This window comes from Bidens hawaiensis, unplaced genomic scaffold, assembly GCF_021521415.1.
Source record: "Bidens hawaiensis isolate Kalapana, Puna unplaced genomic scaffold, B.hawaiensis_p1.1 tig00007515_1, whole genome shotgun sequence".
NCBI classification, from domain to species: Eukaryota; Viridiplantae; Streptophyta; class Magnoliopsida; order Asterales; family Asteraceae; genus Bidens; species Bidens hawaiensis.
In genome coordinates this window covers 395,699-451,358 of record NW_027491526.1, presented here as the reverse complement: position 1 = coordinate 451,358, position 55,660 = coordinate 395,699, and the positions used below count along the sequence as shown (strand labels likewise).

The 55,660-nt window shown below is 35.4% G+C and overlaps 4 protein-coding genes across 5 annotated transcripts; 3 read left to right on the top strand and 1 right to left on the bottom strand.

Annotated features, from left to right (window-relative positions):
• Positions 1–1,526: 1,526 nt before the first annotated feature.
• On the top strand, positions 1,527–6,840 carry LOC143635484 (polyadenylation and cleavage factor homolog 4-like). The gene is made up of 6 exons (XM_077103309.1): positions 1,527–1,939; positions 3,621–3,722; positions 3,810–4,700; positions 4,777–5,400; positions 5,476–6,027; positions 6,564–6,840. Exons 1-6 carry the CDS (start codon positions 1,658–1,660, stop codon positions 6,591–6,593), a joined length of 2,481 nt encoding a protein of 826 aa, XP_076959424.1. The 5' UTR covers positions 1,527–1,657; the 3' UTR covers positions 6,594–6,840.
• A 6,801-nt stretch (positions 6,841–13,641) lies between these two features.
• On the top strand, positions 13,642–16,323 carry LOC143635483 (tryptophan synthase beta chain 1-like). Its single transcript, XM_077103308.1, has 5 exons — positions 13,642–14,025; positions 14,503–14,859; positions 15,264–15,700; positions 15,777–15,871; positions 16,068–16,323. Exons 1-5 carry the CDS (start codon positions 13,765–13,767, stop codon positions 16,142–16,144), a joined length of 1,227 nt encoding a protein of 408 aa, XP_076959423.1. The 5' UTR covers positions 13,642–13,764; the 3' UTR covers positions 16,145–16,323.
• Positions 16,324–24,553: 8,230 nt separating this feature from the next.
• Positions 24,554–27,591, top strand: LOC143635482 (tryptophan synthase beta chain 1-like). Of its 2 annotated transcripts, none has more exons than XM_077103306.1 (5): positions 24,554–25,190; positions 25,319–25,675; positions 26,053–26,489; positions 26,567–26,661; positions 27,128–27,591. In XM_077103306.1, exons 1-5 carry the CDS (start codon positions 24,906–24,908, stop codon positions 27,310–27,312), a joined length of 1,359 nt encoding a protein of 452 aa, XP_076959421.1. In that variant the 5' UTR covers positions 24,554–24,905; the 3' UTR covers positions 27,313–27,591. The 2 variants fall into 2 exon arrangements, with proteins under 2 accessions (XP_076959421.1, XP_076959422.1); XM_077103307.1 differs by having other exon boundaries at positions 24,572–25,166; positions 27,128–27,572.
• Positions 27,592–36,710: 9,119 nt separating this feature from the next.
• Positions 36,711–39,008, bottom strand: LOC143635454 (homeobox-leucine zipper protein PROTODERMAL FACTOR 2-like). Its single transcript, XM_077103286.1, has 9 exons — positions 38,958–39,008; positions 38,691–38,847; positions 38,472–38,629; positions 38,287–38,388; positions 38,005–38,202; positions 37,718–37,892; positions 37,328–37,599; positions 37,142–37,234; positions 36,711–37,073 (listed from the first exon to the last, which is right to left on the bottom strand). The coding sequence occupies exons 1-9, from the start codon at positions 39,006–39,008 to the stop codon at positions 36,711–36,713; spliced, it is 1,569 nt and encodes a 522-aa protein (XP_076959401.1).
• Positions 39,009–55,660: the final 16,652 nt, after the last annotated feature.

The following is a 55,660-nucleotide window of genomic DNA, read 5'->3' as shown; positions in this document are numbered from 1 at the left end:
TGTGAATCATATGACAAAAACCCATACATCAAATGTAGTTTTGTCATATGTATATTAACTGGTTAGAGTTATCCCAGATGAGCAACACAAATTTTATGATCTATCAAAGCACGTGCGGAAGTCATTTACGATACCATAAATTACTTTTATATATACAAGTACATTTTCAATAAAGTTTATGTTGGAAAGTTGGGAAAACATCATCAGAGTTGTACCATTACTATTTGCAATTTTAGACACTTTTATAGTACTTTAAACACCTTACTTTCGCTACATATCATGTTTATATGTTATTACTTTGTGCGACACTTTTTTTAGTGAAATAGAATCTAGTTTGGATTGTTTTTGTAAGTGGAAGATGATAACCGAGTAATTCGAAATGATTCATAATGATAAGACAACTGTGTAGAAGATCAGTTATGAAGAAAACGAATTAGAACGATTGATTCAACAATAAATATGCTTAAAAGACATGTTCACAATTGATGCCTAGTTAAACTAGTTAGGCATTTAGTTAATTTGTGGATTAATATATAAAATCAAATGGGCTTGTTTAATAGCAATTAGTTGGGCTGAGAAAGAAACATGCCGAGGCTTAAAAGATTAAATAGTGGGCTTAATTAAATTAATAATGTGTTATTTCATTAATTAAAGTATTAAGTCAAGTTGGTTTACAAAGGAGTTTTGATAAAATACAAATGACTTTTTCGTAAGAAGTATGCAAATAACTAGAGTAATTGTTATTACACTTTAATTTCAAATGATAAATGGAATATTATATAAAGCTTAAATGGGTAAATAATGTATACTACTTATAGTATAAACGATGAAATTAAAACTAAAAATACCACGCGTATTGGCTGGTTTTGAGTATACCAATTAGTTTACTAAAAGTACTTGTTTGATGTACCCGCCTAAAACCTATCATATACGTGTCTACCAGGTAACCATAATATATAAATAGGTTTTAGGTAACACCATAGAATTTCTCAAATAACTACACACACACGCACACGCACGCACACACACACAAACACACACACACACACACAAACACACATATATATATCATAATATATAAAAACCGTGTTTATTTAAAGGAGAAAAGAGAATCACGTTGGGTATATAATAGATAAACGCATATATCATCAAATCTATACGTGGGCAAATAAACCAATTAACCGAACTAACCCGAAAATCGAACTGGTTTGAAACCGATTATGTAGAAACCGATTTGAAACTGTAGGTTCGGAACCGGTTTGTAGTTTTCTCCACAAAAAATCGGGCCAAAATCGTACAAAAACCTGTCAAATCCCGAACTGAAACCAATCATAACAATTTTGACTTTTGATGACCAAACCAAACCGGTTTTGAGTTTTAAACCGGTTTGTGCACCCCTAATCAAATCCCAAATCCGTCTCATACCCGTGAGGCTCGTGTTACATTTCGACTTAACTACTAACTAGTATATATGAATATTATGGAAAGTTGAAGGGTATTAACACAAAATAATATAGTAACTCATTCATTCATCTTCCCTCTGCAAACCGCATCTCCCCTGCAACACTTTCAAGACATTATTATGAAAACACTCCTCAAATCACCTTCAAAACCCTAACCCTAATTCCACACCCCCAATTCAAATCAACCCGACCCGATGGACGACCCGTTGGCTAACACCACCAATCCGAAGTCATCAACTCCGATTCTGGACCGATTCAAGGTTCTATTGAAGGACCGAGAGGACGAAGCTAGGGTTTCAATTGGGCCAAATGACGATGTGCTTAGTACCGGAGAAATTGTGGAGCTTTATGAAGCTGTGTTGTCGGAATTGGTTATTAATTCGAAGCCGATTATTACTGATCTCACGATTATTGCTGGTGAACAGAGGGAGCATGGTGAAGGTATTGCTGATGCGATTTGTGCTCGGATTATTGAGGTAATTGTGTTAATTGAAGTTTATTAAATGTTATATTGGGTCTAGGGTTATAAAGTTTGAAACTTTGTTAAATTGTTGTATGCATATTATGTGTTTGTAATATTGCAAGGCGCAAAGTTCGAGCCTTGGGCGCGAGATAAGCAAGGCGTATAACATAAAGATATCATTTTTTGGGGAGGTTTAGGCATGTTTTAAGTTTTTGAAGTTTCTAACTTTATTAAATTATTATATGCATACTCATGATACGAGTTGTTGTTAGTAATTAAGCATGAAAGTTGTTGTCTTATTGGTAGTTTCGATGTGTTTGTAATATTGATAGGCGCAAAGGTCTAGCCTTGGGCGCGAGATAAGCAAGGCGTATAACATAAAGATAACATTTTTTAGGGTTTTAGAGATGTTTTAAGTTTATGAAGTTTCTAACTTTATTATATTATTGTATGCATACTCATGATATGGTTTGCTGTTAGTTCTTAGGCATGAAAGTTATTGTCTTGGATGTTTGTTTCAATGTGCTTGAAACATTGCAAGGCGAAAAGGTTGAGCCTTGGGCCTAGATGCAACTTTGCAAGGCTTTTAAGCAAGGCACATAACATAGGCATAGCATTTTTGGGGGGTTTTAGACATGTTTTAGGTTTTTTAAGGGCTAGTTTAGGCTGTTTTTGGGTCTTTTTTGGATGTTTTAGACCAGAGGGAACATGGTGAGGGGATTGCTGATGTGATTTGTGCTAGGATAATTGAGGTAATTGTGTTAATTGAAGTTTTTTGAATGTTATATTAGGTCTAGGGTTATAAAGCTTCTAACTTAATTAAATTATTGTATGCATACTCATGATATTGTTTGCTGTTAGTAATGGAGAATGAAAGTTGTTGTCTTGGATGCTAATTTCGATGTGTTTGTAATATCGCAAGGGCGCAAAGGTTTGAGCCTTGGGCCTAGGTGCAAGGGTCTTAAAAAGCGAGGGATTGAGATAAGCAAGGCGCATAACATAAAACACAATATTTTTTGAGATTTTAGACATGTTTTAGGTTTTAGGGCTGGTTTAGGGGCTGTTCACGAGTCGAGCCAGAGAGGGTTTGAGCTTGAGCTCGAAATTAAACGAAGTAGCTCAGCTAGGCTCGAGGTTGATCTTGAAGTTAAACGAGCCGAGTCTAGGTCGAGATCGGTTCGGTTACAAAAATGAGCCAGCTTGGCTAACATAATTTCAAATTAAGTTTTTTAGCTAGTTTTATTCGAGCTTTTATCGAGCGAGCTACGAGCGCGAGCTTTTTGAACAGCCCTAGTTTAGGCTATTTCCGGGCAATTTTTGGATGTTTTAGACCAGTTTGCCCAGAATTTTCAGGATTTTGGCAAAACAAAGGAATCTGACCAAAATCTGGCCAGAATCTCGCTCAAAAGTCGCCTCATCGCCTGGATGGCAGTGAGGCGCTATCTGTGCGCCTCGCCTGAGGGCCTTGGGGCGAAGGGCTTTTGAGTTTTGACAAAGTTAACTTACACTTTCATAAACCTTAAGTTCGCAATGTTTGGTTTTTTGTTTCTTATGGTGTCATTATAACTCTTTAACATTTGATGCTTACTACACCTACTTCTCCATCTGTCACTATTTTTTGTTGTTTCATAAGCTTGAACGTTTTGCGCTTTCTGAAGTTTATTTGACCTTATTTTGTTTGCTCTGCCATCTAGGTTCCTGTTGAACAAAAGCTTCCTTCTTTGTATCTTCTGGATAGTATTGTTAAAAATATTGGTAGGGAATACGTAAGGCACTTTTCTGCTCGTTTGCCTGAGGTTAGTGGTAAAAAATATTTATACATTTGCAGTATTAAACACATTACAGTTTCAGAATTATGATGTTTTTTTGATGATTATTTTTAGGTCTTTTGTGCGGCATACAGGCAGGTCCACCCAAATCAACGCCCTTCCATGCGTCATCTTTTTGGTACTTGGTCAAGCGTGTTTCCAGCTTCTGTTCTTCGCAAGATTGAAAGTCAACTGCAGTTTTCCCCTTCTTCTTCTTTAAGAGATTCTGAATCTCCAAGACCTGCTCATGGTATACATGTCAATCCTAAATATTTGGAGAAAATTCAGCACGCAAGAGCAGTTTCAGCTCCAAAGATTCTTGATGAGTATGAATCTGATAGCAGGAATGTGGTCTCTTCACATATTGGAGCTCAGTCAATGGGGTCAACTAGTCATGTGGGCCATACGCCTTTTAGTCTCGGACATAAACGCCCCCCATCACCAGCACTTGATGATTATCCTATGGTTGATTCTCCCAAAAGGGTTGTTGAAGGAGCATCCCCATCTCGTCACGGATATGATTATCGAACAGGCGTCATGACAGCTGGCGATGAAGATCTACGTGACTGGCGGAGACCACATGGTGTAAGTAATGGATTTGATGTTCAGAGACCTAGAGCGCTGATTAGTGCATACGGGACAGATGAAAGGATTAAAACAACGAGCCAAAAACTTAACCATGGGAAAAACTTAACTGTAAATGGGTTAGGGTTAGGTAGTAAGCCTGGTGTGATGACATGGCGGAACTCTGACGAAGAAGAATTTGAGTGGGAAATGAGTCCCACTTTAGCAGACCGTGGTCGTGGTAATGATTTGTTTTCATCTGTTTCGTTACCTGGTAGCTCTAAAGTAGGTCAGCCTCTTCATGTCGACCGGTCAATGCCTCCAAAGACTGATTTTGGCAGAGGTGATTGGTCTAATCATGAGCTGCTTCCGTCAGTTACCCCCAACACCGCAGTTTCATTGGTTAGTGTATATTTTTTATATACCTGTTCCTCTTCAATAATCTATATGGAAAATTAATATCTGTTTTTTTTGGCAGGCTGATCGGGGATTAAAGCGGAAAATGCCTGGATATCAAAGCGAGTTACAAGATTCATTAAATCTTTCTCATGGTCAACACCACTACAATTCTCATGGTCAAAGGCCCCATCTCATTGACAGCTTTCCAGGTAGCAGTAATCTACCACACCACTTATCTTCATCATCTTGGCGGGCCCCACTAAATCTGCAAATGCCGTCTCACCCATATCAAAAACAAGTTAACGACACTTTTAGTGAAAGGAGAGAATCCAGTCAGCAAATCCCGGTGCAGAACACTAGGTTCCCACCACAGTTATCACTACCTCAAGAAATTAGACCAAATATGATACCGCCTACATTAGGTTATAACCCGTCTCATTTAGTAACCCGACCCATGATTCGTGGGTACACCCCTCAAAGATTTGACCCATCTGTCGGTGCTTCATTGCATCCAGTTTCTGGCATGCAGTCATCTATGCCTTTTCATTTAGGCCCACCTCCTTTACCCCCAGGCCCACCTCCAGTTCCTCAACTCCTTCAATCAGTCGCCTCTGCCCCTCCAGCTGGCGGTGCAATTTCTGGTTTATTAGGCTCTCTTATGGCTCAAGGTTTTCTCTCACTCAATAAACCGTCTCATGAACAGGTACACATCATTTATCAGATTACAAAAGTTGTAATTTTTTGGAAGTTTTTCTTAGTTATGTAATTATATGTATAGGATTCGGTTGGGCTCGAGTTTGATCTTGATGTTTTAAAGACACGCCACGAGTCAGCAATAAAAGCTTTATACGAAGCTCTACCCAGACAATGCAAAACATGTGGGCTCCGGTTCAAGTTGCAAGAAGAGCATAGTAATCATATGGACTGGCACGTGACTAAGAACCGAGTATCAAAAAACCGTAAGCAGAAACCGTCTCAGAAGTGGTTTGCTAATGTTAATGTGTGGCTGAGTAGTGCAGAGGCGTTGGGAACTGATCCGGTTCCAGGGTTTAATCTTCCTTCTGAGAATGTTGTGGAAAAGAAAGATGATGATGACATGGCGGTTCCTGCTGACGAGGATCAGAATGTTTGTGCGCTTTGTGGAGAGCCGTTTGATGATTTTTACAGTGATGAAACAGAAGAGTGGATGTATAGAGGCGCTGTGTACATGAATGCTCCATATGGAGCGACTGTAGGCATGGATAGATCTCAGTTAGGCCCCATAGTTCATGCTAAATGCAGGTCTGAGTCTACTGTGGACCCTCCTGATGATTCCGCCAATAATGGACGGGTATGTAATTGTTTTGCTTGCATTTATTGGATATATATAGATCCTTCTACTAGTTATGTAAATTATATTTTTTTATATGTAAATTAGTTAATTGTGTTTCAAATTAAATAGGTGAGGTTAAGTTACCTTTTCTGATTTGTTGTTTAATTGGTTTCGTGTACAAAAAGGGTATAACCAAAAGACGGGGGTAACTATAATATTGTTTGTTTTAGATAACACCATGTAATCATGAATTAGGGTGAAGAGTTAATAAAAAGTTAAAGATTTAATCTTGTGCGAGGTACAAAAACACTGCCTATGAAAATATTTAGCTGCGATAATTTAAAGAAACGATTTCGTAGACGTACGTTTTTAAAAGACAAATAGACAGTTAGAAGATAAAATAAAAGGTAAATAAATAAAAAAAATTAATCTTTTCGGGTATATGGTTCTGGTAAACAGGTATTAAACGCCACATATAAAATAAAATATAAATTATATGAAGTGATAAAGAAATGTCTACTAAAAGGTTGTCATTTTTTTGTTGTGATTTTCAGGCATTTACCGAAGAGAGGATGCGTAGTTAGCTGAGCTGATTTCGGCTTTTAGGTCCATTTCTGTAACCTAGAAACGAGTTTCTTCATTTTACTCTTTGTTCTTACATCTGCTCGAATGTATGCAGTGGCAGTCTTGTACATGTATAGTTGGATTAAATTGATATGGATATCCCCTGCATCAAAATGACTGAACTACCCCTTTCCGTTTTTTTTTTCTAGTTTCATCTTTCCATGGCCGGATTCTTGATTCTTAAGACCTACCCGTACCATAATTCACAAAAAAAAATTTAAGATTGGATGCATGCTATAGGTCTTTTTTAATTAGATGTATGTTTTTGTTGCCAACTGTTATTTGCAGGGAGGATTACATTGCAGATAAGTGATAAAACTGCATACATTGATGAAACTTTTGTTGAAGAACCCTGGTCAAACCCGAGCTCAGCATATTTCGACTTATATTGATTGTTAGAGCAGTTAACTGTATTTCCAGCTTTGTTCATTTGATACTTTTAAAACATGCAATTTAAATGTTTTGTTACTTATAATGGGTGATATATATATCTGAAAAACTTATTATTTATGGTAAAAGTGATATTTGCTTTTGAGTAGATTACTATTTTAACTTCATATGGTTTTGCCAAAATAACCATTTTAGTTCATTAGTTTTGTTTTGTTTTGTCTTTTCTTTTTCTAGTTTTTGTGGTTTTAGTTTTTAGTCATTTTGGTTCACCGTCTATATAAGTTTTTACAAACTAATAAAAATACTCATGCTAGATTACTTAAAAAGATGTTCAAATAATTTCACTATACTAAAATTTCATGGAGCACTTAAAATTTACATCTTTAACATTTATTAAAATCAAAATCTCTAGTATATTTTATTCATTCAAAGTTTAAGTGAAACTTATAAAGTACTTTATGCTTTTCAAGTATACTTATCCCTTGCATCCATTGTTACAAGTTTGTGAGGTTAATATTCCTTTTCACGCTTCTCTTACTTCCTCATATTTGAAGTAAAAAAACATATAATATAGTTACTTATGTGAAATATTTTACTTCAAATATATCAAATTGTTAATTAGTAACTTATATACAGAATTTCAGTTATATCTTATATACGTCAGCAACACATGCTTGGGAACATGCTGACTTTAAAACATTTATTAAAACCTTTAGTTCATACTCGAAACAATCAGTGACCCTCTAGACTAGAGTACCAATTATATCACATTAGTCCAGTCATTATAGCCCTGTAGACTAGCTCAACGAGACAGGGACCTGGTACTACACGTGGTGAGGTATGCATACCCTCTGCCCACATATGTAAGAATTCAAACACAAGTATAAGTAGCCTGAATGCCAACAAATACTATGGTTTTAAGGATACATTATCGATGCAAACTTTGGTTTCTGGGTAAATGACTCGATTAAAGAGTTTTATAGATATGAGCGTATTCACCTTTGTTTTGAATCAACGCTCTCACTACTTTATGCTCTGAAGTTACCCCAAATCTATAGTACGAGAATAACATTGTATAAATATCTAGCTCAAATAATCTAGCTTTAAACTTTTAGTCTGTTTTGCATAATTTTTATCTTGATAAATCATTTTTTTTATATAAAACATTTGAACCTTTCGTTCTTTTTGTATATTTATCATTTATGTGGTACGTTTCTTCTTTATGAATAAACACATATGCTAGGTTTCTTCTTCTAGAAGAAACGTCAATTTGATTATATATTTTGCGTAATAAACTTCATTTCATGAAATTATAAGAAACAATATTTTAACTATACCCTCAGCTTATGAAAAAAATCATATTTAACTTTATGTTTGATCATCAATGTATGGTTATACCCTCCGACTAGGATCTAAGCCAATAAAAATATTTAGGCAGAACCCCTACGTACCTTATGAAGGTACTTTTGAATGAAATGCCTAGGCTTTAAGCTGGTGGAACTCCTACTAGTCGTCGGGCATTTAAGAGAAAACACGTCGAAACTTGCACGTACTTCGAGAAACAAACCCGTCGGATCGTCGGGAATTGGGCATGATTCCCGAGACTAAAGGTGTGAGTGAGAGAATGAGTTTTGGGATGCAAAAATGCAAAGCCCGAACCTCCTACTTATAGACAAAATTTTAAAGTTAATTGATGTAGATGTCGTGCTCTAATAAAAAACAAGTATTTATAAGCTTAGATACCTGTAACTAGTACGAGTAAGTAAAGTCGTTTCCACAGGAAATCAGTGGAAAATGCAAGCAAAACTCATATTTTTATTATTATGTAATTAAAGTGGACAGACGATGTCAAGCGGTTTAGATAAGTAGTTTGTAAAACAATAATATGAAAATAACCAAACTCCAGGGTTCGGGTTTTGAAGCAAGTTAGAAAACTGATAAACTTATTTGGACAACTCCTTGTTAATATATGTAAACCAAAAGACTTAATGATTGGCTATGTTGAACATCAGAACTTAGTCCGAATAATTGACACAACTTAATGAAAATATATTTGATTATCAGTTTTAAGTTTTGAAACACAAAATCAATAATATGGTTAAATATTCAGACATGTCTAGGAGAGTTAATTAATTGGCATGGATTCAACTACTAGTGGTTTGAGTTCTCAAGTTGCACAACATGTCTAGGTTTGGATTAATTTCTTGCATTATTTATTTGTAATGTTGTAACTATATATAAATGTGCAGGGTTAGAACTTTATTGATACATTTGTTAGATTTTTGCAGTTAGTATCTAATGACAAAACTCCATTGCTACGTACCTTGAAGTAATTAAACCACTGACAGAATACCCACTACTAAAAGCCAAAAGTAAGTTGAGGTGAGAATGAATAGATGGTTAATAGAAGCATGTGCAAGAAGTAAGACTTTGTCAAGTGCAGGTGCAACAACATGAATAGGTGAGTCTTTGTTCTCCGGTGAAAGAAACAATATTGCATCATGACAAAATTGTTTTTATAGTATCTTGGAAGATCACGTCTATGCAAGGAAATACTAATGCAAGTTTTCTTTATCATAATGTCGTGTGGGTGTATATATGTATTGGGCTCTAAAATGAAGGATCTAATAATAAATGTAACATTTTTCTATTTTTAATATCTTCTAAACTTGCAACGATTAATTAGTTTTTTTTACTAAAGGTTCTTTCCACAAATAATAACATAATTAAGCTGAAAAGGATTATCGAGGTGGAACAAAAACCATTTCAAGATGTGTGCACGCAGAAATTTTCACCTCGATCAAGATTGGAATTGAGATCAATGGAGTTAAGTACATTGTGGCAAGATAAACTTAATATTCCAAGGATGCCAATTTGAATGGCCACTTTTAAAAAACTGAACCACGATTTACAGATGGGTTCATCGGTAATGTTCGTTTAAGTATTAAAGACTAACGAAGAACGGTTATGGTATGAAAAAAATTGGTTATGAAGATGGATCCCATGCTAATACATTCTATGTTTGTATTTTATTTCTCAACAAACACGAAATAAGTTGTTCCACACAAGGATTTCATGGATAGAGAATATACACAATATTTCATAACTTATCACATTGCAACTACTTCTAGCTAGAATTGGTTGTCTCCCAACACTTTGCTTTTTGTTCATGTAGAAAACGTGCTCCGCGGCAACACACGAGCGCAAATTCTAGTTTGTATAAATTAGTTACTAACAAAGTATTTGTTTGTTATAATAAGTTATTAGTTAATATTTTGTAGGCGATTTAATTTATTTTAAAATAAATTGTTGATAAAAATATGCTATACCTGATTTAACTGAATGAATAAGATATTTATCTTTATTTAAAATATCTCTTATGTATGTACTTTTACTAGTTAGACACATTGACATCACTCTCCTCCTTTTACCTGGAATTGACAAGAGAAAATAGAAATGCATGCATTTTTTTGACAATTTGCAATATGGCACGTTACTATTTGCTAAATCACATCAATATGTGTACGCCTTCTATTGGTTATATATACAGTATATTGCTTTAGGTTAGTTTCATATCATTTAATAGTAAAGTGTGATAGGTAATGAACTAATGATCATCTCCTGAAGCTCATATATTGAGCCAATTTTAGAACTTACTTATAAAATATCAATCAATATATACGCGTTGTAGTCGATGAAAACTGAAAAAGCAAAAGAGTACGACTAAAAGCCTTGGACTTCAGTTATTCTTTCTAAACGGTTATTGAATGTGAGAAAGTGTCGGTAGGTTTTCAGGTTTCAGTTGAAATCGTTAGAACACGTGAACCAAATTCATTAATATTTCCTTTATGATCGATATATACACACCCTTCAAGAAACGTGGATCATAAGGGTAAACGGAGTGAGCTTCAAAGAATCACCTAAAGACCATTGGTCCAGTCGGGAGCACCGCTCTGAGTGTCCCACTTAGCTAATTAAGTTGAGATGGCGAAATATAAAGAATAAAATGACTATAAATCTAATTTTATTATTTTTTTAATTTTAATTTAATTTTTGTATTTAGATTGTTTTGAATGCCTTTTCCAAGATGATTTCCATTTTAATATTCTTTTTGTCCTTAAAAAGTTGTTATCATCAAACATAAAACTTAATTTGTATGTATACACACTTCCCATACCTAAGTCTAGTTGTTTTCAACTTTTCACTAAAGAAAATATATAGAACTCGAATGAGTATATAATTTTAAGTCGTATGCCCAGACAGGTCACGTACAGGTGACAGGTGTAGAACCACTTTTCAAGAAGTAGGCCCGTACGATTTTATTTCATGACAAAAAGGTTGGGCCCGTCTCGTAGTGAAAACGATGTAAACAGTGACCACCTATGCACGATTAGATTGTGCATGATTTATTAATCATTAAAGATTTCTCTTAATTACCACTTGTTTAAAAAAATTTAATTCCTAGAAGAATGTTTTAGTGAAAACTTTTAAACTTTTGCAATCCGTGACTTTCGGGATCAAGAAACTAGCAAACAAATACTGCAAGAGAAAGTTAATTATATATAATTATGTTGTTGGTTAATCATCTTGAACTAGTTTTATACCGGACAGGTTGTTTAATATCATAGTGACAAATTATCTTTGTTTGCAAGCTTCTTCCTCATGGTCGAAGTGCTGTGGGTACACATAAATATGGCCAATTATATGATTATGATCAAACTTCAAATTAGATTTCAAGAAAACTTACCTCCTCATGATTCATGATCAAATGGCTCAGCATAAAGTCCATACATATGTTATCTGCCTAGCATCATACAATATATGCCAACGACCATGATTGAAGCAACCCAACACACATCAGCGCATTCATTCCATTTCAAATCAGTCATATCATATATCTTATACAACTTTATATAGTAATGTATATACAAATTGTAGGTCCCGTTTTGTACATTAGTCTTTTGTATTTACTTGTTCTATTAACGATGTATACTAATTAGCTTGTCGGTTTTCTTATTGTATGTTTGGACCCAAAGCCTTGTAAACAAAAGCCCATTGGCCATTATATATGAAAGTCAATCATGGTATAGCTTGCACTGTATATAGTGCAAGCATACAGATGCAAACAAACATTTTTAAAAACAATCTTATTCTCTCACATACTCTCTCACATATTCTCTCACAACAATCTTATTCTCCTCTCCCTCTTAACCTTTCCTCTTTGGGTAATGACCAAACCGAACAAGATCCGAGATCTCGGTTCTCAACTAGTGATTTCCGCTAGCTAGTTGTGAGCTATTGATCCAAGAACACTAGTTGTTTGATCCGTCCATAGGATCTACATAAATTTTACATAAATAAATCACACAAATATATCAAAGCAATTGAGTTAATTGAAAATATATCAAGATATAGAATCACTTAGAAAGCCTTAATCGTTTTGTGTATGTACTCTGCGTAAACAATACATAAATGAACTACTTAAAGACTAATATAATATTCAAATAACGTACCATGAAAAAACAGTTATCTAAATTACTTCATTAATAAAGAATATAACTTTGAAAATGAAGGGATGATTTCAACTATGGTCACATCCTTACGAATAGGGCCTTCTTTACAATAGGAAGCGGGGAAGGGGGCGCCGATTTTAACATCAGCTTGTTTGTATTTTGATTGTGGTAATTATACAATGCATGAATATAATCTAGACAAATCTTTAGAGAAGGTTGGTTTGCGGCTTTTCAGAGAGCCGCGTATAACACATACCAGGAGAATGTTGACTGCTTAATTCGTCACAATCCCCAAACCTCATTCTCTGCTTCGTCCCACTCTACTAGTAAGATCATGTGCTACCGTCGGCGTTTTCCGGGAATAAATTGATGGTCATTAGAGTTTAGGAGAAGAGGTCGATTAGAGTTTATGTATTGAGGGGGACGACAATTCAGGGAAGGGAGTCAGGAGTGGTAACTAGTAACCGGCGTAGAATAAGGGACATGAGAGAAGCTTTGCGACAACTGTATTGTGGTAAACCGGCAAACACTTAAAGCACGTCCTTTCATCCTTGTCATGGTGAAAAGTATAGAAAAACTAGTATATGTGTGTACAAGTGTCCCCAAGGCAAGATGAGAAGAAGAAGGGAAAGAAGAAGGCTCTAATTTCATATAGAATAATGAAAACACCGTAAACTTTAAACTTTGATAATATATTCTCTCTAATAAAACGGACACATATATATATTTTTTGCATTAGTAAGTGGATTAGGAGCAAAACTTTGTACTTTTTATTATTTTTAACCTCTTGTACGTGTAGGCGATTCACTAGCCCTATAAGCGAACACAACAAGTTAGATTGGGTGACAAACGAACTCCATATACCTTAATGAAAACTGGTTAAGTTTAATTATGAAAAACTACTTGCAACCCAATTGAGCTTGTCAAGTTGGCCTACTTATAGCAGACTGTCTAAAAATAATAAGAAATCCAAAAACGACACCTGCTATTGATAGAATTAAGTCTCTTTCCTCTACAACCTACTTCCAAAAAATATTAAGTGTGGTTTCATTTTTATTATAGAAAAGGACAATATCGCATGTGTTTCATTAGCTGTAGTCTCTGTCCTAGGGTCCTTCCTTTTTAAAACGTGTAAAATTACCTCTATGGATTGCATATTAGATATGCCTCTAAAACCTTAGCCACTACTCACCACATATATCAATTATAACTTTAATTTTCTCTAAAAATGGCTTGCAATTACACAAACCTCACTCTTCCTTGTGTCGGAAAGGTGGCACCAATTGTATCACCAACTCTCAACACAAACCTAAATTACATAAGTAAATATAGTTCAAAGACATTAAGTAATACTGTTTCCTTAGAAAAAGCTCCAATTGTCGGGAAGTTTGGAAGCTTTGGAGGAAAATTTGTAGCCAAAGTCCTCGTGTCTCCGTTGGCAGAACTTGAAGCCGAGTTTAATTCAGTTTTGCTTGATCACGAGTTTAAGGTTGGTTGCAAAATGTTTCTTCACATACATCCATTTGCCTTCTATTTCGATGTAAAAGTTGATACATAGTTAAGAATGTGAGCGTGCATGTTCAACTATAAAACAAAATATAGAAATAGACATGGCCGGCTCAACGAGTGTGAATGCCTAAATTGAAACAAGATTTTTGTGGCCTTTTCATGACAATTGTTAAAGAATTTTTTTTTGCTTATTAAAAGCTTTTAACTCATAACCTATAATTAGTAACAATCAAGCCTACCACCACACCTATACATTACTTTGAGTTTACTTTACTCATTATAATATATCTATATATAATGTTTTTTTGTACTTGGAGACCTTAATTAAGTGTGTGTCTAAAGCTCTAACTTGTTTTCGTTGTCTCACAAGCCATCCATGGATCTAAAACGTTACTTATATTTCTTTTTCGTTATATTGATTGATTTCTTGATCTTAAAAAAATAAAAACATGTATAGATGGAGTTAGCAATTGCAATGAGGGATTATGTAGGACGTGAAACGCCTCTTTACTATGCCGAAAAGCTCACCAATCACTACAAGAACATCAATGGGGAAGGTCCTGAAATTTATATTAAAAGAGAGGATTTGAGCCATGGAGGATCATACAAGATGAACAATGTTGTTGCACAAGCCATTTTGGTAAAACGGATGGGCCAAAAGAGTGTTATAACCGCAACAAGTGCCGGTCACCATGGTGTTGCAGCTGCCGCTGTATGTGCCAAGTTTTCTCTAGATTGTACTGTTTATATTGGAACCAAAGATATGCTGAGAAAACCCTCAAATGTGCAACTCATGGAGTTGCTTGGAGCTCAGGTACTTTTGTTTCCCAAATTAGTATTTATCAAAAAGTGAAGTTTCCCATGAAATCTTTGTATTTACATGTAAATTTGTTTATATTTTTATTTTAATCATTAAATATAACATGGATACAAACTAAGAGTATAAAACATATATTTGAAGAGCTGAAAGGTTAAAAAGGACCTTTCTTTATAAGTAAGATATTAGTTGAAAATCAAGAAAAAACAATTCCAAACTATTAATGCAAATTCAACCACAAAATAAATTTAGGATGGAAAATATAATTAAGAAAATGTCATTTTCATTTCTTTAACAACAAATCAATGTTTAATACACTTGTCTTCTTCTTTTTTTTTTCTCCAATAAATATCCAAATTGAAGGAAATAATTGATACTATATTGACTCTTTGTATATATAGGTTAAGCCTGTTGATGGAGGTTTTCAGGCAGCAGCCTCAGAATCAACTAGGGGATGGATAGAAAACCTACAAACATGCTACTACCTAGCCGGGACGGCTGTGGGTCCACACCCAATCCCGACCATGGTTCGTGAATTCAATTCGGTGATTGGAAAAGAAACAAGGAGACAGGCAATGGATAAGTGGGGTGGGATTCTAGATGTTTTGGTTGCTTGTGTAGGAACCGGTTGCAATGCATTAAGTCTATTCCATGAATTTATCGGTGACAAAAACGTACGAATGATTGGAGTTGAGGGTGGTGGAGTCGGATCTGACACCGATGAGTTACATTCGGCAAGTCTTGTAAGAGGTGAAGTTGGTGTTTATCATGGAGCCATGTGTTATTTGCTACAAGATGGGGAAGGCCAAATCACAACAACAAAATCTATTGCTAGTGGGTGAGTATTAGTATTGGCTTTCATAATTGTTGCTCACTCTTATGAGATCCTTAATATTAATATGTTGATTTGGCAGTTTGGAGTTTCCAGGAGTAAGCCCAGAACTAAGTTTTCTAAAAGATGCTGGCAGAATTGAGTGTTACACAGTTACTGATAAAGAAGCTCTTGGTGGTAAGCATATATAGCAAACACTAATACCTAAGTGGTAGAAAATCACGGTGTTAGGATGAAATACAAACAATTGTAATGTAAGAATCGTACAAATAACTATAGTAATTATATTAACAATAGACAAATTATGCTTAGTTGCATTATCATCTTTCTTGTAGTGCGTGAACCTTATAATCTTTGTTTTGATGAAATGCAGCATACAAAAGACTGTGTCGTCTAGAAGGGATAGTTCCAGCATTGGAGGCATCGCATGCCTTTGCATATCTTGAATAGCTTTGCCCTACGCTGCCTAATGGGACGAAAGTTGTAGTTAATTGTAGTGGCAACGGGTACGACGATGCCACTACAGTTGTAAACAACATTCTTGTCGATGAAATTTGATATGTATATATGTGTATATAGAGTATAGTAGCGTAAAAAATGTGTGTATAAATACTAGATCCAAGCTGATCGAACACGATCGTAGAAATAAAAGTTATCTTATGTTCCAAACAAAAACATTAAATTTAAAGGCCTAATATGAAACTTGCTAGTTTGAAAATTGAAACCCATTTTTTCCCAACAACCCATTTCTAGAAACTAGACGTCCATTTTTAGTATTGAAATGAGAACTCACAAGTCACAAACACTTCAGGTTAATAATATTACACATTTTTAACAACCATATGACTTGAATCCTTATTAATTAGAAAGACAATCATCATCCAAAACCTTGACCAAAAGCACTTATGGATAAATCTTCCTAGTTGCTAAGGAAATCGTCAAAGTGGCATCTAGTACCATTAGATGCGCGTCGGTCGATCATCTAAACGGTAGAAAACATCAGCTAGCTCACCAACGAACCCAATTCTTCTCAGTGCCACTCGGATGCTTGCACCCAAATAAATTTAAACAACACTGACAACGAGTTCATGTCTTGGTCCCCTGGATGAACCGGTTCGCCCGATCAATAGAGATAGCGCCAAAGGCTAACCTGGCACTCCTAATTATCTACCTCTATGACAATGAATCCCAATGTCAAAGTGCACTTGAACGTGAAAATTAATCATTTGCTCGGGTACTTTAGAGACGAACTACAAATCCATAGTGGTTTTGTTTCCCTCGAGAAAGACTTGTCACATTTATCTCCGGAGGATCTAATAAAATTATTATGGCAAAAGAGGTAATCAAAGAAGATGGATTCGTATATTGATATTATTCATATATATTGATTACACCCGAGATCATCCCTATGAATACAAGGGAGCTAAAAACAAAAGACCTTAAATTAAGGCAAACTAAAAGGAGCAGATGAAGGTAAGAAAATAAAAGAAATAAATCATCTGAAAATAAGTAAATCATCTTTCGTAAATAAGCCATAATATCCGTTACTCCCCCTCAAGTTGGAGCGTGAAGATTCGAATACGAATGCCCAACTTGTCAAGTAATATATGAAGTAATTGTGTTCCCAAAGGCTTTGTGAGGATATCCACAACCTGCATGTTTGTAGCAATTTCCATGGTTTGGATCTCCTTTGACTCGACCCGTTCCATGACAAAATAATAGTCCATTTCGACAAACTTTGTATCGTCATGATAGACCGGATGCTATATGTCGTGGCGCTTGGTTGTCACAAAACACCTATGTGAGCCAATCTGGTGGAGTGCCAAGCTCCTTCAGGAGCCATCTCATCCAAAGTGCCTCACTAACATCAGTTGCCATAGCTTGATATTCGGCTTCGGCCGATGATCGTGAGACCACTGACTGCTTTTTTGAATTCCATGGCACGGGAGCCCTACCCAATAGGAGCACATAACCGTTCCTTGACCTCCTTGTGAACGGGCACCCTAACCAATCCAAATCACTGTAAACGTGAGGTTAGTTCCACCTGCCTTAGGAAGAAGAATACCTTGCCCCATAGTAGTTTTGAGGTAACGAAGAGTACGATTAGCAACCTCCATGTGGCTTTCTCTTGGGTCACATACAAACTGACTCAAGACATTCACGGCGAAGGTGATGTCGGGTATCGTGGCATGGGGTAAAGTAATCTTCCAACTAGTCTCCGGTATTTTGTTGGCCGATCAACTCGTTGTTCGTCCTCGCACTTATTCAACTTTAAGTTTTGCTCCATCAGAAACAGGCTTGGTGTCTTCGAGAATATCGAGGATGTATTTTCGTTGACTTAGTATCAAGCCTTCGGTTGTTTGAGCCACTTCGATGCCAAGAAAGTATTTCAGTGTCCCAATGTCCTTGATACTGAATTTGTTTCAAGGAAAACATTTGTTTTTTTTTTAATTTGTTTGAGTTACCCATGATGATTACGTCATCGAAGTAAATAAGTGCAACAACAAACACATCTTGTTCTTTAAAAATAAATAGAGAAGGATCAGCGCGCTCCGGTTTGTTTAAAACCAATTTCAAGCAAGGAAGTGATAATTTTTTAATACCAATTCCGTGATGCTTTTTTGAGCCCATGGAGTGATTTCTTGTGTTTGCAAAATCTATCGTCATCTCGTTTACCAAATCCTTGAAGTGTCTTCATGCAGACATCCTCGTGTAGATCTTCATGTAGAATGACATTATTCACATCAAGTTGATGGATGTTCCACCCCTTTTTAACAACCATAGTCAAAAGTGTTCAAACAGTCACCAGTTTTGCTATCGGAGCCAAGGTTTCGTGGTAATCTATACCTTCTAATTGTGTAAATCCTACTGCAACCAAATGTGCCTTGTATCTTTCAACCTCTCCACTTGGTATATACTTGATTATATACACCCACTTTGAGTCTATAGCACATGTTCTCTTTGGTAGTTTTTTAAGCGACCAAGTTCCATTCGCTTGAGGAGCTTTGATTTCGTTCTTCATTGCTTCTCTCCATTTTGGGTCTTTTACAGACTGTTTATACTGTTCTGGCTCATCATTTGAAGTGATGACCGTTAAGAACGCTTTATCATGTGAAATAAAATATGCTAAAGGATGTACCGTGGACGCTCGATTGGAAGTGGATTGCTCATGGTCTATAGATGGGGAAGTCGGACTTCATAATCGTTGAGATGTTTTGGTTGAGACCTTGTTCTTTTTGAGCATTCAACAATTTGAGGTATGGGTCCAGTTGATTCAGATTCACCAAAAAAATTCGGACAATCTTCGTGTTGCATAGGACTTTCAACCGATGGTCCATTAGTCACTAAAATTGACTCATCAGTAAAGTGTTCAGGTTGGCTTTGCAGGGTGTTTAAAATAGCTTCAGCATGTTCACTTGTGGCTTGGGTTGATGAATGTTTAAATCTGTTTGGGTTGCTTAGGTGTTTAAAATCAGAGATGGACTCACTGCAGTTGGGTTTTTGGTTTCTAGAGGCCCCCCTTTGGAGAAAATTGGTTTGGCTGCCCAAGACTTCTTCATATGGAGTAATATAATTATGGGTTGGGTGTGGGCCTAACTCTTCAATGTTGGTCGTTAACCTAGTGTTTTGGAAACACAAAAATTTCTTCCTCTTCTGTTGTGTCATCCTTTGCAAAAGGAAATACCTTTTCAATAAATTTCATGTCATGTGATACCATAATTTTGTTGTGTTAAGCATATAAAATTTTGTATCCTTTTTTGCTCGGTGGGTAACCCAAAAACAACCTACTCTTCCTCTTTGTTCAAAATTATCACCTTTTGTTTCTTTGATTCTGTAATATGTGAGGCAATCGAAAACCCTCATGTGTTCATACTGAGGTTGCCCATCGTACAATATTTCATAAGGCGTCTATTTTTCAATAACATCAGGGGGCAACCGGTTGATGGTTTAGGCGGCCATGAGGATGCATTCAGCCCAAAACTTTGTGGGTTGGTTTGCCTCAAATATTCACATCCGTGCCGTTTCTAAAAGGTGTTGGTGATTTCCTTCCACTACGCCGTTTTGTTGCGGTGTATGTGGACAAATGGTTTCTAAAATAATTTCCCTCCATAGCATAAAAGTCAAGCATTCAATTCGATGTAAACTCCCCTCCATTATCACACTGAATCCTTTTTACAAATTTCTCAAACTGCATTTGAACCATTTTATGAAAAAGTACCAAACAAGTGCTTGCTTCATCCTTGTGTTTAAGGAGGAACATCACGTGGCATGACTAAAACTAAAATCATCAATGACTGTTAAAAAGTAACTTGCACGTGTGAAAGAAAGTGTTCGGTATTTGCCCCATACATCACAATGCAAGTAATTGAAACAAGCATATGTCTTAGAGTTGCTAACAGAAAAGGTAAACTTGTAAATTTAGCTTTAATACATGAATCACAAACATTTTTTGGCCTTAAAGGAACATTCTTGAGAAAAATAACATAAGAAAGTTTAGAAGTCGATGCATGACCTAGTCTGTTATGTCATGTATAAGTTGTTCCATCATCACTTGCCTCTTGCATTATGTCGTCCCCACCTCATATAAACCCTTCTTGCAGTTACCCACTCCAGTCAACATCCTTGAATTCAAGTCCCACACGACATAGAAGCTGGGAAAAAAAGTAACAACATGATTCAATCATTTGATAATTTACTTACTTATAACAATTGCATTTGAAATTGGGAATATGGAGAACTCACGTTTATTTTCATTCCATCGGGAAGGACGTAGTCTCCACGTCCTTCAACGGCTAACGGCTATGGATGCACTATTAGGTATGGTGACAGGTGGCTCAAAATTCCTTAGGATTTTATTTTCTAAGAAAAAAATCATTGTGGGCTATGTGCTCGGTAGCACCCGAGTCAATAACCCATTTATCTACTTTATCCCCCTTATTTGTCATGTTGGCAGTAGGTGTGTTTTTTCCTATTTGATAGCACCAAACAATTTCACAAGTTGTTGATATTACTCTACTGTCAACCCTTGTATTTCACTTGTTTCTCCTTGCACACAAGCAGCCCGACGCTTGGTCTTTTCTTGTTTTGCTTTACCCGGCCACCACTCTGGATACCCAATACGTTTGAAGCATCCATCCTTGTTATGACCATCTTTCCCACAAAAGTTGTAATGTTCCACTTGGTCTCCAACACTGACTTTTCCATCCTTTTGTTGTTTGCTTTAAGATTGTTTTTGATCTTGGTTCTTGAATACAAAGGCCTGGAAGGCAGTTGTATACTAGAAACAACGCCTTCATTGGTTTTATTTTCATTATCGTCAGTCATGATGAATGGTGATTAGAGTTTTTGTTTTGTGTTGATAGGATCTAATTCTTAAGGCTTTGAGATATCATAATAGTAAGAAATTTATTATGGCATAAGAAGTAATAAAAAGGATGGATTGATGAAGGTAAGAATATAAAAGAAATAGATCATCCGAAAATAAGTATAACATCTTCCGTAGATAAGCCACAATATCCATTAGGATCGGGCTCTATTTCGATGAAAGGATGGCATGATTCATACGAAATTAATACCGAAAGAACTAGTAATTTTGTGTTTTTTAAGTCCAGTAACTAATAATTATTTATTTCAATTTTCATTTTGTGACTTTTTATGGTAATTTTTTAGTAGTATTTTATATTTGTTTTGTTTAATTATTAAAATTATTACTTTTATGAAAAATAATATTTAACTAATTTTAAAAGAATGATTTAAAAAATATTAATAAGATGAACCACGTTAAAACCAAAGTAAAATAGATGTTTACGTGAAAATAATATAAATACTTATTATATTAGAACCACTTTACATATTCTTAAAAGCTCTATATTTTGAAAATAAAATACTTGTGAGAGACCAAGTTTGATTCAGTTTTCCTTGTATTATTATTATTTTGTGGACCTACTTGTTCTCAATTATTGTTTATGACCACTCAAATTATTTCTATGATTTCACGCATGTGTTTTGTAATACAATCATGGAAGTATCAACGGTAATCTTGATGACGTGAGAACTGTACGTAACAACAAGAGGATAACTCATTAGTTCACGCTCCAGTATTATAAGTAAGTTTTACATGGTCGGGTTTCTCTCCTTTACTTCAGAGGTTCGAACCCAATAGCCGATATTGTTATGCAATCAGAGTAAAGTTAATGGATGTGTGATTTAGCCGTTTCTAAAAGAGACATCTAATCCGTTTCCTAACCAGGGTCCAACGGGTTGTGCATAGCAATGTGTCGACTCTAAAGGGGCAGGGGTATGTCTTTAGCAGGTTAGGGTTTGCAATTCAGAAAGGGGTGGCGGCGCAGCTTGTTGCCCGCCTACCTGCTATGTTGATGTAATATCTTTATTTCTATATAAAAAATATGTTCAAATAATAATAAAAAAAAATGATGGATTATAATTTTTTACTCGTGCCTCAATTTTTATGTCTATCAAAGGTGATTTTATCGGGCTGGGTCATTTTTTTTTATTTTTTTTTAAAGATGATTTCAATTTTTAGATTATCTTTTCTTAAAAATTTGTTTGCAAAGAAAAAGTTATTTATACATGTGTAACTAATATATAGTTTGTATTCTATAGGAACACACTCTACACTAGAAGTGGTCACAATATATTTTCAAGCCAACAAGGTTGGACCCGTCTCATAAATGAAAATGATATAAACAGTGACAACTTATGCACGATTTTTGTGCTTGCAAATTTTACCATTTTTCTTCAAGAAAACAAGTCAGAATTAAAACCTGCACGATGTATTCGAATTCATTTAAGATTTCTCTAGCTTACCACTTGTTTCCAAAATTTAATTCCTAAAACAATGTTTTAGTGAAACTTTTAAAGTAAGACTTTGGTATGAGATAATTGAAATAAAAATGTTTGGACAAGTCATAGGTGGTTTGTCTCAGTTGTCAGCCCAAAATCCATCACACACACACACACACACACACACACATATATATAGGGGTGAGTTAACGTACAATAATCGCTTATCATACATTACATACGCGACTTCCTGCACCATCGATTCTAATTGAAATTAAAACTGCTTAGTGGTATAATTGTAATTAACCTAAAAATACTTAACGCATACCCATCAAAGTCCACCATCGCGACCGTCGTCTACTGTCATGAGCACCACCATCGTCGGTCACCACCATCGATCGTTGGTCACAGGTCAGTTAAGCAATTTCCAATTGAAATTGAAATTGAAATTGATGATGCACCTAATTGATCAATTAACCTTGAAATTGATCCAATTAATCATCAATTTGAAGCTTTCGTCGATCAATTTTGAGTTTTGAGTTCTGGGTTTTGACATTGAACGTATTAACATTAAGTTTATACGATCTGTTTATACGTTCTGTTTAAACATATTATACGTTCTGTTTAAACGTTCAGAACATAATCAATTAAACATTAAAAGTTCAATACAAAAAGTTTATACGTTCTGTTTATACGTTTTTAAATAATGTTGTTTATAAGTTCAGTACAAATATTATGTTTAAACGTTCTGAAACAAAACGGAATACCTTTAAACGTTCTTACTAAAAAAGAACATCTTTAAACGTTCTAATACATTCAAATAAGATCTGGGTGTTCAAAAAAGTATTGAAGTTCTGATAAAGTTTAGAAGTTCTAAGAAGTTCTGGGTGTTCAAACTGGTAAAGTTTAAAAGTTCTAAGAAGTTCTGGGTGTTCAAAACTGATAAAGTTTAGAAGTTCTAAGAAGTTCTGGGTGTTCAGAACTTCTAAACTAACAAAAAAAAAATTAAACACCTTTAAACACGAAATTGAACATTGAAATCACTTCATATAATCTCATAACCATCAAACAATCGTCAATCGACCGTTAATTTGATCATTGATTCGATCATATGAAAAAAATGGAACGTCTGCAACTGGGTTTACTCAAAACTCAAAATTGATTAATTGAAACTTCAAATTGATGATTAATTGGACCAATTTCAAAGTTTAATTGATCAATTAGTTCAACAATTTCAATTTTAATTGGTCAATTTTATCAACTGACCTGTGAAAAAGGCGTGACGAGGAAGATGGTGTTCACGACGGTACCTTCGACGGTCGCGACGGTAGATACAATCATTGGACGGTGACGGTGAAGGCGTACGGAATCGATGGAGCAGTGGAGCAGAGGATCAGAACGGTCGTGTGTTTTTTGAAAATCGATGGTGAAGAAACTCGCGTACTATTGTATGATAATGGATTATTGTATTTGATCCTTTATCTATATATATATATATATTAGATTTTGATCATCTAAGAATTATAGGGCCCAAAAATTTTCTATTCATAATTCATTTGGTAAAGTTTAGGTTATTCCACTTGGTAAAGAATGTTAGGATAGCTTCACTAAATATCGGTTAACCGTTAATTATTACATATCATATTCGATTTTAAAACTATATTTTGTTATTTCTATTGTTATAACGTTAATATCGTTTAAGAATAACTTTTATATTTTGTTACTCGTTAGGGCATACGAGCCTTTTCATTTCGGCTCGACTGAGGTATGTAATTCTCAGAGATTATTCATAATCCATTTGGTAAAGTTTAGGTTATTGGTCCCAAACCAAAATCTATTTGGTAAAGAATGTTAGGAGTGCTTAACGAACCATTGGTACGCTAACCGTTAGTTATTACATACCATATTTGATTTTATTACTATATTTTTGCTATACTTATTGTTATAACGTTAATGTCATTTAGAAAATAAGCTTATATATTTTGTTACTAGTTAGAGTCTACAAGTTTTTCTATTTTGGCTCAACCGAGGCATGTAAATTTTCGGAGATGGTCCTTATTTTAATTGTGAAAAAAATTCTTGCCACCCAATTGAACTTGTCAAGTTGGGTTACCTACGTATAGCAAAATGTCTAAAAATAAAAAGGTTCCAAAAACCACCTACTAGCATGTCTCTTTCCTAAACAAACTACTCCAAAAATAATTTAATGCGAACCTTGTGTTGTTTCATTTTTCTAAAAAGAAGAGGACAAATATTACATGTGTTTCATAAGCTCTAATTAGTAGTCTTAATCCTTCCTTTTTAAAACGTGTAAAATTACCTCTATGAATTGCATTATATATATGCTTCTAAAACCTTAGCCACCACTCACCACATATAGCAATTACAACTTTAATTTTCTCTAAAAATGGCATGCAATTACTCAACCCTCTCTCTTCCTTGTGTAGGAAAGGTGGCACCAATGGAGCCACCAACTCTCAATACAAACCTAAATTACATAAGTAAATCTAGTGCAAAGACATTAAGTGTTACTGTTTCGTTAGAAAATGCTCCGATTATCGGGAAGTTTGGAAGCTTTGGAGGAAAATTCGTAGGCGAAGTCCTCATGTCTCCGTTGGCAGAACTTGAAGCTGAGTTCAATTCGGTTTTGCTTGATCACGAGTTTAAGGTTGGTTGCAAAATGTTTCTTCACGTATGTCCATTTGCCTTCTATTTCGATGTAAAAGTTGATATATAGTTATGAAATAAAAATTGTCCTTATTTATTTATTTATTTTCTTTTCGTTATATTCTTGATCTTAAAAAATATGAACATGTGTAGATTGAGTTAGCAACTGCAATGAGGGATTACGTAGGACGTGAAACGCCTCTTTACTATGCCGAAAAGCTCACCGATCACTACAAGAACATCAATGGGGAAGGTCCTGAAATATATATTAAAAGAGAGGATCTGAGCCATGGAGGATCATACAAGATGAACAATGTTGTTGCACAAGCCATTTTGGCGAAACGGATGGGTCGAAAGAGTGTTATAACAGCGACAAGTGCCGGTCACCATGGTGTTGCAGCTGCCGCTGTATGTGCCAAGTTTTCTCTAGATTGTACTGTTTATATTGGAACCAAAGATATGCTGAGAAAACCCTCAAATGTGCAACTCATGGAGTTGCTTGGAGCTCAGGTACATTTGTTTCCCATGAAATCTTTGTAGTTACAAGCAAATTTGTTTATGTTTTTATTTTAATCATTTAAAATATAACATGGATACAAACTAACAGTATAAAACATATATTTGAAGAGCTAAAAGGTTAAAAAGGACCTTTCTTTTTTATAAGTAAGATATAAGTTGAAAATCAAGAAAAAACAATTCCAAACCATCAATGCAAATTCAACCACAAAATATATTTATGGTGGAAAAGATAATAAAAAAATGTCATTTTCATTTCTTTAACAACAAATCAATGTTTAATACACTTGTCTTTTTCTTTTTTTTTTCCTCCAATAAATATCCAAATTGAAGGAAATAATTAAAACTATATTGACTATTTGTATATATAGGTTAAGCCTGTTGCTGGAGGTTTTCAGGCAGCAGCCTCAGAATCAACTAGGGGATGGATAGAAAACCTACAAACAGGCTATTACCTATCCGGGACGGCTGTGGGCCCACACCCAATCCCGACCATGGTTCGTGAATTCAATTCGGTGATTGGAAAAGAAACAAGGAGACAAGCAATGGAGAAGTGGGGTGGTACTCCAGATGTTTTGGTTGCTTGTGTAGGGACCGGTTGCAATGCATTAGGCCTGTTTCATGAATTTATCGGTGACAAAAAAGTTCGGATGATTGGAGTTGAGGGTGGTGGAGTCGGAACTAACACCGATGAGTTACATTCGGCGAGCCTTGTAAGAGGTGAAGTTGGTGTTTATCATGGAGCCATGTGTTATTTGCTACAAGATGAAGAAGGCCAAGTTATAAAAACGAAATCTGTTGCTAGTGGGTGAGTATTAGTATTGGTTTTTATAACTATTGCTCAGTCTTATTAGATCCTTAAATATTAATATGTTTATTTGGCAGTTTGGAGTTTCCAGGAGTAAGCCCAGAACTAAGTTTTTTAAAAGATGCTGGCAGAATTGAGTGTTACACAGTTACTGATAAAGAAGCTCTTGATGGTAAGCATATATATATATATAAGAACGGAAAATCCCCAAAATGTCCATTTTACCGCAACAAGTAAAAATAAAATGACTAGTTTACCAAATCCGTCGGGCCTGACTATTATAAAATGCCACGTATCAAACTAATAATATATGTTGTAAAGAAAATTCCGTCGGAACTCACATAAATGTCATCAAAACTCACAAAATTTGGCCGGAACTCACAAAAAGTTTGTCGGATCTCCAAAATATTTGTATCCCATGAGAACTTTGTATACGTGGCTGCTTGTTATAGGTGTACAATACCGACGTCTATTGGGTCCGACAAATATTAGATAAACATTTGAGGAACTTTTTGGTCAAATGGACGTACATTTTGGGGATTTCCCATATACAAAAACTACTACATATATACATTATAAGTGGTAGAAAATCTCTTGTAGTGCTTGAACCTTATTGTCTTTGTATTGATGAAATGCAGCATACAAAAGAATGTGTCGTCTTGAAGGTATAGTTCCAGCATTGGAGGCGTCACATGCCTTCGCATATCTTGAAAAGCTTTGCCCTATGCTGCCTAATGGGGCGAAAGTTGTAGTTAACTGCAGTGGCAACGGGTACAACGATGCCACTACAGTCCTCAACAGCATTCCTGTCAATGAAATTTGATACGCATAGTAGCGTAAAAAATGTGTATACATATTTGAGATCCAAGCTGAACACGATGGTAGATATAGAAGTTATCTTATGTTTCAAACAAAAACACGATGGTTAGAAATAAACGTTCTGTTTGATTGTAAAAGTAAAAGAAAATGATTAGTTTAGTTTGAATTAAACAGATATATAACCATTGTTACTTAACTAAGAAACATGAAACACAGAGAACACAAAAATACAAGAAAAAAAAGGCAATCATATCAGGATTCGAATTGGATACCATTACGCGCGTATAATTTTACTTAACCATTTACACTAGCGAGCCACTTACACAGAGCCTTAGTTAACACATGTAAATGATGGACAACTAACAACCAATAGAATCGAGCATCGTGTTAGCTAGTTTCTGAACGATGTTTAACAAATAAGCAAAGATGCACGGAGTGTTCACAATTAATTTTTAGAAAAAATTCCAAAAATGGTCATTAATTTTGATCAGCCTTTTCCTAAAACTGACCATCTTTTTGAAAAGTACCCAAAATGGCAAATCCTAAATGTGCGACGGTGAATAAGGCGACAGTGAATCAGGTGAGGTTTAAAAACAGTCGGATCGAAAAGTTTAAAAAATGACAAATTCTGACGAAGTTCTTAAATAGTTGGTCCAACAATAGTTGAGCCTACACTTAAATAAATCGCGACACACGCAGGTGTTATACATATTAATATAGTACACGTACCTAGCTTTGGTTCCTGCGTTCTTATTTTTTGTTTCATCTCATGGGCTGTTTAATGACTTTATTTGTGGACTTCTTGGCTCTTTATAATCCAATTCCTTTTATTTTCATCTCATGGGCGGGCTGCAAATCTCCAAAAACCTAAAACAAATCAATGATCACCACATTAGTTCAAATCAATTAACTTCTAATAATTTCAACAAACTTGGATTTTATTATTATTGTTTATTTAAGTTGAATTAGATTTAATGCATCGTGACTACTGATAATTCAAATCATACATATATATCCCCAAGCCTTTTACGACCACTAAGATCTCAAGTAGAGGTTACACAGCAACAACCATCCACTGTAAAAATCCCACATATTGCAAAGCTATTGGTGTGGGTCTCGGTAGGATGAGATGTAGACAACCATGCACACATCTATCTCAAGGTACAAAGAGATTGCTTCCAAAGATACCATCAGCTCTTCAAAATACCTGCATCAAAGGCATGATACAAATTATAAAGTATGCAGTGCTAGAGATGGTTTCAAAACTGCGAAACATTGTTATACCATTAATGGTATAACAACATATCGTTAGTAAACTACCAATAATCAAAACTGTACCAAAGTATAAGTAGAAGACAAAATATCAAAGGAAGATAACGATAGTAGAAAGCTAACATGTAACAATTACTAGAACTCTAAGAAAAGCTACGTCCTCAAGAGAAAACTAAGATAACTTTATACCCTCCCCCTAGAGATCTTTAACCCTAATCCCACGTCTCCACGAAGCCCCATCCTCGACCATGGCCTAAGAAAAGTGAAAGTCTAGCAAATCCTGGCTAATCCGTTGATCCTTAGTGAGTTTGGGTTTGCCTCTACCCTTGTTCCCCTCAATGGCAAGGGTTTCCACGGTTCTAACCGGTGTTGTCATCCTCTTCATTTGTCTAAACCAGTCTAACCATCTCAATCTTCCCTATTTAATCTTATCTGTAATACTAGCAACCCCCAACCTTTCCCAGATACTCGTGTGCCAACTCATCCACCTAAGCACCCTCATATCTACTACCTCCAACTTACACACGTGTTTTCTTTATAGCCCAACAATCTATTTCGTACATTGCCCTTCGAACTGCAACCCTATAAAATGTTCCCATTAATTTAGTAGGGAATATATTGCACAATACCCCGTAGCTGCTCTCCACCTACACCATTTTGCCTGGATTCAGCATGTCACATCACTATCTATCTCCTTATAGCTTTGTGTAAACCATCCTAAATATTTGAACCTTGATTTTGAGGTTAGAGTGATCGCCAAATGGTTTAATGATCACTTTGTTTTAGGACACCTCACCATTTATTTCATGCTTTGTGTAGATAAAAAAGTGGTCACCAAATACTTTGCCAATCACTTTGTAGCTTGTCAAATCAAGGGTAAAGCTTGCATAAATATTGAATCGTATTAAGTTCTTCGATTCCTTTGTCCAAAAGGTTATTGATTGAACCAATGATTATCTTTATGTTGTTATGATTAATCAAGAGGTTCTTTTTTTTTATGTTATTTGGAATTGTAATATATTGTTGGAGATTAAAGTCGAACTAGTGTAAGGTTACATTAGAGAATGCATTAGGAGATTACCAAATAATCCCGAAAGATATTATTAATTGTTGCACCCAAGAAGGTTTATAACAAAATTTTGAAGATCATGGTATAGAAGTGTGTTTCCTTACTAGTTAATGAATCAAGAAATGTATTTTCACATGTTCAAATAGTCGTGATTGAAAGGTATGTTGATAAATGTGAGCTTGTTAAAGAGTTATTTATTAGTTTTGTTCGGAAACATTAGCATTTAATTTCTCATAAATTATCTCTTTGTGATTTATTTGCCTGATTTGATGAGTTTTACTTAATTCGTAGGTCAATGCTACGATAACGGTGGGTTAAGAAAATTAAGAGCTTAAATAATGAAAGAAAATCCGTCAGCATATTATGTACATGATTTTTTTATCAAGAGAGAATTCATGTTTGTGTCCATGTGGTTTCATCGGGGAGCATATTGAATCCATGTGGTTTCATGGTGGGCTGGTTTAAGTCCCTTCGTCTATTAACACCGTAAATCACCGTTAATCCGAGGGGCAATATGGTATTTTCACTCATATATCAATACTCACTTGTCACGTTGCATCCCATACCTCACTTTGCATCCCTCACTTTCTCCTTTATCCCTTCCTTACACCAATTAATCACCACTCGTTGTCACCACTCACTACTCTGGATGTCGTTCATGGAGGTCTCTGGAGAAATTCACGCTACATGATGAATTGATTGATCTAGCGGTAGATCGGACGGTTGAGATTGATCTTTTACGAAAAAAATTGACACACAACAATGGGAGTAAGTTCAAAAGGGTCTCTAATTCGATATGTGTTGTCAGTTTGCAATCTCAAAGAGCGCATGCGGTTGTAGGTTTATTTCTCTCTCTCTCTAGAATCCCATGTCTTTGAAGAATTGATTGGATGAAAGATTGAGGATCCGGAGATGGAGGAAGAAAGATATTTTGCCAAGAACTTCACGGGAAAAGTTATTATTACGGATGTAAATAACTTCAAGTTTCCTGCAAGTGGAAATCTCGGGTGGGATAATATCATTTAAATTATTATTGGAAAAGATAATTTTTTGAGATTTGAAGAAGAGTCCGGTGACTCTAAGTTGTGGGACCCATTTGATGTTCTCAGCTCGCACAATATTCCGGAGGTTTCGTAGAGGTTGTCCAGCGACGGTGGTCGCCGGACGACTAAGTTGTTGAGTATTTTTAGGGTATGGTGGTCTTCTACGTTGAGGCCTAACCGTGAACGATGAGGATTAGTGTGAAGAGAATGAGTAGTTAGAGGTGGGTGATGTTGGCCATTGACGGTGATTTGCAAGATCTGTTAAGATTTAAGTAGTTTCAGTATTGAAGTAATCATGTGGTGGTGGAGATGGAGAGACGCAAACTGCACACTTCAAAACTACAGAGACTTAATTAAAACACAATAAAAGATTTTTTTTGGATGTAAAATAGAAAAGAGGGGGGGGGGTGGGGGTCAAATTGACCTCCCTGAAACCACGGGGACTCAATCGGGTCATTTTATGTCTTAAGGACTCTATGTGCTCCCGTCATGAAACCATAGGGATGCAAACACGAATTCTCACTTCTATAAATGCTTGGGAAAGAAAAAAGAAAAGCATGGACAACATTATAGCAAGAATCAGAAAGATGCAATCAAATATTTAGAAGTGGTTTATATCTTGAAATATCTATCGCAAGAGTCGGAACACGTTGGATATCTCAATATAAGATAGTTACTCGTTTGGTTGGTTTATATTCATTAGTTATTGAACTTCTTGAATATATTGAAAAGCATGTACCGTCAATAGAATTTGAAAACATTTAATTTTGTGTTTTACTCACACTTGATAGTGCATGTTTTAAAAGTCAAACACATTTCCCTATTGTCTTCTAAGAAAAGATATGTTAAATGCAACCTTGCTCATTATATTGATGTAGCTCCAACTCTGAAAGTTTAGATGAAAGGGTTTTGGTTCATTTTGAAGTTGTCAAAATGATCGACAATTGTATTAACCCAGAAAATCCAAGTAAATTAAAGGATAAACATGAAATATCACCACGATTATGATTTTTTACTTTTAAACACACTACTTAATACGCAAAATCTTAGAGCTCAGATTCCACTTTAACGAGCTAACATCGGAAATACTTGTATGTATAGGTAGTTTGAGTTTGTTTGATAATTTTCGTAAGTTTGATATACGAAAGACTTATGATACATAAAAACACTATAAACCTCACCCTGAAAAGGAATTAAGTTTTGCTAACTTGATTAGTTTATCTAATCGTGTAAGATTGATGCGGAAACAAATAAAATTTTCATTTACGTTGGTCTATCATTTATTTTGAAGTTATGATTAGTTTTACTGGCCACAATAAAAATGGCAAGATATGTTTTTCTTCTCAAGAACCAAAACGACTGAGCTAAGGGGAAGCCTTATGACTCACTGAAACTAATTTCCCCTATGGTAGTATGGTGTAATATGAAAGAATATGTTTCTTTCTTGTTTGAGTAATAGCAATGAGATTCCCAATATCATGCTAAGATTTAATCTCATAATGACTTGGTCATTTAGAAGGGATTCTTTCTCGATCAGAATAGTGGAATGGAAGGCACTACAAGTAAGATATACTCCTTCTCAAATTGCCACGTGAAGACAGATGCTCAAGTACTCAGTAAATTATAGACCACTTCAAATCTTCGTTTTCGAGAGGAATGATCCGTAAATATCGATTGAAACTTTGAAATGAAGTAGGTAAAGTTTGATTTGTGTATTTGGATATGTGATAAATATGTGAGCAAAAGTAATATCTAACAAAAGAAGAGTTAGCTTTGGCGATTTATTGTATATGCTAAAATTCTTTAGTTATATGCATTCTTGACATCCATGGGTGCATCATCAATGAGTTAAAGGGTTGAACCAATAAAGTCACATATATATTGGCCAAAGTTTATGTATGTTTCCATGAGCTTTTCTACGCTTAAAGGCTATTTCTAAGGATGTATAGAAACAATAAAGCAACATGTGAGTCAAGTAAAAACAGGTATTTAAGGTAAAACCAAGCCAAGAATTGATAAACATCGAACAAAACTATAAAGGCGGAAAGAGTTGTTGCTAGTAGCTTCAAGCAGGCTACCATTCTATTCTTGTTCCAAGCACACCTAAAAATCCTAATGAAATCTTAAGCAAAACCAAGTATTTGGAAGTTATAATACCATGCAATAATGAGAAAGATTTCAGAACACCGCATTAGATTAGATTGAATCACCATCCTCAGAGGCCCAAGATTCATCAAGGCGCATTGTTGACGTTTTCCATCTGTTGACGATACTGCAACATAAACAAGCACATAAATATCATAATCTTTGTGTTGACCACAATTTACAATCATAAGTAGTGATGGAGCTAAAGAGGGGCTTGTAGGTGTTCTCACCTTTCCTCTTTGTTTTTAAGACTAGAAAAATACAAACTATCACTTTTAATTCATTTCCTCATGCTTATATGCGAAAACTAGGATTGCATGCTTTAAATAGAATGTAATCAAGTGATGCCAATAACTGGCTTACCAGGCTTACCATGTTCTATTTAATGATTTTTCATGAATCTTTCTCGTTGGGTTACGTAAACACTTTTCATTAAGTCACCGTGAATAAATGGTGATTTAACATCGTGGTAACGGACCTCCCAACCCTCTTAAGTTGCTAATGCTAATATTAACGAACTATTTCTACACAAGCAACTGGTTTCAAATCTGATCCCATGTTTTTGCACATAACCTTTCTTGTCCAATCTTGCCTTATGCTTTGTATCGTTCTAGTGTCATCCCTTTTAACTTAAAATCCCACCTTAAACCGATGGGTGTGGTTTCTCCAAGTCGCTTAGTGAGGTTCCCAGTCTTGTTTTTCTCGTGAATCAAACTTATTTTTATATACAATCCTGCCAAAGCTCGTTACTTGCGACTTCTATGAAATTAATAAATTCATCGTCAGCTAACATTAGCACACCCTCATCAATATTTAAGGTCAGTGTATTTTCATACACGTCTTCAAGTGACCTAAATCCTTGAGGTGGTGTGTGGTCGAAGTTTGAAGATTTACCCGTGTATGCCTTAAACGAGCTTGATGAGCTCTTGGATGAAAGTTGTGTAAATTGCATTGTTTCCTGAGGAATTTGATCATATTGGCAAAGAATGATCCGCTTTGTTGGATTCGGTGTTCTCTCAGTTTTGAATTCTACTAATACTAGACTGTTTCCCACCGGTCTAGATTCACATTGTGAGTTGTTTTCTAGTCTCACAACTTCTTGATCTCTAATTTTGAATTCTACTAACACTAGACCATCCTTATTCGTTTTCTCATTGTTACTTTACTAGTCTTGTTTCTTGATTTATTTGCATACCACATTCACTCTTACAACTACTTTTCCCTAAACCAGAAGGCTTTGCTTATGGGTTTGATTCCAAAATGAATCGTTGCCTTGACTCGGTCAATAATTTTTGCTAGTTGTGTCGTGGGGACTTTTACATGTGCTTGTCAAAATTTTTTAGATAATCAAGATTTGGATATCTTTCATTCAAAGCTTCATAGGGAGTTTCATACTTCATTGACTTAGCTGAAACTAGGTCCACTATGTAAACCGTGAAGCGGAGGCTTCGCACAAGAAATTTTGAGTGATTTTAAGGGCATTCATAAGACTTTTGGTCATTAAAAGAACTGAATGGTTTCAACATTTCACCACCCCATTTTGTTTTGTAGTGTGAGGGGTGGTTAATTGTTGTCTTACTCCTTCACAAAATTTTGAGAACCTCGGATAATTCTCAAATTTTGTATCTTGGTTGGAATCTCATTGATCATCAATTCTTGAAATATATTGATGGCTAATAAAGCCTCATCTTTCCATTTGATTACCAATACCCACATGTGCCTCATGTAGGGCGGTCATCATTACTAACTCCTGTAATTTTTTGAAGGCTAATAAATCCGTATCTTTCAATTTGATTACCAATACCCACATGAACTTGTTGCTGTCTTTCACCAAGAAGTTTGTGATTGGTGTAATGACCCACTAAGGACTTCATTGATTAGTTCTAGTGGTTAGCTCACTTTATACAGGGTGTGCTCCAGGAACACAAGTCGATGTGGCTTTCCAACGAGACACGCTTCACAAACTTTGTGTTGAATGTTTGATAGTCGGTACACCACGTACCATACCTTTACCCGTCAAGTGATTCATGGCATGGAAATTCAATGGGTAAGACTGGCAAACCAACTTTAGTCTACAAGCTTTACAACTATACATACAAGAGATACTGTATTAAGTCGTACCTTGTATAGTCGGTTCTCCGATTAGGTTACTTTCATAAGGAGCTTCCGACTTGTATTGTCATCCTTAATATCTTACATCATCTTTCAGTTATTTATCCAATATTCAAGATATTACAATATAGATCAAGGATACAATTTACCACTGAGATTAGTATTTGCTATGAACCTATCAAATAGTTTGTTGGTTTGGTTAAGAGAGGTAAATTTTATTTCCTATTCTATAATTGCGCGCATTGCTGCCTCGTACAAAATGCCTTCCTCCATGGCGTACCGTTTTAGCAACACTTTTCTTCATTCAGCAAAAACTAAATCTTGTTTCTCTTGTACGCAAACTAACTTTATTAGGGTCTCTTGAGCTTGGATATGGCTACTCTCACCCTTCTTTTGCTTAGGATTTGTACATTTGGATTCATATTGTCCATATGCATCACAATTAAAATACTTTATGTGACTCTTGTCTCCCCCAGAATATTATTGGGACTCAGTGTGCCATTACGGAGTGAGGAGCCACTCCTTCCACCTCTTCCACACACGTTCCCTCGTCTGTGTCTTCTACCCCGACCATGTTATTTTGGCCTGACGAGCCTCGTCCTCGTCTGCTTGTTGATGACTCCTTGCATCCAGCTTTATTGTTTCGACCTTTGACTCATAATGGATAAACAACTAATGATTATCAGTGCTTCCATCTTTTGTTGGGATATGTTCGTCTTACTCCTGTAGCCGCCCTATAGTTTCCTCAAGGGGTGTGTAATCAAGATCAGAGTATTGCTTGATTGATGGCACAAGTTGAAGAAACTTGTTTGGCACAAAATCAAGTAGCTTAATCATCAGTCCTACATCTTCAATTGTAGAGCCAATTCTATTAAACTTTGAAGCCAATTTGCTTAGTTTGCTTGTAAACTCATCAACTGAAGGGCTTCAATTTCTTTCTGAATGGCTTCCGGTTCACTTCTTAGCATTTGCAATCAAGTCTTTTGTACCCGATTCGAATCCAAAATATCGAGCCTTCAAAGCTCTCAAGCATTCTTAGTGTTCTTACTCTTTGTGATCTCTGACAAGATCTCTTCATACGCCACTTGAAAAATAAAGGCTCTCACTGTCGTGTTCTTTTTCTCGTCCAAAACTACTTTGATGCAAGATTGATGGCTTCTCGAACTATCTAGACGTCTATTATTGCTTCCCTCCTGATTTCCCATGTCGTGATGTTGTTTAACGTTAATATAGAATTATGGAACAACATCCCACTAGATGCTTTTGTAACCACATAAAGGGTACTAAAAACAGTGGAGATCGACATCGTATTGAACCATGGGTACTTGGGCATAAACCAATCAATATTCTGATACCAATTAAAGGAAAATCAATGGTATATCAAACTAATGAACATATACAATTATGGAGCAAAAAAAAAACTAATTCTATGAAGATTATAAAATAGATAACTCGAAACAAATATAGATATAAACCTATAATCTAGGTAAACCTTAATAACTTGAACAAACCTGATTTGTTGAATCATTCTCCTTAAACGAGTTGTATATATCTATCTTCAGCTTCTTCATTTTCGGTCAAGATTATAACAATTAGCAAATGTGGAAAAGCAGGTTCCACTTTTTTATAGTTACTAGAAGTGTTTGAAACTTTCGGTATAGAATAATATTAATATACACAATTTAGGAGTGTATGCTAGCTTTAAAACAGAATGTGATCAAGTGAGGTTAATGATTCTCTTACCAGCCATAATATTCCTCATCAATTGTTAGAAGATAGTTCTTTTATGATCCTTTCAGCTGTGGTCTTAATTAAGGTATCAACTGTTGCCACCGAGTCAATTGATATATTAGCATTGGGAACTGAATCGACTAAAATTTGGAATGCAACGGTTATTAGTGATCCGCCACTTCCAACTTCAAGAACTCCGGCTTCATGTTGTATAGGTCCATCAGGAAGTATCGCAAAACTAGATGGTAGCAACACCACATAATCTGGACTACCCCCACTTAATACAACATTCACGGAAGCAGCATTCACAGGTGCATATATAACATATGATCCCATAGAATCATTTGAACTCTCTTGAAGTATAAGCATATCGCTCTGACTTGTATTTGCGCTCTACAACATAAACAAGTTAGAAGTTAAAAAGAATCATTAATTTCATTTTTTTTTATTTTAGAACATACATCGACTCGCAGAAGAGAAACACAATTTCCTGGATCACGGCCATTGGCAATATGCGCCATTTCTTGTACTTCACCGGTTGAAAAGATGTCCCACTGGAGATCGAACATATAATCAATGAGCTAACTTCATAATCATGTTAAGTATATGATGTTCTTTTAAGGACTCTAGTTAAAAAAATGAGTTACCGTAGGCCTATGGTGCTCACTGCGAAGAAACTCAAAGACCTGCGTAGGAGGAACTGGTAGCCGAAATGAAGTTGCAGCAGTTAGCACCATACCGGGTGGTTTGCCTGGATCATCCATACTCATTTGGCTCATTACGTGAACGTCATCTGACCCACTGCCAGTTAAACTTGTCCATGTGTTGGTAGTTGAAGAACCAACCCCGCTACAGAAGCTCGAAACCATTCTCGCAGCTAACTTCAACATACTCTTTCTCCCTTCAAGAGTGGTTATAGCTATCAAATGAATTAACAAAATCATTTACAATATCAAATTAAGCATATTATAAAAGTCATTTCTCTAAACTAGAAAACAATAGAATGTGAACAAGTAGATATATATGTATATACTTGCCTCCTACATCTTCTACTGGAATATAACTAGCCATTGCGCTCGCAAGTCTTTCACATTGTCTCTCTAAAGTTGCTACCCATCTTTTCGCACCAAATGCTAGACCAGAGTTTACTAGCACCTTATAAATATCATGAACAGCCGCGTCATCAACTTCGAGATGTTCAACCCATGTGACCTAGAAATAAAAATTAAACACGAATTCATGAAATTGATGTACATTCACATATGCATTTATCAAAAGTCAATAAATTTTTATTGTAAACCTAGATGAATTCATAGTTTCATACCTTTGAGTACCCATTGAGCATCCCGTGAATCAAACAGCCAGAAGGCCTTCTTCTGCATCTTGATCTCATTGATCGTAGATCATCCAAGGATATATTAGCCACGACCCACATTCCGTCTTCTTGTTGTTTACAATACCGAACAAAGTGGGCCTCTCTTGCTGGGACGAGTGGCGTCGGAATTTGATACTCAGCTGTCATCTGAAAATAGATACAATCAAATATGGGGTTTTAAAAGCTATTAATGTATAACTTCACAAGACATTAAATGATTGATCCCCTTACCACTTGCATAGCTCCATTGTAAGTGCCAGCCACACCGGTTGAAAGTACTTCTACAGTCCTTGCTCTTGAAACAATGCCGCGAAAGACATTTGACCAACAATTCTGAAAAATCATTGTTAGTTTATTAAGTACACATTTAAAAGGAAAATTGACATAAAAAGATTGTCTATTCAGTAAACACATACCACATCCATTAGAATTTCCACAACATTCATGTGGTTCATCATGACAACCTTGGATGCCCTTGAAGCTTCGCATTTCAGTCCAGGTCGTTTCGGTCCAATGCCTCCAAGAAATGTCCACGTATACGCATCTTCGATTAAGATTTCGAGAGATGGATCATCTGAGGTTGGAATCCAAAATGGTTCTCCAACCAGGGCCAACCATGTACCGAGGAAGGTCACTTGCTTCAAGCATCTCTCTTACCATTCCTTGTGTTCGGTTAAAATTAGCCGCAGGTAAGTCAAGGGAGTGAGATGGTCCTTGAGATGATGAAATATCAGGGTAACTGACTACTTGCTTGCCATAGTAGTTGGAAGTCATTTCGGATATCCGATCAATCTGTTAAAAACAACCTTGAAAGTTAACTTTGAACAAATTATAGAAAGTACATAAATTCCACTTGATATGCGAGGAAAATATGTTTTCTTGTGATTAAATTTAAGACATACCTTGTCTCGTAGACACGCATTTTCAGCTATTAATTCGTGCTTTATGGACATCTCCCCAATATCAGCCGGCCCACCACAGTTTAGACAAGTGGCTTTAGTGAGAGCTTCCGTCAGTCGTTTGTGCTCTGCCTGGAGTTGTTCGTTTATATTCCTCAGTTCTGAATTGTTAGAGCGTTCATGCTGAGCCTAATTTAGAACAAATATAAAAAAGAAAACTTTAAGTAGTTATGTGGCTTATTTAGTTTAACACGCCGCTTCTACATAAACTTATGGACGTGCACACGTAGTTTAAAATCAAATAGGTACGGTTTAACTCTAATTCGCTACGAGTATTGTTTTTGTTTTATTACTCATCAAAAATAACACAGTGTTGTTATGCTTAAAGATGAAAGGTGAGTATAGTCAAACCAGTTGATGTTAAATTGATTGTCAAAGTAAAACATTATTGTATATAAACATATAAATTATATAAAACCCAAGATTTCATGATACACTATCACTTGACTAAGTGTGCCTCATGTGTGTATTAGGATGATATATTATTGGTCCTGAATATTCATACTGCAAATGTGCATTTTTATGTAAGTTACCTTCATTTGGGTTCGTTTATTTTGGAACCAAAACTTGATTTGCAACGGCTCCAAGTTTAGCCTTCTGCCAAGTTCATCTCTTTGCATAGCGTTTGGGTGCGGATTATTGTTATAAAACCTACATGGAATATAAACAATAAAAATAAATATTGATAAAGCTTTAAGGCTAATTTCAAACTATTTTTCCTCAAACGAAAAATCCAACTCATTTGAGGACTCAATGATAGAAATCAATTTTTGATGAAATATTAGAAAACTCAACAAATTAAGGGTAAACTAAATAAACACAATAAACCTGTGACTTAGGTGACTTCAAACTCTTAATCTTGATCTGTAAACAACTGCATCTATCTTCTATTTGCTTTTCTTTGGTCAGGATTATTGCTAGTAATCATCATCCCGAATTTGATCTAGACTTGCAAGATCTTTGATACCCAAGAGACCCCCCCTCCCACCCACCCACACACACATATAAACATTAAGAACTCTTAACAACCAATCATTTTTAAAAATTTCTTTTTTACATATTAATACCATTTGAGAATAGTCTTGTCACTTATAATATGTATTTTAACGACTGCAGTTTATGAAAATTAATTTTTACACGTATCTATTTTTTTTACACATATGTATGTTTGTACCTTATTTGTTAATTTGCACATATGTAAACTTGTGATTCATATATGTAATCACAAATTTTTATATGAAAAACGTTAAAACTACTCTCTAACAATAATAATATATATATAAAATGGTCGGTTAAGAGTTCTTAAAGTTTTTGAGTTTTTTAGAGTTATGTAAGGAACATATATATGATGAGTTTCATTATGGAACTTTTAAATAACTCAAACTCTTAACAAACTAGATATATAAATAAAATTAACTTAAAAACTTAGGTGACTTCAAACTGTATAAGCTTTGATATTTAAGCCGATTGAGTATCAAAAAACATAATAAAAAAAATACTGCAATCAAACACTTACGCTTCCATTTCATGGATTTGTTCTGTAGTATGACGACGAAAACGCCTGTTGTTGTTTGGAATGCCATTTGGATCTTGATTATCATTGTCTCCGGAAGGAGCTTCCACGATATCAGTCTCGGATTTTCTATCCTGCTCATCATCTCTAGGAATATCATGATTCTCAAACATATTGTTCTGAGACATATCTTCCTCTCAACACTAATCCTGATACAAGGGGTGGTTTAACTTCAAATAGAAAATACAAATTACACAGGGGAAGATCATCTAGAAAACTTGATTAATAGTAACTTATAAACTTTTTTCCTAGTACCATAAATCATATTTGATCAAGGGTTTGAAAAAATCAAAAAATTAAGAAATTATACAGTTATTTATTTTCGTCGCGTGGTTTTGTATTTACTTTCAAACAAATGATAAATTTCATCAAATTTTAATGACCAAAACATTCCATGACACGCAACTAATGGCCTTTTTCATGCTTGTTTTTTTCATACAACACAGCTAATATTAGTGGCGGGCCCTAGAATTATTTTCATGACGTTGGAAAATTTTAAGGTTGGTAGTCTGTAGCTAAACATTAATATTTTTCTGATCTGATCGATTCAGGTCAAATCATATCGGGTCACAAAATAAAAGTATTAAGAAACATAAACATTTTAGTTCGGTTGTCTATCAACAAAACTATATTTTGTCTTCTACTACCGACCACTTTTCCTCTTAAGTCTTATTCAAAGCTAGATCAGATAGCAAATTAAAAGTAATTTATTGATTCACTCATCAAACCGAATTCAAACCAGATAACATCACAAATGATATAAATATATCATAATATACATAGAAAATACAACAAATAAAAAGAATAATATCAACAAATAAATAAAAACTACATTAATTAATTTATCGTTATCTAAAATTAAACTAATAAACAATTAAAAAGTAAAAATTAATAAATAATAGAGCTCTAGCTTTTTTTAACAAAGCTTATAGTTTTTTTTTTTACAAAATAAGCTTAATTTGATATTTGGTTTAGCTTTTTAAGTTTAAGCTTATTAGCTTATATAGGCTAATTTGAATAAGCTTGTTTGAAGAGGTTTTTTAGCTTATTTAAATAAGTTTATTTGTGAAAGGATATAAGCATAAGCCAAAAAATAAAAGCTAGGCCAAACACCCCCTTAGCTACATTTTTGGTATTTATGGTTTACATATATTGTACCTTGATCCTAAAACTTAACTAAAGAAGTTACAAAGTACATGTAAAATGACTAAAGTATCCTTAATAATAATATAATAATATGACATGGTAAATAGGACTTAATCTGTTTATAACTAGTTCATGTTGAGACACGTCACCCCGGTCAAACGCAATATTGTCAAATATATATATATATATATATATATATCATCTAAAAAGTTAAAATTTAATATTTTGTTTTTATATAATGTAATGTGAACAATGACAAAAGGTTGATCATATCATATTAATAATATATGACATATATGATCATTACATACGTAATATGATCATATCATATGAACAAGGTAATATCATATTAATGTAATATCATATTATATACATATATTGTTCATGTTACATGACAACTAATATACAGTCATATTAAGACATTTAAAAAAAGTAAATTAATGCTCATATTATGTATATATAATTGTTAATTTATTTATCAAGACAAAAAAAAATAAAAAAAAATATCAAGAAAGAGGACTTTGGATTAAGATTTCTTAGTTCTAACAGTTGTTTAGGACATTTAATCAAAATAGTTTTCATCCCATCTGTCTATACTTTTAGGTAGTATATGCAAAGACCAAATCTCAAAAATTTAGCCCCATTTTAGTAAAAAATATTGTTGCTCAAACAAAATAAAATAAAACAAGAAATTAAGCGACAATAATCATTTTTTTTAATTTAGCACACTCGTTTCTTCTTCAAACTAATCATTTTGATCATAGAAACTTAAAAAAGAATGTGTTTTAGTGTGTTGATCAACCATAACCACCTTGTTCAAGGGTAGTCAATACATAAAGCGAACAATAAAATTGCACAGAAATGTATTTCAACAAGAAAATTAAAGCGTAACACAGGCTACCCCTCAACTTTTGTTAGATCCGTGCTGCTCAAAATATTAAAATTTGAGAGGATTAAAGGAACTTACACAAAATTTTTCTTTATTTTTTTGGTTTGTTGAAGTTTAGATTGAAAGATGAATGCCAATAGAGAACCACTATCAAGAGAAGAAGAGGAAGAGGTTGAATTGAAACAAAAAAGAAAAAGTTAATGCAAATGGTATTTAAAGGATATAAATTTGTATTTATTATTATTATTAATATTAATTAATGAAGTTGATATCACTTTTAGAGAGAGGAGAGAGAATACAAATAATTTTTATATATCTTTTAAACAACAATTAATTTTTTTCTCATTTTAGTCAGGTAATAAGATGGTTTGGTTCTTAATTTAATGGTCATAGGTTGAATTTTCATAGTGTAAAATATAGTTAGTTGTTTAAAAAATATATTTTTTTTAAACAACAACTAAATTTGCATTTATATATTTAAAGTGATTTGAAGTTAGCTATAGTAACCAATGGGTTGGTGGTCTTTGGCAAAAGACAAAGGCTTTAAACATTGAGCTTGAGAGGAGGTCTCGGGTAAGTCTTACATATGACAATGATTAAAAGAAATTCTTCGTTCAAAAAGAAAAAGAAAATAAAACCTTAGTTGTAGTCAAGGCAAAGACTTTAAACATCGGGGCTTGAAAAGGAAGTTTTGGATCCAAGTCTCATATACGATATGGATTAAATGAAGTTCGACGTAAAATAAACAGGAAAAGAAAAACTTAGATGTAGTAAAGGCAGTCTATTGGTGCAATTGTGGAAAGTCAATGTAGTGAGAATGGAGAGATTTAAAAAGTTAATTAGTTAGAGCATTCACAATTCACAATAGGTTCTTCATTATGTGTGAGTGTAATCTCTACTTTTTAGAGTGTGATTGTAAATGAAAGAGGGAAAATGTTATTGTTCATAAGTAAATTTAGAGAAAAACACTTTACATAATCTATAATTTTTACTATTTGTTCAAAGTAGTCGTGATTGGAAAAGAGAGAAAATGAAATAATAAATGTATAAAAACATTATTAAATTGAAAATGGGATCGAAAATGTAATTGTTTTTATATATTTAATATTATCTTAAAGTAGTTTAAACATTTATTATATGTTGATTTGAGAATTGAGATTACATATATGTAATCACAAGTTTACATATGTGTGAATATACAATTTAGAAATATAAATTATAACCATTTAACATATATATGAAAACTAATTTTCAAAATTGTAACCATAAAATTACATATATTAAATAACACAACTTTTTTTTGAATGACTAAATATTACACTCTACATGATTACCATTGACCTCATAAAAACGTTTTTAAAGCCATGGTTATGAAATGCTCGAACCGCTATACGAACAAGCGGTTCGATTCGATTTGAGAATCGGTTCGGCTGAAACCGGTTTTCATGTACATGTGTAGAGAGATGTACAGTATGGATTTGACCTTCCATTGTGCTTAGATTCACTAATGATTGGCCTGCTAGTGAATGGCCTTGGTGTTCGGCCCAATCATTTTCTTTTAAAAGTCGTGACACATTGTTATTGGCATGCTCTAACTTATCATAGTATTCTTTCTTATCAATAGCAACTATTTCTTATCTCATGTACATGACTATACTTATGCTTATGATATCTATACAATCCAATTGACGTCGCCATTGGGCGTCCCCGCTGGCCTACCGACCAGTCTCATGACTAACATGAGGGAAGGTAAATCACATGTTCAAGAGTACATCAGGTGGTGTCAACGTTTGATCCTCAGAAGTCAGACCTCAATGCCATCTTTACCACTGAGGCACTAACGTGGCTTTCAGAGTTGACATCGTAACCCCCCTCTAGCAACCACGACTGAAGTCTGAAGGTACCATTAACATACAATTCATCTAAACATATACCTAAATACACTTTAAGTATATGCAACTTTTCTATTCTCGTTACTCGTTCGGATAGTTTTCACATAAATCACTTCATCATCGGTTCGATTACCATTCTTTAATCTATTTCAGAAGCATGTAGTCCATCCAATCATAAACTTTGCCACAAGTCACATAGCTCATATCATACATGCACGACACGACACATTATTATAGGAAAAGTTATGATAAAAGTGTAGGGTATATATAATATATACAAGCAAACAATATGATATCATTTTCAAAAGCTAGATTAGTTTTCCAACATGACAACCAAAGAATCTAACTTTTTACATGTTGATTCTTTGTTGTATATTCCCAAAGGGGACAAAATTACAAATTAAAATACAAAAATATATTTTAAAAAAAAGGTAAAAATTAACATAACAAGAAAGGTTGCATTTCCTTCCACCAATTTAATACCACACCCTAATGAAAAATACATCCTTGTTTTTCATAAACATTGGTTGTCAAATGAGTGGAACCAGTCTTATATTTTTGGGGGGTCACTTTACATGGTCTCTGTGTTAGCCTTTGCCTTCGCAGCTCGGGTTCGGTTTTAAAATTACCGATATCCCACCAAAAATTATATTAAAATCATTAATTCAGTCATTTATGAATTAACTATTTAAAACACAAAGCAATAAAGATAAAGTTTTTACCTTTTTACTTATCACATAGAGTTTATCCACAAATCTGTTTGTTTTCTTTGCATTTCATACTCCAAATTCTTCTTCATATGTGTTGTAATGGAGATAAACCCTGTGGATGAATAATATCAAGAATCAAGAAAATCAAGAAAAAGGTAAGATTTTTTTTTATTTTTTTTAATAAAATTGTTGGGTTTTGTATGAAGAAGATATATTTAAAGAAAGAAGAGAAAAGATGGAGAACCACAAAGTTGTTTGTTCTCCTGAACAAGGGGTGAGGTTTGAGTTTAGAAGACATGGACAGTTCATGATTGGTGTCTTTTCTTTGTTGACAAGATCAGTCCTTTCTGTTCATAACCTATACACCTTTAGTCCTTGTGTTTGTATGAAATTACTGTAATATCCTTAGGGTAGACGGGACGCTCCTGGGGTTAGACATTGGGTTCGATGTAGAAGACGGGGATATTGTGTAGTTTTTGATGGAAAAGTAATTTTGGGCAGTTTTGTGGTTCGATGTAGAAGACGAGGATATTGTGTTGTTTTTGATGGAAAAGTAATTTTGGGCAGTTTTGTGAACGAATATAAGTGGATAGTGTTGGGTAAAACATATGTGACACATTATGATTAGTTGATGTGACATGTCGTCTGAGAATAGCTTTTAGGTGTGCTTTAGGGGTGGAAAATGAGGTAAAGTTGTTTATGAGTTAGACATCAGGTTCGATCAAGTAGTTCGGGTTTGACTTTCAGGTTGAATTTTGGGTTCACAAACCCGACATAAAAGACGAGGATACTATGTAGTTATCTTGGACAGTTTTATGAAAAAAGAAGAGTGGATAGTGTTGGGTAAAAAAATAGTGACATGCTTGTTTTTATTAAACATATGTCTATATACATTCTTATTACATTCTACAGAGTTTTGAGCTTTTTAAATTATTAATCCAAATAAACAGAAATGAAACTTAATCCATATCAATGGTCAACGGATTGGCTTATATAGTTATATCCATATTTTATAGATAACAGAAAGAGAATGTTCCAGATATATAAAGTGTGATATCCCAACTTTCATAATAAAGATTGACTATGTTAAGAAATTATTTCTTGTGAACATATAATAGTTATGAGCAAAATAGAGATATCTATACCCATTAATGTCCATATTAATTATTTTTGTTGGTATTAAATATCTATATTCACGTGCTGAAGTGTCACCAAACCCAATCCTTTTAAAATTAAACTAATACGTTTATTCAGATATCATTTAATTTAATTTCTTTTAGTTGTAGCCACGTCTATTATATCTTTTGATTTCTACATATTGCTACATATACATTAATCAACTAGGCCAATATTTTAATTATTTGGGCATTTTCTCTTAACACAAAATACGCACATGTATGTTAAAAGTTTATATCTATAAGTTCTTTTTTTAACGACAAATGTTATACATGCTCTTACACTAGTAAATTTTCTATCTTGTCTGAATTTGATCCTACATCCTCCCCTTTAAGAGGGATATGCCTCTATTTCTATGTAAAAATTAAGATTTTTTATATATAAATACAGTTTGAAATACTTTTTTTTTTATTAAATGTGTCATAGGTTCAAAGCATTTGAAGGTCTTTTTGGTCATTTCACATAATAGCACATACCGAAAGTTAGTTCTTTTCTATAGGATTTGGGTATTTGGCACTTGAACAAGGTTTCAATGTCGAAAGACGAGGGAAGTTCGATAAGTTTTCTCCTTATTCGGGCCGGGATTGAGTATGTGGCAACATTACTTTATTTTTTTTTTTAAAGTTTTGCTTCGAATATGTGATTTCTACTTTTCTAGTTTTTATGTGACAAAATGGAGGGGTTAGGGTATGGGTCAAAACAGATGGTGTATGGTTCATTTGCCACCCTATCTGTGTTGGGATTGGTTATAGGTTAAAATGGATTATATAATTCAGGCAAGATTGGGTTTGATTGATATGAATATTTTTGGGTCAAATACACTGTTGGGTTCATATGAATGCATCTTCTTTGGTTTGGTTGATTATGGGCCATAACTATGGGTTAGAAATTTAGAATGGTTATCTAGTTTTTAGCCTTTTATGTGGCAAATGGGCTTGTTTGGTTTGGGTCATGCGGACCAGGGTTTCAGCTGAGTGTTATGATCCACATTTTCTCAATACTGACCGAACAACAAACAAACAAACTGTGATTATAATTGAATGAATTGTTAACCAATATACAAACCCAGTGGACATATATACAACCCTTGATACGAACAAATGTGATTGTTGATGAATCGTTGTTGTGTTTCGTATGATATATGCTAAAAAAATTGTACATTGGACCCTTGGACTTACATAGTTAGCCACATAAACTAGACTTTATGTTGCACTACCACTACCGAACTAGTACATAACTTAGTCATTTTTGTTCATATACAGAATTCCCACCATAGCGCGTAGGAAAATTTCATTAGCTTAAAGAAAACTTACATTAGTTGAATAAATATGAAATGATGATACTTTTCAAATTAAATAACACCAAAATGCACAATTTGGGACCGTACAAAATGTTTTTTATGCACGAGTTTGTGTACAGGAAAAATGTTATATGCGCACATGCATACAGGAGTACAAATAGTTGTACAAACCCGTGAAAATCACGTGGGTTCGATGAGATAGTTGTAGTTCGGCTTATTGATATATCTCTTCGAATTAATTAAATAAAACGACGTAGGGTTCACCACCAGAGTGCGTAAACTCGAAGTTTTGGTTGAAAAAACATACCGCTAGAAGTTTTCGTTGCCAAAAAAAGAAAAAAGAAGTTTGGTTGCAATTTTGATCCCGAAAACGTTCCTGTCAGAAAACATTCAATTCGCAGTAGTAGACACAAGCAGGTCCAGTTGCTATTTCGGGTCGTAAAATATTCTATGCTAGTCGCTAATCTTGAGAGAGACATATGGTCGCTAAAAGTCAGTCGGAGACTATGGAATAAAGTCGCAAAATTTATTTTGTGACTGTTGGATTTAATGGTCGGTTCGGGTCAAATCAACGCGACCGACCCGAATGTGACCCGGACTGAGTTACACCGGGGGTAACGAGGTATATGCCTACTTAAATGTTAATTAGGCTCGACACAATCTATTAGTTGGATCAGATAGTGGTTAAAGGCTTTGTTTTGTTATTTGGGCTCAAGCCCAAATAAGTTTAACTTGTTAAACCCTAATATCACTCTATATATAGTATATGATAATAATATTATAAGATAACCTTAGACAAAAAACAAACCCTAGCAGTTAGTTACTATTCTGGCGCCGAATTCCGGCCAACCCGATTTTCCGGCGAGCCTATTCCGGCCGCCGTATACCCACATCAACCACCACCGGTCCTTCTTCAACCACCACCGCAGCTCCTTCGAGCGCCGGTGCTGTCAAAATCCCTCACCCAACCTTTTCCGACGGTCTGGTTCTTTCTCCGGCGAACACGTTTTTCCGGCGAACCTTTTCCGGTGACCTGGTGCTGCTGTTGTGTTGTTGTCTGCTGTCCTAGCTACCATCTACTGCTGTACTATCTCCTGTCCACCGCTGTCCGACCACATAAGCCGCCGGAATCCGCCATCGCCGCCGCTAGCCGCCGTCGTTGCCGGATTTGCTAGGTTTTTGTTGATTATGTCATCTAGCTCATCTCTTTATCCCTTGGTGTCTTCCCGGTTTCGATAACCGAGGTATATCGACAAACTAATCTATAGTTGTTTATTATTGTTTAAATCGTACTTGTATATTGTTGTAATCGGATCCGGGTTTTGGGTTTTCGGTTATGGTTCGTGTTAATCGTTTATTTATCCGCTGCGTTTCTTGTTCGTTTATGTGTATATATGTTAATATTGATTAAATATATATGAAACGAACCTTTTATATAAAACGGGTTAATAATATATTGACCGTATTCGTTCCGAACCACCGTTGAAACCCAACAGTGGTATCAGAGCTGCGGTTACAACGTACGAGTCGATATCGGTTCGTTTAAAACCGGATCTACATCTTAAACTTTAAATCATTTAAAGTTTTGATCTAGATTTATTTTCGGGTAATTTTAGATTTGGTCAAAGTTTTGTTTATTTTATTTGACCAAGTCAAAACGACCCGAAATTTTATTTATTTTGAATATGTAAATCCGGCCTCGACCTATGTTTGTTTGGTTGTGTTTGATTGTTGAACTTGTTTTGGCCATATGGTTGGTTCAAAAGTTGTAAACGATTATTATTTATTTTTCGGTTTTCTTTTGGCCATAAAGATGGTTCAAATTTTTAATAGGACAAATAATTGTTAGTTTATAAATTTGTAATTAAGAAGACGTGAAGATAACCGAGGACGAGCTCAAGGATTTCTTGGAGTTAGTGGGAGTTCGGGAAAGATGACGGGATGCACGAAGAAGTCCATCCCTGTGGTTGTTTTGTGTTGTGAACCCCTTGACCCGATCGGTCTCCCTAATTGGCTCTAGCGAGACCGATCACCTTTTGGGCATAAGGATTTACATATTATTGTTATTTGCTATTTGTGGTTGCTTGGATTGTTTATAATAGGATTATAATATCACCGACCTAATACCAAATAAATTTGAAAATAAACATTTTATTAACCAATTATGTTTTGCAAATTAAAAACGTTTTGATTTCCAAAACTAATAAGTTAATAGATTTTCTATTAACTTAAAATTGGTTAGTCATATCGCGAAAAACTTAGTTTTTAATAGGTTATCTAAACTAAGTGTTCTGAGAGATGAAAGGGTTCATCTATTCGCCCCGATAATAAATACAGTAAAATTTGACTTTTACTCTATTTGGTAATTTTAAAATTAATCCCAATTTTAAAACGAATAGTTTATGCCAATCCTACTACAAGTCACACTTGAGGCATACTGCGAAATTTCGAGTGTTTGGAGCTACAGCACCGCACTTGTTTTCTAGCCTATCCCATCAAGGTGAAAGCGCTTCGTTGACACATCCGGCCCTTTCACACGTCACGGTACTAGGACAACTGTTACTTTACTATCCTGTTACATGCTAAAACTGTCTGGAGACTTAAAGTTGGCAAAGATGAGGCTAAACGTATCTATACAGACAATCGTTGTCTCTATAGGCCTCATAACCGAGAGTTGTACTCTATTCACAATTGACAATCGTTGTCGGTCTGCCTAGCCACTTATTAATGTTGTGTGCTACAGCTGCCTTTAATAACTGGAAGCCAGATTCTCATACTCCTAATTAATTAATGTTATTGGGTCATTAATAATAGGACTACAACGTCGAAAATACTAATTAAATTTACTTTTGCTTAATTAATCAGATGTCGTCAAACGAAATCTCACCCTACGCCCTTAAGACTATCCTTGACAAGGATAAACTGAACGGTACCAACTTCATCGAATGGCACCGCAACTTGAGACTTGTTCTCACCATGGAAAAGCGCCTGTATGTTCTCGATGGACCTGTTCCAACCGAGCCTGAAAACAACACAGCCGCTGCACGAAAAGTTCTTGACAAGCATAAGGATGACTCGGCTGAGGTCTCTTGTATTATGCTAGCCATCATGACTTCTGAGCTTGCTAAAGGCTTGGAAGACTTTGGTGCCTATGAGATGCTTGAGCAACTCAAGGGCATGTTCCAGAAACAAGCCCGTCAAGAACGTTTCGACACCATGAAACAACTCATTAGTTGCAAGATGGCAGAAGGGTCTCCCGCAGTGCGCATGCTCTTAAGATGAAGGGGCACATTGATCAGCTCAAGAAACTTGATTATCCCATGCCTGATGAGATGGCATCTAATTTCATTCTCAACTCTCTCCCCAACTCATACGACCAGTTCGTAATGAATTTCAACATGAATGGTTGGGTGAAGACAGTGCCAGAGCTTCATAACATGCTCAAGACGGCTGAGATGAACATTCCTTCTAGGACCAATCAAGTTCTGATGATTCGATCTGCTGGTGTCAAAAAGCCAAAACCAAAGAATCGGAGTTTTAAGGGAAAAGGCAAGAAGAAAGTTACTGTTGCTGCCAAGGTTGCCACTAACACTAACAATGTAGTTGCAAAGCCAAAGCCGCCGCCCTTTGAGGAGCGCAAGTGATACAAATGCAACCAAATGGGGCACTGGATGAGAAACTGTCCCGAATACCTTTCTGAGATCAAGAAGAAGAGAGCCAATGGTGAAGGCTCTTCTGGAGGTATTTCCATATACGTTATTGAACTTTTCACTGTCTCTAGCAACACATGGGTATTTGATACCGGATGTGGTTACCACATCGTTAATGTCTTGCAGGAGCCTGAGAAGTGGAGGAAAGTAAATAAAGGCAGCATGGAACACATCGTTGGAGATGGGAAGAGAGTACCAGTTCTGGCAACTGGAGTATTTCATTTTACTTATCCATCTGGCCTAGTTTTTCCTTTAAATAATTGTTTGTATGCTCCTGGCTTGACCAGAAACATCATTTCAGTTTTGTTGTTGTTTGAACAAGGATTTAAGTATGTTCTTAATGGCATGGCTATCTCTGCTTACTTAAATGATATCTTTAATTTTGAGGCTAAACCTCGAAATGGTATTTATGAGATTGATGTTCAACCTCGTATATCATCTTTCAAAACGTATCAAGACTAGCATCAATGATACTTTTCTATGGCATTGCCGACTTGGCCACATAAGCAAGGCAAGAGTTAAAAAACTCCAATCCGAAGGGATTATTGAATCCACAGGACCGGACTCTTTTGACGATTGTGAATCTTGCTTAGCTGGCAAACTCGACAAAGACTCCTTCACTAATAAAAGTGAACGAGCAAGTGATCTGTTAGGACTCATACATACTGATGTATGTGGACCTTTCAGAACCATGACTAGAAACCATGAAAGATACTTCGTTTCTTTTATCGACAATTATATTCGATACGCTTATGTGTATCTTATGAAACACAAGCACGAAACTTTTGAAAAGTTCAAAGAGTTTCAAAGCGAAGTGGAAAAACAATTTGATAAAACCATTAAGACACTTCGATCAGATCGAGGTGGAGAGTATCTCAGCACAGAGTTCATCACTCATCTAAAAGAGCATGGAATTGTTTCACAGCTCACTCCACCTGGCACACCCCAACTTAATGGCGTGAGCAAGAGGAGAAATCGAACTTTGCTAAACATGGTTCGATCAATGATGTGTAGAACTAACTTGCCTCACTCCTTTTGGGGTTACGCCCTTATGAACGCCGCCCGTATTGTCAATCTAGCTCCAACTAAGAAGATAGACAAAACTCCTTATGAGATATGGCATAAAGGAAAGAAGCCCAATTTGTCTTATCTTAGAGTATGGGGATGTGATGCTTATATCACAAGTGAGTCTGATGACAAACTTGATCCCCGCGGCGAAAAAGTTATTTTCGTCGGATACTATTACAAAAGTGGTTATTACTTCTTTCATCCTGATACAAATACGATTTCTATCAGGAGGAAAGGCCACTTCCTTGAGAAGAAATTTCTCAATCGAGGAACTGGAGATAACATTGTCGATCTTGAAGAAATTCAAGATCCACAACCAACCACTGAGGAAGTTGGAGAGTCTGATCAACAAGTTGTTGTTGCTGATACATCAGACGTGAACACAAGCGTTCGCAGAAGTAGTAGGACGCCCGTACCAAATTCTAGATACTTATGTCATCTAGATGGTCCCGAAGTCTTATTAGTAGCCGAGTCTGGGGACGAGCCTACTAACTAAAAATCTGCTATCTTGGATCCGGAATCCAAGAAATGGCAAGATGCCATGAACGCAGAGATGCACTCCATGCATGATAACCAAGTTTGGAACTTGGTTGAGCTACCCCCGATAGTCGGGCAGTAGGGAGCAAATGGATTTTCAAGAAGAAAACCGACATGCATGGAATTGTGCAAACCTACAAGGCACGGCTAGTTGCGAAAGGTTTCACTCAAACTCAAGGTGTTGACTATGATGAAAATTTTTCGCCCGTTGCCATGACCAAGTCAATTAGGATATTACTTGCCATTGTTGCATACTATGACTATGAGATATGGCAAATGGATGTCAAAACCGCTTTCTTTAATGGACATCTTTCTGAAGATGTCTATATGGTTCAGCCTGAAGGTTTTATCGATCCAAAATATCCTAATAGGGTTTGCAAATTAACAAGTCCATTTATGGGCTTAAGCAGGCATCTCGAAGCTGGAATCTTCACTTTGACGAGAAAATCAAAGAGTTTGGTTTTGTCAAAAATGAAGATGAACCTTGTGTTTACAGAAAGGCTAGTGGGAGCACTATATCATTCCTCATCTTGTATGTGGATGACATACTGATCATTGGAACAACATTCCTATGCTTAAGGAAGTTAAGCAATGGTTGGAATCTTGTTTTGCAATGAAAGATCTTGGAGAAGCCACATATATTCTGGGATTAAAGATTTATAGAGATAGATCTAAGCGGATTCTAGGGCTAAGTCAAAGTACTTACATAGACAAAGTGATGGCACGCTTCTCAATGGAAAACTCCAAGAAAGGAGCTGTTCCAATGACTAAGGGAACCGTGTTGAGCAAATCGCAATCTCCGGCAACGGACATTGAATCTAAACGTATGCAAGCAATTCCATATGCTTCTGCGGTTGGCTCTATCATGTATGCTATGTTGTGTACTAGACCTGATGTCTCGTATGCCTTGAGCATGACCAGTCGTTTTCAACAGAGTCCTGGCATTGCCCATTGGACTGCTGTGAAGAACATTCTAAGGTACTTGAATAGGACCAAAGACATGTTCCTGAGGTTTGGGGGAGTGGAAGAGGAGCTCACTGTAAAATGTTACACTGATGCTAGCTTCCAGAATGACCGAGATGATTCTCGCTCACAGTCGGGTTTCGTTTTCACTCTCAATGGGGGAGCTATTTATTGGAAGAGCTCCAAGCAGAGTGTAGTGGCGGATTCTACCACCGAATCCGAATATATAGCTGCATCAGATGCTGCTAAAGAGGCTGCTTGGATGAAGAAGTTCATCACCGATCTCGATGTGGTTCCGAGTATTAACAAACCAATCGAGATATTCTGTGATAACACAGGTGCTATTGCTCAGCCAAAGAGCCAAGGTCTCATCACAGAACCAATCATATTCTAAGGAAGTTCCATCTTATTCGGGAAATATTGGAACGAGGTGACATCGTGATAAGCAAAGTAGACACAGATCAAAATCTAGCTGACCCGTTCACTAAGCCGATGACTCGGGACAAGCATGATCAGCATAGAGATGCTATCGGGCTTAGACTTGCTAGTGATTTATTTTGATTTAGTATTTGGATGTATGAACGTTTAATCAGTTGTACTTTTCTGTTCACTTTTGATTTAATGGTTAAATGCAAACGTTGAATAATACAACTGTGTTCATTTTAATACGTTTAATCCGTGAATATTGTATTCTAAATTATCTGTAGTCGATCAGACTCGTGGAAGCGATTCTGAATTAAGACTATTCTGACTTTGGACTCAAGTAGTTGACTTCCAAACTCACAGACCTCATTATGAATGACGTTGGATGTAACTCGCATCAAATCATCTTCATGGATCTTGATCATAAGATGTTTTGATAATAGTATGCTCATTTAGTATCCTTAGACCTGAGATACATATTAGAACTTTCGTTTACCGAGGAATATTCTTTGATCATGTCAACCGCTGTTGCGTAACTGCCAGCCATAAAGGCATTGGTTGGGAATGTTCTTGAGTTTAGTGGGAGTTGTATGTAGTCAAGATGGGATTCTGTACTCTTACATTAGAATGTAACAGTTAGACATATTGACGCCCTCTTTGATTCAAACTGGTAAAGTGTGAGGCCTTACCCAAACTAACTGTGTGTTTGATTGGACCACTTTGACTCTATATCGAGAATTACAATAATTGAACGCCATATGAGATTGATTTGATCCATGTCTCATTGTTCAATTAATGTCTTAGACAGAAAGGATAGATGACAACGATTACTATAAATTCATTATCTTGCAATAAGGTATTCCAAGATTCTTTGGTTATGGATTTAAAAATGTCATATTTGGTTGGGGATAGCTATGTGTAGCTAGAACGCCTCTAGCTGTTAGCGTTGTAATATTTGACCCAAATCCGTCCAAGTGGGAAACTGTTGGATTTAATGGTCGGTTCGGGTCAAATCAACGCGACCGACCCGAATGTGACCCGGACTGAGTTACACCGGGGGTAACGAGGTATATGCCTACTTAAATGTTAATTAGACCCGACACAATCTATTAGTCGGATCGGATAGTGGTTAAAGGCTTTGTTTTGTTATTCGGGCTCAAGCCCAAATAAGTTTAACTTGTTAAACCCTAATATCACTCTATATATAGTATATGATAATAATATTATAAGATAACCTTAGACAAAAACAAACCCTAGCA

What these genes read in the sequence shown, in the direction of transcription:
- LOC143635482 (XM_077103306.1), top strand. Translation starts at nt 24,906, where the DNA reads ATGGCATGCAATTACTCAACCCTCTCTCTTCCTTGTGTAGGAAAGGTG. An exon ending in TGGAGTTGCTTGGAGCTCAG is followed by an intron (nt 25,676 to 26,052) that starts GTACATTTGTTT and finishes TTGTATATATAG; the next exon opens with GTTAAGCCTGTTGCTGGAGG. An exon ending in ACGAAATCTGTTGCTAGTGG is followed by an intron (nt 26,490 to 26,566) that starts GTGAGTATTAGT and finishes TTTATTTGGCAG; the next exon opens with TTTGGAGTTTCCAGGAGTAA.
- LOC143635484 (XM_077103309.1), top strand. Translation starts at nt 1,658, where the DNA reads ATGGACGACCCGTTGGCTAACACCACCAATCCGAAGTCATCAACTCCG. An exon ending in TTTGTGCTCGGATTATTGAG is followed by an intron (nt 1,940 to 3,620) that starts GTAATTGTGTTA and finishes TCTGCCATCTAG; the next exon opens with GTTCCTGTTGAACAAAAGCT. An exon ending in TTTCTGCTCGTTTGCCTGAG is followed by an intron (nt 3,723 to 3,809) that starts GTTAGTGGTAAA and finishes GATTATTTTTAG; the next exon opens with GTCTTTTGTGCGGCATACAG.
- LOC143635454 (XM_077103286.1), bottom strand. Translation starts at nt 39,008, where the DNA reads ATGTCCATAAAGCACGAATTAATAGCTGAAAATGCGTGTCTACGAGAC. An exon ending in AAGAGAGATGCTTGAAGCAA is followed by an intron (nt 38,630 to 38,690) that starts GTGACCTTCCTC and finishes TTCCAACCTCAG; the next exon opens with ATGATCCATCTCTCGAAATC. An exon ending in TGCTCAATGGGTACTCAAAG is followed by an intron (nt 37,893 to 38,004) that starts GTATGAAACTAT and finishes TTTTATTTCTAG; the next exon opens with GTCACATGGGTTGAACATCT.
- LOC143635483 (XM_077103308.1), top strand. Translation starts at nt 13,765, where the DNA reads ATGGCTTGCAATTACACAAACCTCACTCTTCCTTGTGTCGGAAAGGTG. An exon ending in ACAAAATCTATTGCTAGTGG is followed by an intron (nt 15,701 to 15,776) that starts GTGAGTATTAGT and finishes TTGATTTGGCAG; the next exon opens with TTTGGAGTTTCCAGGAGTAA. An exon ending in TGATAAAGAAGCTCTTGGTG is followed by an intron (nt 15,872 to 16,067) that starts GTAAGCATATAT and finishes GATGAAATGCAG; the next exon opens with CATACAAAAGACTGTGTCGT.